The sequence below is a fragment of the Diospyros lotus genome, chromosome 4 (assembly GCF_014633365.1).
Source record: "Diospyros lotus cultivar Yz01 chromosome 4, ASM1463336v1, whole genome shotgun sequence".
Taxonomy (NCBI): Eukaryota; Viridiplantae; Streptophyta; class Magnoliopsida; order Ericales; family Ebenaceae; genus Diospyros; species Diospyros lotus.
The window spans coordinates 12,842,826-12,912,020 of NC_068341.1; the positions used below are offsets into that span (position 1 = coordinate 12,842,826).

At 37.2% G+C, this 69,195-nt stretch overlaps 2 protein-coding genes across 5 annotated transcripts; both read left to right on the forward strand.

Moving 5' to 3' along the window:
* The first annotated feature begins 9,680 nt into the window (after positions 1-9,680).
* On the forward strand, positions 9,681-54,155 carry LOC127800449 (sucrose transport protein SUC4). 4 transcript variants are annotated; one of them, XM_052335065.1, is made up of 5 exons: positions 9,681-10,458; positions 29,122-29,858; positions 30,570-30,633; positions 30,732-30,775; positions 30,958-31,258. In XM_052335065.1, exons 1-5 carry the CDS (start codon positions 9,957-9,959, stop codon positions 31,045-31,047), a joined length of 1,437 nt encoding a protein of 478 aa, XP_052191025.1. In that variant the 5' UTR covers positions 9,681-9,956; the 3' UTR covers positions 31,048-31,258. The 4 variants fall into 4 exon arrangements, with proteins under 4 accessions (XP_052191025.1, XP_052191026.1, XP_052191027.1 ...); XM_052335066.1 differs by lacking the exon at positions 30,958-31,258 and adding an exon at positions 30,859-30,954 and having other exon boundaries at positions 9,682-10,458; XM_052335067.1 differs by having other exon boundaries at positions 9,683-10,458; positions 30,921-31,258.
* A 5,153-nt stretch (positions 54,156-59,308) lies between these two features.
* On the forward strand, positions 59,309-61,505 carry LOC127800448 (protein DETOXIFICATION 48). The gene is made up of 2 exons (XM_052335062.1): positions 59,309-59,645; positions 59,795-61,505. The coding sequence occupies exons 1-2, from the start codon at positions 59,502-59,504 to the stop codon at positions 61,331-61,333; spliced, it is 1,683 nt and encodes a 560-aa protein (XP_052191022.1). The 5' UTR covers positions 59,309-59,501; the 3' UTR covers positions 61,334-61,505.
* The last annotated feature ends 7,690 nt before the right edge of the window (positions 61,506-69,195 follow it).

Below are 69,195 nucleotides of genomic sequence, written 5' to 3' on the forward strand. Positions count from 1 at the left end.
ATAAACATTATTTATATGTGTATGCCTTGCACGGGTTCCCTAGTCCAATTACATATCAAAATAACTAAAGAATTAATTTATAAACAATTAATAAACTTTACATTTTAATTTCTAAGCATTACAAATAATATAAACAATTAAACTAAAACTAAACTAATTAATATAAAATAATCATTAAACTCAACAACTAATATAAAATAAACTACTAAACTAACACAAAAATAAAATAACTACAACTAAACTATCACAAATAAATTATACTATTAAACTAAACTAACACAAAATAACTACAACTAAACTAACATAAAATAATTAAAACTAAAACAAATTAAAAAACACAAAATAATTAGCTTAACTGATGACAATAGCACCGAAGATAACAATGATAATGGCACTGAAAACAGTCACAAAGTTGAGAGATAGCAACCACAGAGAAGAAGAACAAAGGAGAGAAAACTGAGAGTATGAGAGAGAGAGGGTGAAATGGTGTGGAGGGGGCTCGTTCGAAGTGAGGAAGAGGGGGGACCATTTTAAAGGCCAATCTGCGACGGAATTGACATGTCTCGTCGCAGTTCTACGACGCGACATGTCAGCCCCGTCGCAGAACTGCGACGGGGCGTCAATCGCGTCGTAGTTCTGTGACAGGACAGCTTAGTCCCATCGCTATTTTGCGACGGGACAATGGGCTCCTGTTGCTATTTTGCGACGGGATACGCCATCCCGTCACTGATTTGAGACGGAAATAGTTATCCCGTCACAATTTTGTGACAGTAATTTCAAACCGTCACTAAACCACTTTAGTGACGACTTTCCATCACTAAATCGGTCACAAATTAGTGACGGGAGCATCTCCGTCACTAAAACTGATTTTTCTTATAGTGATTGTAGCATCGAGGAACTCACTAATTGTAGATTGTTTGCTTCATCGACGCATGATCTATTGCTTGTCTTGTAAATCCAAGTGGTGTCGTAGGTTCTGCTCATCTAATTCTATGTTCACATTTTTCTAGTTTAAGCTTTGCATCGTGGTGGCGGCCACCGGGGGAAGGGCTTTTCACCCCTTCTTCAAGGACTGAAACTTTTTCTCTGGGAGTCAAATTCTTCACTCCTGCTTGACTTGCTCATCCTAGGAATGATTGTGGATCGAGAAGGTAAAGGCATCCTGTTTCTTCTAGCTGTCGTTCTTGGAGGGTCACTGCCCCTTCAGAGTCCTTTCGTGGTTCTTAATGCACCGATCATTCCAGCTTATGTTGCTACACTTGTTCCTATATATTCTTGTTCCTGCTCCTGCTCCCCTGCTCTTGACGTTAGGAGTGGTGAGCCGAACCGTTGTGGTGTTGCTGCTTTTGCTGATCATGATGAATAAAGTCACCTAGCATTTTACATCAGTAGCTGAACTTGTGTAACTCTAGGTTGCATGTCACTCCGTCGGGAAGAGGAGGAACTACATTAACATTCAATGGGGCTTGGTGTTTCCCACTTTGCTGGCTTTTAATTTTAATTGAGGGTGCTCCGCGAGTTAGTGCTTGCGGAAGATGTGTGCCCAAAATTATTTGTATATAGAATATTTTACAAAGAAAAGGAGTCATAGATTCATAATATCATAAATGTTGCGTGAACTATAGGGGCGTCACCCTCTCAATCAAATCAATTTCCTGCATTACATAATTGAAATTATTTAAACAATATTACTATAACAAAGTCTTCACACAGTTTGAACCCTCCCGCGGCACGGTAATAGTCTGCCAATCACTAACTGGTAACTATTTGCTTTTGTAAGTTTTAGTCAAGTCGATCTATTCTGGGCCACACCACTCTGATGCCACTGTGCCATGAATGATTGCTTGCCACCATCTTCAAACAACAAACCCAAAAGACAATAAGACAAACAAAATTATAAACAAATCTTCAAATGCTTAATGGGTCAGAAACCATTAGCCCAACACTTTTCAACTTTGGGTGAGTGAGTGAGTGAGTGACTTACAACAAAAAGATTATATGGTCTTTCAACTTTTCTCCTTTACACATTTAATCTCATTTCATTATTATGTACGTCTAATCCGCCACCAATCAGCTGCCATAATTAATTTAACAAAAGAGATCAAATCGAATATATGGCTATGTCATATTTTTGAAGTTTCATCAAAGTCGAGAAGAAACACCCATCTAAAGCAGAAGCACTTCAAATTCAAGCATTGGTTTGTTTTCTCTTTTTTCCTTTTTAAGTGCATAGCAGATAGCACTTGTTTGTTTTGACTACAATAGAGTATTATTGTCGGCCATTGTGGATAAGAATGCCTGTGTTGTAGGAAAATATTTAAATAACAACTAAATTATATCCGATATTGTTGAGATTTCAGATAAATATGGAACATATTTTTTTTATTTTTTTAGAAATTAAATTAACTATTCATGTTATTTAAAGTTATATTAGCTTGCTGTGATTGAGTTAAATTTATATTACATAGGTTTCCCTGCATGTTTATATTATAAGCATGAATTTCTTAATAATTATTTGACTAAGGAGGGTTATGTTACAAATTTTCATTCCTTTTTGTTTTTTCTTTTACCTCTCAAATAAGGGGAAGAAAATTCCATTTTTCTTTCCTAATTAAGCATCTAAATAAAAGAAAGATAACTACCTCCCCTTCCCCCTTCTTTTATTTTTCTCTCTTTTATGAATCCTTCCTCCCCTCTACAAACTCCCAAACACAGCCTTAAACATATTATGTGACCCTGTTGGGCACGTAAAATTCATCAAATTAAAAAAAAAAAAAAATCATACATATATACCATTGTGAATAAAATAAAACACCTACATATAAAAATAGTTGGGAGTCTACTTATGTACAAGATTACATTTGATTTGAAATCTCGAATATATTTTTTTTATCTTACCAATCCATACACTTGCCCAAAATATACATAAATAATAATAATAATAAGAAGAAGAAGAATAATCATTAATTAGTTGCTTTAGTGTGACGAGTTTGAGATTTGACATCTCTCAAAATTTCAACTAAGTTGGCAGATGGTGTGCACCAAAACCCAATAATATGCGCTCACGATAACATTAGTTAGGTTTAGAAAATGCTTCTAATTCTTGCCTCAATCAACAACCCCATACTTAATAAGATTCAAATGCTTTACCAATCAATGTAGTAAATTTGGAAATTTAATATATAATGGAATATATTCAATCGCATCAAATCTGTATCACATTCTCACCTACATCATCAAACGGGTTAGATAATATTTTATCTACTTTCTTTTTCTTTTCTTTTTTTAAGTGTTTCATATAATTAATATTATATATATATATAATTTAAGTCAATTTAATATTACTTTGTGGTGGATAGACTATGTCATTTGATTTTTTTTTTTTTTTATAATGGAGAATATACCGTTATTATTCCTCAAATACACATTAGAGAAGTTCTAAATGCACGTGCAATAATCTTTAAATTATTATTATAAATATTAAATAAGCAAACTAAAGCTTGACAGATTATATTCTAAAAAAATTTAATCCTTCGTAATTAATGAAAGATAGAGTATACCCAACTAACTCCCGTGTCATCTCAATTTTAAGAGACCTAAAATTATTAAATTAGGGTATCTACTCTCTTTTATATTATTATTAATTTTCTTTTTCTTTTTTCATATGATACAAAATTTGTAAGTTGAATAATGGTAAAATCTCGATTTGGAGTCAACAATTTAGGATTGGCTTCTCCATTGACATTTAAGGCTCATTTGGTGCGGTTTTGGCTGTTAATGGTTTAGTTTTTTTTTTTTATTATTATTTTGATTAAAGAACATCAAAAAAAGTTTGGTTATTTGTTTTTATTTAAAAGTTTTTGGAAATTTTTTAAAACAAAAAAGGTTTTTTAATTTCTTTTTTATTTTGGTCTCCATTTGTTACCCTTTATTATTGGTGACCAATGTAGCTCAAACTTATGTCTAGGGAGATGGTTGAATCAGTAGTTAGCGACCTTTAAATGAAATTATTTTGACATATTTTTTTATAATAATAAAAATAAAAATAAAATGTTGTTCCACAACAAGAGGTAATATTATTATTTTGTAAGTTTCACCTTAAGACATTTTATGATTTAAATTATTTTTATATACACTTCATATAATTTATTTTTAATATTTTAAGCTCTTATAACTTGTGGAACAAAGATTCAAAACACTGGGCCTTACCTCAATCTTTCTAAATGGGTCTTGAAGAAAGTACAGCCCATTGGGCACTACTTTCAATTTGGGCCTCAATATCTCCTGTTTTTCTTTTTGAGTTAAAGTAAATATCAACAACGTCACCACTTGGTTCTTTTTTTAATTATGAATTGTATTTGAGGTGTCAAGCAGACGATGGCTTATGGATCTCCAGAAAAGGGGTTGGCCAGGATCATTGGCCCAAGGCCCAGGTCAGCCTAATCCTTTTGGTTTTTTAATTCACAATTTGAAAAATAATAAGTTCAATAATAGACTGACCATAATTCATAAATAAAAAAATAGAAAATAAATGTCGACTGATTTCATAGTGTGAACACAGGAGTAGGTCGACAATTTTGAATAAACAAAAATTCATTATTTTTACATTATTTTATTTTACAAAACTTTGATAAAAATATGGGAGTGGGCCCAATGGAGTTTGGCAGGGCAGCTCTGGGCCACAAGGCCCTCGGCCCAACATGATGGTGGCTGGTCATGCCATATCTGGCCCATGGCCTTTTTTATCTATACGCTCTATCATAGTTTTTATTTTCTTTTCTTTCTTTTCATTTGTTTCTATTCTAACCTGTCATGAATTTTTTTAACAAATGAAATGAAAGGATTCAATTAACTTACATATATATATATATATATATATTAATATAACATAACTTAAAAAGTAATACGTGGTTGTAAGTCTTAAATCCTAAACTGGATATTTAGATGATTTAATTATAGCATTAAAGAGTGTGTAAATTGCTAAAAATAAAAATAATAATAATCTCTTTGATTTTTCTAGAAGCAAAGAATTGAAATGATGGGCGGCGGTGCCGAAGGCATCTTAATTATATGGCCTGATTGTCACACAGGACACAACGTGGCCACCGCCCAGCCCCAGCTCTCTCTCTCATGGACGTGGTGGCCCTTTCTTTCTCATCGTATAGTGAAAGGGAAAGAAGGAAGAAAATAATATACAGTTTGAAGCATGAGAAACACAAGGCGACAGCACAATCCCCAAAATCAAATGCCCCTTGACAAAAGCAACTCCTAAATTATAGTCTTTTCTTGAATGCTTGTTATTTAAGTACCTATCATAGTTCACCACTGAACCCCAATAATAATTCATCCACGCGCCCGCCCCTACACATCATGATGTGATGTGATGTGACATGTCCTAAATTATTAAAATACCCCCTACGCGTTAGTAGTCTCGCTTGTCACGTGGATCGCTCGAGAGATTGACACGTGACAAGCCTGTAAGACAGAGCGAGGAATAGTTTGATACGACCAGTAAAAGGATACGTGGCAATGCTTGCAGAGCAATTCGGAGTGGAGTTCGAAAAATCTGAACCGAACAGCAAGACCCGTTCCAGCTCAACTAGGGTCCTCGAGAATCGTGCCCGTCTATCTCGAGTTTTATCTCGAATACCCTATAACAAATCTGTCTATAAAAGGCATGAGTCTTCACCAGGTATGACATATTTTTGACTCTTATATTTTTTACTATTCGTATTTATTCTACTAATTTGAACGTCAAAATCTATCCCGAGAGATTTTAACTCTATTACTCCGTTGTCTTACAGATTGTATTCCCGAGATCCAATGTAGCTAAATTCAAAATTCTACTCCTAATATTCATTTATCGAGACGACACTTAATGGTCAATCTCAAACACCATTAAAAGCTATGTATCCATTGGGTTTAATGCGTCTACCGTGCCAGCGACCTCTTGCGTTTCATGCTCAAAATGATGTCTCACTAATTGTTTGAACATAATATAATATTGAAGGTCGGCCATGCGCTGACTGTATTCTTAATTAAATATAATTTGCATGATCCATCTTTTTATTAATTTATTCAAGACAATTTAATAGTAACGGGATTCTGTTATTAGACGCAAAGTTAATCAGTTGTGTTGTTGGAAGGCAAAATATAAAATACACTATTCTTCGATTTTTCTTTTTAAAAAAATAACTGTGGATTAATATTATTAAGAATAAATTGTGTTTTATACCAAAATGGGAGCCCAAAAAAAAAAGGCTAAGGATGGTAATGGAATTTTCATGGAGTGGATATCCTTAAAAAAACTCTACTTTGATGGTAAGGTTTTGGATATAAAAAAAATTTCTATTAAGATAGTGTATATTAATCAATATATATATCATAAAAAAGTAAAATATGAAAAATATTCAAGATTTTTGTCATTTTTAATGTATTTGTTAAATTTATCTGATGACCCTTAAAAAATAAGTCATGTGACATTTTATCTGACATTTTCAGATATACTTATCTCTCGTCTCTTTTCAAATAAATATATATTATATCTTACGTATAAGAAAAAATAACGCATATGTCATTTAGTACATTTCAACAAATTTAATAAATAATTTGATAAAAATATTAAAATACTTCTCAGGCATCTTGATTATTTCATATTTTAATTTAAAAAGTATTTTAATATTATATTAATATAATTTTATCTTACTTATTTTAACAAATGTTATGATACAATAGGAATATTCAAAATAAATGGGTAAGGGAATGAGGATAGGTTCTGCCACCCAAACTGTTATTGATGTATTTATATACATAAGTATATATTATTTCATCTAATAATATATTGTAATTCAAATTCTTTTATTATTAAATTATTATAAAATTATTTAAATAATAAATATGATTTTGTTAGAGTGGTATATGTCAAGTAGGGGTGTGTATAAAATCGGGTTAATCGATTTAACCGACTCGACCTGTTCGATCGGTTCGATTATCTATTATGGGCAGTTTTGATTCGATTACTAATTGTAAAAAAATTCAGGTAGTCGATTCAATTCAAATGTTTGGGCAAAAATAACCGCAAAATTAAATCGACCAAACTTGATAAGGTTGAGATCACATTGCCCCCCCTATTACCCAAGTCCATTCTTTCTTCTTGCACACCAAATACCTCAAGATCGCCTCACCCCCCACCCGTTGAAGTATCGAACCCTAGGTTGCTGGCTAACCCTCACATTGTCATCGTCGTCGGCTTCTCCCCCACCAACACCCAGCTCTCCTACACCTGATATCTCAAGAGTCACCCCCACTTATTGAATGTGACAACAAACCCTAACCCATTTCACCATCATTTTGCCGTCAACGATTTGGTTGGTTTTGCCATCAATAATTTGAGAAAGTAATACGGTTTCAGCAACTTAATCATCGCGTGGTTTTGATTGTCATGTCCGATTTGGTTGGTTTCTCTTATTATTTGTTTAATCTTTTGATGCTTTCACGTGGCTCTGCGAATTCGTTGTTTTTGTTTTGTGATTTGGTTTATAGTATCACATAGGCTTAAACATTCCATGTATTTATCTATTCTCTTATATTTTTAAGTAGTTGAAATGGTATAGTTTGACAAGATTCAAATGATATTTTGATTCATGAGAGGTTTTGGGGGTATGTTTCTGGTTTAGTTCGATTTTTGAGGTAAGTTTCTAGTTTGGTTTTCGGTTCGATTAGTTCAAAATCAAAATCAATCAATTCAATTTCGATTAGTATATTGAGTTTGTTTGGTTATATCCTTAAGGGTAGTTCAATTCAATTAACTAAAATCAAGCGATTCGATTCAATTAGAATCGAATACACATTCCTAATGTCAAGTACATTAATTTCCATCAAATACTTATTACCCTATAAATATAATATGAAGATGATGGGTTAAATAAAATATACTAAAAAATACAAGTATAAAATCAAGAACAAGTACAAAAATAAATAGAGAAATTCTCTACTAATACGTTATCGATTATCATCGCTACAAAAAATCGTTTTCAAGATTGGAGCTAAGATTTGTGGTCAACTATGACAATTAAATATGATTATCTAAGAAATTAAAGAATTGATAATATTTATATTACTATAATATTAATATTATCATTATTTGTATTACCGTCATTTTATAATTCTTTTTACCTAGAAAAAAATATTATTTTTTAAATTTTTGCTAAAATTTTATATCAAACTTTTAAACATATAATATAATTTTGTAAAAGTAAATTGCTTTATACGAGTATGAGTTTAACGAGATATATGGAACATTGACCCCACTTGTTGTTCTTAAACCAAAGGAAGGTATAAACTAGATTAATATTTTTAAAATATTATATTACTACTCTAATTTAATTTCATAAACTTACAATCACACCACTTTCTAATTAATTTTTATTTATCAAAAAAAAGTAAACTGCCCATTTTTCTTAATTAGCTTTTGTAATTTTTAGTGGGGCCAGTTGAAGTTTTTCAAATTAGAGTTAACTTTATCATATAAAAACATTATAATTATATACATAATGAAAGGAAAATTCAAGGCAATTAACCCCACTCACCCTATTTTACAGCACATATAGTTTATTGATTACTACAGTAATTATTATTAAGGGGTAAAAAAGAAATGTTTAAAGTATATTTAAATAAGGTCTGGTTAGAAGGCTAAGACCCTCTAATTCTAATCAGACAGCTCCATTGATTTGTTATTTGACTTTAATCATAACCATTGGATGCTCATTAGACTTTGAGGGTGACAACTGACCAATAATCATGGTGTCTTCGTTGGCAACTTTTAATTAAGCACGTGGAATGAATTGGCTTTTATTTTTGCAATTCCCTAAGCCAAGGTTATTTTAACCGTATTTATATTATCTTTTAATATATTTAATACAATCACTTTCTGATGGGAGTGCACTCATCAATTACTTTTTTTTTTATTATCAGAATAGCAATATTTTTAATAAGTAAAAAATAATATCCATTAGAAAATACCAAGTCAGCCTTGTTATAACATCTCACCCACATCACGCAAAAAAGAAAAAGAAAAAGAAAAAAAAAACGAGCTCACCCTAATTCACACTTTTAAATAAATTATGGTATAATTATCGTATAGTGTTTACTAATTCTTATTGAATCATGTTACATATACAATATTTTTATATATCTTACGTTATATAAGGGAGTATTATAATCAAAATATCATGCGCTTCACGCGTTTTATGAGGGACTTTTTTTGTTATTGATACACCTTTATATAATTCAAGATGTATATAAAGATATAGTAATAATATTTTTTATTCTTATTTAAAAATATAAAATAAAAATTATAAATGCACGCACCTGTGTAACCGTAGGCAGAAAAGCCGAAAGCAGTACAGCTGTGAGCGTGGGTGCCGATTCTCGCAGAAGTCCAAGAAATGCAAACGTCATTGAAACTGCAAATAATTAACGTTGACGAGGACAATTTTGTCATTTAATATAAGGACGTGATTTCGGTTTGGGAAGACGCTCTAAATAATAATAATTAAAAACAAAATTAGACACAAAAAACTCGGGGATTGGAACAACGCACAGTTCCAGTCCAAGTTAGTAGTATAAACCGATCAAAAGTATCACCCGCCCCGCCCCGCCCTCGGACACAACTTTATCCCCAATGTACGCTCGCTATTACAATTTCTGCCCTTCCTTTCATTCCTGCGGACACGTTTATCCCTTGTTGCCTGTCCCAAATCCGTAATTATTCTCTGAAGTAAGGGCATTTCTTTCCGCTTTACATAATAGTTTGGTTTGGTTCTCCACTCCCCACTTTCCACCACCAGACCACCAGGAGACGCTTCCCACACACGGTCTCAACAGAATCCATTGTAGAGAGAGAAATCCTAGACGGACATATATAGATATAGAGAGAGGAGGGGGAGGAGAGTCTGATGAAGTTACCGGAAGGCGATCGTCGGCGATCCAGGGATCGGCCGGCGGTCCGGGAGCCTCCGGTGGCCAGGGTGCCGCTGAGGAAGCTCTTCAGAGTCGCATCGGTGGCCTGCGGCATACAGTTCGGGTGGGCTCTGCAGCTGTCGCTGTTGACGCCTTACGTTCAGGAGCTCGGAATTCCTCACGCTTGGGCTAGCGTGATTTGGCTCTGCGGCCCGCTGTCTGGTTTCTTCGTCCAGCCACTGGTCGGCCACACGAGCGACCGGTGCACCAGTAGGTTCGGCCGCCGGAGACCTTTCATCATCGCCGGAGCTTTGTCGATCGTAATCGCCGTGCTCGTCGTCGGCTACTCCGCCGATCTCGGATGGTTGTTCGGTGATAGTGCGAGAAGTGGAACTAAGGTCGGAGCGATCGCTGCTTTTGTGTTAGGATTTTGGTTACTGGATGTTGCCAACAACATGACTCAGGGACCTTGCAGAGCTTTGCTCGCCGATCTTACCGGTAATTACAGAGATATAATACACTTTATGTTCATATTCATATGACATGCTTCCTTATATTGCTATTGTTTCATACTTAATTTGGCTCATATTTTTGTTGCAAAATATTGCACCTTGTTACTGTTGAATACTTGAACGAAACCCTAATTAGGCCGCTGGTGGAGTTTCTCTTCTCTTCTGATGACTGGAAAACGATACGACGGCCCTGTTCCAACTTCTTAATTGATTATGCTGTTTTATTTCGATTTATTTGATGTGTCTTGTATAAATTCTTAACCGATATTTAACAGCGGCCCAGGAATTTTTTACCAAAACAGCAATATTTTAAAAAAGGATAATGATTTTTCTGCCCCCAGATGTCTCCAATTGGGGTGCTGTGGAGGGTTAAAAAAGGGGGAAGGGGGATTTCGGCAAATATTGGGGGCACAAAAATCATTATCCTTTTTTAAGAAATCCAAAATAGTATCTAAGTAATGATTTTGGATCGAAAACAAACCACAATTAAACCATTAACCATACAAATGAACATAGAAATTTAACATGAAAAACCCAAATCGAAAAAAATCACAGGCAAAAAGAATAAAATATCAGTATGATGATATTGGTACAATAATTCTAGGGGATTTGGGAACCTATTTATAGACCTAATACTCATTTGTAGATGTACACAAAAAATTATATCTTAATCAGAATATGAGTTAAGAAGATAAGTTTTCAAATGAGATAAATCTCAATCCCAATCAAATTTGACATCTTAATTATGGATTCTCACTGACTTCACCAATTAGCCATTTTAACCAAATGGCTTCTTTAATAGCCTTCAATAGTAGATGCGGCAACAGTGGATTGTAATGTAGCCTTCTAAGTAATAGCACAACCATAAATGGTGAAAACATATCTAGTAAGTGATCTTCTCTTGTTAGGATCTCCTTCAAAATTAGAATCAACAAAACCTATAACTCTATTTCTAGTCTTTCCAAACTGTAAATAAGCATCAGCGGTACCACGCAAATATCGAAAAATCCATTGGACTACCTTCTGATGTTCTTTATCAGGGTTAGCCATGTATTTATTAACCATGCTCACTACATGAGCCAAATCTGGACGTGTACAAATCATAGCATACTTGAGACAACTTACTGCACTAGAATATGAAATTCTCAACATTTTGTTAATTTCAACATCTAATTGAGGAGACAAGCTGGATGAAAGCTTAAAATGTGCAGGCAATGGAGTACTTACTGGTTTAGCCTTTTGCATGTTGAATTTAGTCAGAACTTTCTTAATGTATCCCTTTTGACACATATATAATTTACCTGCCTCTTTGTTCCTTGAAATTTGCATTCCAAGTATCTTCTTTGCTGCTCCCAAATCTTTCATCTCAAATTCCTTGTTGAGTTGAGCTTTTAATCTCCTTATCTTATCTTTATTCTTCGATGCTACTAGTATATCATTAACATATAAAAGCAGATATATAAAGAACTCATTCTTGTTCATTTTAAAATATAAACAATTATCATAATTGTATCTATTAAAATTATGCTTTGTTATAAAGGAGCCAAACCTTTTGTACCATTGTCGAGGAGATTTTTTTAGGCCAAGTAGTTAAATGCAAATGGATATTCAAGAAGAAAGAAGGTACACCAAGAGTTGGAAAAGCAAGGTTTAAAACTAGACTCGTAGCGCAGGGGTATAGTCAGATTCTAAGTGTGGACTTCACAGATGTATTTTTTCCAGTTGTGAAACACAGTTCTATCCAGACATTATTTGGTATTGCGGCCATTCAAGATCTTGAACTTGAACAGTTGGATGTTAAGACAACTTTTTTACATGGAGAACTTGATGAGTATATCTGTATGCAACAACCAGAGGGTTTTGAAGTTCCAGTCAAAGAAGACTTATCCTTGGGTAGTTTCATTAACTTTCAAGTAGCATTTTTGTGTAAGGATTTCATCTCTTCTTGCATTGTTGCAATTCATCTCTTAGACTCAACACAACTAACTGTTTCGGAATAAGTGAAAACCTGTTCACTATAGTCAATATCTTCAACCACACTGAAAGCATAGGCAACAAGATCAACCTTTGCATACATTTGAGGAGGTTTGGTATTTCTTCTGAGCCTATCCTTATCAATACAATATTCTGATTGACTGGCACTTTCTTTTGGGCTTGACTTAATCTGAGATGACGATTAAGATATATGACTCTTATCAATTTCAAGTTCCACCTGAACGTCAAAACTCTGTTGACCTGTACGGTTAGATTCTTTTGCAGACAAACCACGAAGCATAACAATTTTCCCATCATCAACATGAACAAATGCAAGGCATCCAAATTTTTTTAAATTAGAATAACTTGCAAGAGTACCAGACGATACCTCTTATGGAGTTTTCTTACCATGAGCAAAGGAAGGAGACTGATTGACCATAAAACATGTCATGTTTGTAGTTTCAACCCAAAATGACTTAGACAGACCATAATTAGATAGCATACAACGTATATTTTCTATTAAAGTTCTATTTATCCGCTCGATTACACCATTTTACTGTGGCATAACTGGAACTATTAAATGCTTTGGAATTCTTTCTTTCCTGTAGAAATCATTAAATTCATTTAAACAAAATTCTAAACCATTATCAGATAGAGACGCTTAATTTATCTTTCAGTTTGTTTTTTAATCATAGTTTTCTACTGTTTGAAAGTAGTAAAAACATCAGTCTTTTGTTTCAAAAAAAATATCCAAACTTTCCTAGAAAAATCATCAATCAAAATCAACATATATCTGGTACAACCTTTAGAGGGTACTTTGGTAGGATCTCAGAGATCAGAAAGTACATAGTCCAATATCCCTTTTGTATTGTGAATACTTTTATTAAATCTAACTCGTTTTTGCTTACCAAACATACAATACTCATAGAACTTCAGTTTTCTAGTACTCTGCCCTTTAAGAAGTTCTCTTTTACTCAATCTAGCCATACCTATTTCACTCATATGTCTAAGAGGCATATGTCGCAATTGAGTGATATCGGTATTAGACAAAGAAGAAGTAGAAATATCAGCATCACCTGTAACAGTAGAACCCTGCAAAACATATAATCTACCATACTGCTTTTTACCTTTCATTATAACAAGAGTATGTTTACTGACCTTGATGACTCCATCTTAAGATTTCTCTTAAGATCGGGAATATGTCGGACATCAGTTAAAATTCTAACAATGCCATCGAACGTCTTAATTTAAATGGGTGTTAAGGATCCAATATTCACAAGGCTTGGTAATTTTATTAGTTACCATCATAAGTTCTCCCATCACTATTGTTATCTTCAACAACATTGGTTTTACCGAAAGTCTTTGGTTGTTTTCTTTTCTTGTCAAATTCCTATCTCTTAAGTTTGTTCTGCAGTTTATAACACTCCTTTTTTATGTGTCATTTCCTTTTACAATAATTATAGGTTTTCTCTTTATTTTTAAAGTTGGATATACTTTTTCCTTTGGCACAAGAATTTATATAATGGGTTCTCACTCTAATCAATAGTCTTTTCTTGATTTTTGGAATTTTCCAATAATTGCTTTTCAATTTTCTCTTTTGAGAACAAAGTATCATAAACTTTATCTAAAGTAAGAGTGTTATGGTTGGAGTATAGTGTCTCTAAAAGTTGAATACGAGACTGGCAGAGAACATAACGAAATTAAGTCCAAATCTTCATCATCATATTTAACCTCCATACTTTCCAAATCAGAAACAATTTCCTTAAAAGCTATTAAATGGCTTTCAATAGATGTACCTTATGTCATTCGATGAGAATTTAACCTCTGTTTGATATGCAACTTATTGGTCAAACTTTTAGTCATTCACAACTATTCCGGTTTCAACCATAAAGCAACAATAGATTTTTCTTTCATTTTTTTTTTTTCAAAATTCGATTCGATATAGTGTTCTAAAATGCGGCCTAGGCGTTAGGCAGCCCTTGGCCACCGCGATTTCCTGCAAATTGGCACCCCTAGGTGCCGGGCCCTATTAATTGGGCCCAATTAGCACCTAGCCACCTAGGTCACCTAGACGAGTTTGGATTTCCCCTATTTTCCCTTTCCCTTTTATATCTTCTCGTCGATTTCTCTCTCTTGTCACCGCCGCCACCAATCGTCTCATCGCTTTCTCTCTCTCATTGCCACCACCAATCGTCCTTCTCAACCATGTTATCGGCTCTTGCTGCCTATCTCCTTGTCGGTTCAGCCACTTCGCCGCCAATCTTCTTGTCGCTTTCTCTCTCTCGTCTCCGCCGCCAATCGTCCTTTTTAGCCACGTTCTTGTTGCCTATCTCCTTGCTGGTTTTCGCTCTTCTTCCTGTGGTACGATATGAGGCCTAGCTTTGATTTTCACTTTTCAGCTCTTTCATCATTTGTTTAGCTTTTTTCATCAAGAAGCTTCGATTTCAGCTCTTTCTAGGTTTGAGCTTATTTCATCATTTTTGTAGCTCTTCTCAAGAAGCTTCGATTTTTGCAGCTTTTCTCACTTGTCTTTCCAACTTACAGCAAAAAGTTAAAAAAAAAAAAAAGCAGCAGTTCTTCTAGGCGGCTTAGGCGCTAGGCCCCAGTTTGGTGCTCGACTAGCGCCTAATGCATTTTAAAACACTGATTCAATAAATGCAAATGTATCTAAGATAAGGCCTTATGATCCTTACGTTGTTTTTCTTTAGTACTTCATGATTGTGGTATTTTATCAAAGTCCAAAAGTGCATCATCTAAATTCATTTGTGCCATAATTGCACACATCTTAACCTATCATTGTGAAAACGTAATATTCTAGTCCAACAATGGAATATCATAATTTAAGGTAGCCATTACGAAGATCAAATAATCTCAAATAATATCAAATGATTGATAAATAAAATCCCAATAGAAAACATACCAGGATAGCAGATTTGGATAGCAAATTTGGGCTGGATAGATCTGGCTGGTTGGATTTGGTTTGATGGATTAGATTTGAGCTGAATTTGACTGGATCTGGATCTTGGTAGGTTGGGCAGATTTGAACTAGATCTAGGCAAATGGATGACAGATTTGGGTAAAGCTTGAAGATTGGTTGGTATGGAGGATCTAATCGACGACAGTGATGGCAAAGGTTGAGGAGGCGTTGATGGCGATTGCAATGGCGAAGAGCACCAAACAATCGGATGACAAGGCAGAGGTCTGACGATGATCGACGATGAAGGACAGGCAATCGGAGAAGAACAGAGGTGGACGGTCGCAAGTCGATCAGCAAATGTGGAGGTTGCAAAGCTTAGGTGTTCGACGATGGAGGCAGGGGGCTTGTCGACGGTGACGTTGGAGGAGGGAGAAGACCGATGATCGTGGATGGTTGAGGAAGGCATACAGGCGTTCACTTGTCAGTCGTGATAATGAAGAATATGCAATTGGCGGTCGTCATCCAATCGGAAACGACAATTGGGAGGATCTTACGGTGGTCGATGATGACTAGAAGGCTGGTGGTGGTTGACGGCAGAGGCGGCGACAGTTGACTGCGGCTAGGCAGCTAGAAACTCTAGCACATGAAGATGATAAAGAGTTGTGGATCCAATAGCTGAAATTTGCCAAAAGTTGATGGTTTGATCCAATGGTTCTAATACTAGTTTGTAATGATTTTGGATCGAAAACAAACTACAATCAAACCATCAACCACACAATCGAACATAGAAATTTAAGGTAAAAAACTTATATCGGGAAAAATTACGGAGAAAAAGAACAAAATATCACTATGATGATATTGGTACAATAATTCCCGGGTATTGGTCACTTATTTATAGACCTAACACTCATCTGTAGATGTACATAATAAATTATATCTTGATCAAAAGATGAGCCAAGAAAATAAGTCTTCAAATGAGATAAATCTCAATCACAATCAAATTTGATATCCTAATCATAGTCAAATTCGAAATCTTAATTACGGTCAAATTAAGAATCCCAATCTCAGAAGAATTTGAATATTGGATCACAATTATCACACTCGAAAAATATTTACCAAATTCATATCCATTTTTCCACGTCACCTGTCACGTAGGAAGGGCTGGCCTGAGTGGCAATGGCTGTAAAGAGCAGCTGGTTTAGCCAGTTGTTTTTTGTTGGCCATTACCATGAAGGAAGCAGCTGTTATATGTCAAGTATGGAACAACTGGTCATACTAGGCGCTGAACAGTTGGTTGAATCAGTTGTCTATTTTTCGGCCATTGCCATGTGGGCGAACCTTCTTGTGTAGTGGGTGATGTGGCAGATAAGTGCTTGTTTGGTGAATATTCTCAAATGAAAAATGTTATTGGTACACCTTTGTATAGCCCCAGGTGTACACAAAGGTGTATCAATGACAAAAATGTCCCTCATGAGACGTATAGAGGCGCGTGAGGTGCATGGAGGTGAGGGGTATTTTGGTCATAATATCCCTTTGTGTAGTTCAAGATGTACAAAAATATGTACATCTAGCATGATTCATTCTCAAATATGTGCAATTTTTTGGATTTTTTAAAATAGTTCTATTTTAATAAAAAATTCAACTTTTTTGTTTTATTTTCTTGGTTAAACAATATCTGAATAATGCGCAAAAATGAACATAACCTTTTCTTTATTGGTAACAGATTCATGTTATGTAATTGTGTTCTACTTTTTGTTACAATGTGATTTATTAAGAGCTTTATCCTTAGATTCTTGCATGGGTAGAAGCAAAAGATGATACTCAAACACAACCTGTCATTGCCTTATTTTTCAATTTTTAATTTTTTGGGGGACAAGTATGACTTGTCTCTACCTATTATCTCTTCGTATTTGAGTCCTTAATTTCGATTTAAAAAGATCCAAATCTACCTATATTCAATTTGGATAGGGCTATTGAATGAGGAATATGAAGGGTTTAGCAACATTTCAAAACAATTAAGGGAAAATTGCTATTACCACCCCTACGGTTTGACTTAATTGTAAGTACCCCTTCCCATGTTCTGGAAATAGAATAACCCCTCTTGCTATTAAACAGAAGGAAAAATGACCATTTTACCCTTCTTTTTTTCTCATCTGATTTGAGAAAAATAAAAAGAAAGAATCAACCAATGGTCATTGAGAAGTACCGACCATTGTTGTAGCTAGATGAACATCTGGGTTTGATTCTGAACCTGGGTTTGAAATTGTGTGTGTGTGTGTGTGAGAGAGAGAGAGAGAGAGAGAGATGAACCCCAAAAATCTTGGGGTTCATCTACATGATGAGCCCATTTGGCTTGATAATGGGTTCATCTATGCAATAAACCCATATTTTTGGAGAGAGAGAGATTGATTACTACCAGTGCAGTCATAGTTGCTGGAGAAGAGTCATCATTGTTGTTGGAGAAGAGCTGTTGTCATTGGCCTTTATTGGGGAACGAGAGAGAATGAGAAGAGAGTGAGAAAGGAGAAACATGAGAAAGAAGGAAAGGGCCTTCAAATTATAAGGGTATTTTGATTATTTTTTAATGTTTAAATGGGGGTTAACTAATGACGGGAAAAATTGCAACATAGCATTAAATGTCAGGGGTACTTGCTGTATTTTCTTAGACGTCAAAAGTGGTTCTTGGAATTATCCTAAAACTCAGGGATATAGTGTGTAATTTTTCCAATAATTAATTATATAAATAAAATAATTATAACTTAAGTCTAGAATAAAAGAAAAAGCTTAAAAGAATGAAAAGAAATGATAGCCTAGTTGAATTGTCTGGTTTTGTTGGTCAAATTTTTTTTGGCTACCCTACATTAGTTGGATGTTTGGTAGTTGATAATTTTGGTCTGCTTCAATTTTCAAAGGGGTAAATTACACCTGATACTCTTGAGGTTTGGCGAAAAGGTATGTGGTATCCTTGAATTTTTGGAAATGGCATGGACCTCACTTGGACTTTATTAAACTTATTTAACTTGTTTCACTTTTCCCCAGCCGTTACTTTATCACTATCAAAGTTTCAAAAATAACCAAAATGGCCTAACAATCAGTTTAATAGGCCATAACTATCTAGATCAATGTATAAATTGGGTCAGAATGCCATATTGGATAACCATATGCACCCGAAACAAATTTGGATCTCACTAAACCATCTTGGTCATGGTGTGGATGATAAAAAAAACCAAATGGGTTAACAGTACACCTGAATTGAACAAATCATGAACTAAAATGCTTAATTGCCCAAATCAGGAGCTAAATCAGAAGGGGAAAAAAAATAAAAACAAACCCGAAGCAAATTTGGATCTCACTAAACCCATCTTGGTCATGGTGTGGATGATAAAAAATCGCTGGGTTACAGTTCACTTGAATTGAACAAATCATGAACTAAAAATGCTTGAGCTCCCAAATCAGGAGCTAAATCAGAAGGGAAAAAAACCCCCAAGTCAATTGAATAAAACACTTCAACCTAGTTCAATTAGCTGGCTGATATTGTGCTGTACAAAAGAGGCCTCAAATTTTGGTCAACAGCAAGGGGGTTCTCCAACCTTGCTCAGTGGTGTTTCAAGGTAGTTTGATGGTGTTGCAACTATTGAATGACGATAGCCTTCCTAACTAGTTATGAAGATTTCCTGTGTAACTGTTATAGTGGGTGGTGGAGGGGCTAAGATTGTTTAGTGTGCCCTCGGTGCTAGTCTTCCTTGATGGGTTTGCTTGATCCACACAGGTCAGATCCTTGATGGGTTGCACCTGAACAGGTTGATTCGACCATAACAGAAATAAAATTTCTTTGACTGTGATTCTCCTTCAACGAACAGAAAATTTTCTGTATTTAAAAATTCTTTTTGCTAAAACAAATGTAGGAATTATGATTGTTGGGGCTTTGTTACCACTTGTTAAGCAATCAACTATGATACCATTTGTTAGATATCAATCTGATATCACTTAATACAGAATAAAACAAATATAGAAATAAATTTTGTTAACACTCATACAAGAACAAGATCAGAATTAGAGACAAACAAATTTTAATGTGGTATGTCGGCAAATATGGTTTCCAATCCTATAGATTATGATTGATTGATTTATTTATAAGGAATGTATCTTTTGTATCTTGTAGATTTAGATTAATTGTTTCTATAAGTTGCTGTATCCTAAAGTTGTATAGGTTTCCTAATCTAGGTTTTAGAATCTTTCTTTAAATGTTTTTTGGCAACTTCCTAATTCTAATAGGAAGCTGGTGTATAAATTGAATCAGCCTCTTTTGAGGTGAATAAGACAATAAGGAAGAATTCCATTGTCCTTCTTTTCGTGACATGGTATCAAAGCCATAGAAGCACTAATCCAGCTTCGATCATAGCCTGTTTTTCAATCTTCCTTTATCAAACCTTCCTTCTCCTTCTTGGCATCACATCTATTACGCATGATCCTATGCCCAAATCTGAAGATTCCGGCCATGCGATTGAGGTTCCATCTACTGAAACTCAGTTTGCTGGGACTCATGGTAGTGGTATAGGGGGAGAATTACAAAACCTTCAAGTAGCTTACTAGTTGAACGGTAAAAATTACTTAAAGTGGTCCCAGCTAATTTGCACCTTTTTTAAAGGGAAAGGGAAACTCAGCCACTTGTTGGGAACATGTCTTAAAGAGACGGATCTAGCATTTGGAGCATGGGATGAAGAAGACTCCTTGGTAATGTCTTGGCTCTAGAATTCAATGGTTCCAGAGATCAATGACACGATTATGTTCTTGACAACGGCGAAGGATAGTTGGGATGCAATAAGTCTCACATACTCTAAAGTTTGTGATGCAGCCTAAATCTATGAAATAAAAGCGAAGGCAGCAACAACCAAATAGTGAACAAGGACCATCATTGAGTATGCTAACCTGCTGCAAACACTATGGCAAGAACTTGACCACTACTAGTGCTTGAAGATGAAGTGTAGTGAGGATGTAGCCCTCAGTGTTTTAAAAGGCGCTAGGCGCTAGTCGGGCGGCAAGCTGCCGCCTAGCGCCTAGGCCGCCTAGGCGGGGCCTAGGCGGCGCCTAGAAAATTTAATATTTTTTTTTAATTTTTTACAATTTTTTTCTTAATATATTATTTTTTTCCCCACCTTAGCCCCCACCCCCTCAAATTTCAGCGCGACTCCCCCCCAACCAAATTTCACAGTGTTCTCTCTTTCTCTCTCATACCTGCCTCCTCCGAGCACGTCGCTGCCCCTCGCCATTGCCAATCGGACCGTTTGCCTCCTCCGAGCACATCGCTGCCCTCTGCCATTGCCAATCGGACCGTCTGCCTCATTCAATCAAATTGTTGCCCCCCGCCAATGCCAATCAGATCGTCGCTGTGTTACCACAGGTAAGTCCGAAGGCTGTTCCAGTCCCTGTCCAGCGGCGGCAATGGTGACGGCGACGATAGAGTCGGGCGACCCAGGCCGATGCGGTGGCGGCGGTTGCGACGATCATCACTGATGGAGTCGGGTGAGAGGTCTCGAGCCCAAACCACGTCTGGGCGGCCAAGGCGACGCCTTGTCGCATCGGCCGCCTAGGAGCCACCCGAGCCCGATTAATTGGGTCGGCGCCTAAGGGGCCGATTTGGAGGAACTTGCGGCGGCTAGGGGCCGCCTAACGCCTCTTCGCCGCCTAGGCGGCCGTCTAGGCCGCCTTTTAGAACACTGGCAGCCCTACACAAACGATTTGTGGAGAAAGAGAGGATCTATGATTTTCTAGCTGGCCTCAACCTCAAATTTGATGCGATAAAGAGTACAAATCCTCAATAAGGAGAATTTGCCTTCCTTGAAATTGAATGAAGCTATATCTTTGATTAGAGCAGAAGAAGGAAAAATGGGTGTCATGTTAGAAACCCCTTCTAGAGAAGGTTATGCTCTAGTCTCCTTGAAGGCTAATAATCCTAATAGAGGGCCTAGAGAAAAAAAGAAATCAGTAGATAAGGATTCTTTGTGGTGTACTTTCTACAAAAAACCTAGGCATACCATAGACAAATGCTGGAAGCTACATGGGAAACCACCTAAGGGAGGATCAGTGAGAAGTTCAATGCAAGGACAGGGGTACATGGCCAATTCCCAGTCACCTGAACCAAGAGATTTAGAACAAGGAGAGGTCCAAGAGCTAAAAAAGTCAGAAATTGACCGGCTAAGAAGTTTCTTGGGATCCCTTGACAAGAAGACTGACAAGGGCACATGCTCTCTTGCTGTCACAGGTAATACCTCTTTTTCTTATTTCCTACAAGCTTCAGAAATTATGCACCAGAATTCTTGGGTCTTAGATTCTGGTGCCTCGGACCACATGACTCCTTATCCTCATCTGTTTATCTCTTATTACCCATGTCCTAGTTCCAGAAAAATCACAATGGCAAATGGTTCTCTCACCACTATTGCAAGCTAAGGGGATATTTTCCTTAATAAAAATCTTACTTTGAAAAATGTTCTTTATGTCCCCAAGCTGTTCACCAACCTAATATCTATCCAAAAATTCATTGAGGATATTAACTGTCATGTCTTGTTTCATTCAAATATCTGTGAGATTCAGGAGCAGGGCAAGAAGAGGATGAATGGGCTTGCTAGGGCCAGAGAATGACTCTACTATCTTGAGGAACTTGATAGGCAGGACAAACAAAGATTTTTCTCTCAAGTGTCATGCCTAGTTCAGTCCAATTCAGATCAGTTTTGGTTGCACCATTATAGGCTTGGTCATCCTTCTTTTCATACCCTTAAGTTGATGTTTCTTGATTTAGCTAGAAATCTAGAAATAGAAAACTTTCACTGTTCTGTGTGTGAGTTTGCAAAACATAAAAGAGTGTCTTTTCCCTTATCAAATAAAAAAATTTGATTCTCCTTTTTCTCTAATCCATAGTGATATTTGGGGTCCATCAAATGTCCCCAACATTTCCGGGGCAACATGGTTTGTCATATTTGTTGATGATTGTACTAGGGTTGTTTGGCTCTATTTGCTGAAAACAAAATCTGAAGTTAGCCAAAATTTTCCAACATTCTATAACATGATTCAAAACCAATTTGGTGTAGGGATAAAGAGATTTCGATCTGACAATGCTAAAGACTTTTTTAATCAATCCCTGTCACTGTTTTTCCAGAAAAAATGTATTATACATGAGTCCTCTTGTCCCTACACTTCCCAATAGAATGGGGTGGTAGAGAGGAAAAACGGACACCTATTAACCGTGGTTAGAGCCCTTCTAGTTCATCATCTTGTCCCTAAATACTATTGGGGGGAAGCAACCTGCCACTACTCTCATTAATAGGCTTCCTTCAAAAATCCTAGCATCTCATAGTCCAACTCAACTCCTAATTGATTATTTTCTTGATTTTCACACAACTAGTCATTGGCAACCTAAGATATTCGGGTGCATAGCCTATGTCCATATACCTGCTGTCAATAGAGGGAAGTTAGACCCTCGTGCCCTAAAATGTGTGTTCATTGGGTATTCTCCAACTCAGAAAGGGTTTCGATGATATCATCCCCCTACCAGAAAGTTTTTTGTGTCTGCTAATGTGAAACCACCTGGGAACCCTACAACATGCTCTAGCAATAGTTCCCTGCTTTTTACCTTGAGGTGAGTTCTGTGGGGGGAGTATTGATAGGCAACCCATAAAATTCCGCTACCAAAGATGTAAGAAACAAGGGCAGAATAGGGATTGAAAAGGCCACTGGATGTATGTGTAAGCCACAAATTCGGTTAAGGGGTAGAATGGGAAAAGCGATCATGGGAGGTATGTGCGAGCAAACAGATTCCATTGAGGAGGACTGGGGGAGCTAACAACCTATAAATAGGGAAGCAAATAGAATAGATAGGGGAATATTTTTTTGGTGAATATTGTGAGAGAGCTTTGACCTCTTGAATATCCATTCTTCTTTGATTTTGTTAATTCCCAGCATTGTAATTCCCTTTTATTCTCAGTAATACAAGCTAGACTATCATTAGAAGCCCGCCAATGACCAGCCAGATCCGAGAGATCCAAAATCAAATGTGATATTTTGTGATAATATTCGCTACACAAAATTAGGTTAGACTACATGCTTGTTTTTTGGAGAATATGCTAATCCAATTAGTATAAGGAAGCAACCAAATCCTGTGATTGGTGGAAATCCCTACTCTCCTCGAAAAAATGGGTAAGATCTTGTTTCGGTTGGAGCTTCGTACCTTATTCACCCATGGAATCAGAATTCCAAGAACAGTCCATGGAATCAAAACTCCATTGTCAAATCTCAGAGTTCAACTCAAAGAGGTGTAACTGTTCTAACAAAAAAGGATTTTGGAATGTCTAAGGAAGAAAACAGTATTAGGAAGGACGTTATTAATAAAGCATTACAGTCTCAGGAGTTCTTTCAAATGAAGCAGTTTAAGGGAAAGTCAAGATTATGAGAAATTGATTCACTGCTTACCTTAAATTTCGAGCAAAAGAAGTATTTTGATTTAGGCAGTATTGACAAGAAGGATGACTGCAATATCAAAGATGATACTGGCGGTGAAATGCATTCTCCAGAGGGAAACTATAATGTTCAGGTTGTTTGGACAATAGATCCAAAGGAACAATCTAATTCCTTTGAAAAAGAAGTTCATGAGGAGGATATTCAAGATGATATTATCGGAAGTTTGGATCAAGAGGTGACAGATTCAGCCAATCAATTCCCAAAATTGAAAGTAGATAATGGAGAACTTTCAAAGACAGAGATAAAAACATTTGGATCTTCGGAAGTTGAAATTCATTCGATATTTTGCAATGAACAATTGATAGGCAGTGATGTGAAGGAACTAGTTGCAGTTGTCAAGACTAATGATGTGCCTAGCGAGAGGTTCCAAGAGGGAAATAAGAAGCTGTTAGGTAGCCTGGCAGAGGAAGCAAAGCTTATTACATCATCCTGGGTACTGAGTCAATTGTTTGAGGGACTGGCTAATGTCCTAGATTGGGACCTTGGAAGGAATGGTTATGGTAAAGGAGGTCCTCAAAATATTGTTCTTATGCCTATGGTTCCTTTGCTTTTGGTCTAGGAGGGGGCTGCAAGGAGGTCTCCTGTTTGTTTTGATTTGTACAGGAATTCTTCTCATTCTCTCAAACCAAGACATGTTATCATCTCTTCAATCACCTACTTACCTACAAGAATCTTTAGGTTTGACATAAGGAGAAAAGTCTCCAAATACTCCTAGACCACTGTAGGTATACTTAAGGAGGTGATTGAAGAGAGGCCGGAACCTAGTCCTATGCAAGCCTCAGCATCCACTCCTAGTTCTACTCCACTTACAGATGAGAAAGGCACTGACAATTCAGTCTCTCTTTTGGAATCCTCTCTAGGTAATTCCATCTCTAACTCCTCATTTGTTTATGTTTTTGATAATTCTAAGAAGTCAGTTGAACTTATTTCCACAACTAATACATCTCATAGTGATCTTGATTGTTCTTCAAAAAGGGATAAGAACCTGCACTAAACATCCCCTACATCTCTTCCTCTCATATTCTAAACTCTCCTCAGCCCATAAAACCTTTCTTAGCAATCTTCATACCATTCCCATTCCAAAAACTTTTTCTGAAGCCATAAAGGATGAGCATTGGAAGGATGCCATGGAAGCTGAGATGGCTGCCCTTGACAAAAATCAGATGTGGGATTTAGTACCATTGCTTAAGGGGAAGCATCTGGTGGGGTGTAAATGGGTTTATACTATTAAATACAAATTTGATGGGACCTTAGATCGATACAAGGTAAGATTGGTGGCCAAAGGATATACACAGGTGTATGGCGTGGATTACTTAAACACCTTTGCTCTAGTAGTTAAGCTCAACACAGTTAGGGTGATTCTCTCATTGGTAGCTAACCTAGATTGGTCTTTACATCAATTTGATATAAAGAATGCATTTTTGCATAGTACACTCGAGGAAGAAGTCTACATGGACGTGCCACCAGGGTATTCTGCCACTACAAAAGAACCTGTTGTTTGTCGTCTCAAGAAAGCCCTCTATGGCTTAAAACAATCACCAAGGGCGTGGTTTGGGAGGTTTACCGGTGTGATGCTTCGTATGGGGTACTGATAAAGTTAGGGAAATCACACTCTTTTCTTCCACCACTCGGCCACAGGGGGAGTCACAATTCTGCTCGTTTACATGGATGACATAGTAGTCACCGGTAACAATGAAGAGGGCATACAATAGCTAGGAGAATGTTTGGTGAAAGAGTTTGAAATTAAAGATTTGGGGAGGTTGAAATATTTTTTGGAAATAGAGGTGGCTCATTCCAAAGAAGGTATTTTAATTTCTCAACAGAAATATGTAGTGGATCTCCTAAGAGAAACTGGGCTTCTCGATTGCAAAGCAATGGAAAACCCCATTGATCCAAACCATAAGCTAGGTGAGGCATTAGAGGATGATTTGGTTGATAAAGAGGCCTACCAAAGGCTAGTTGGGCGGTTGATATACTTGGTTCATACTCGGCCATACATAGCATATGTCGTGGGAGTTGTCAGCCAATTCATGCATACCCCAAGGGAATCTCATCTTAAAGCTGTCTATAGAATCCTACACTACTTGAAGGGCACACTTGGGAGGGGCATTCTATTTAAAAAAGTTGAAGCTATGTTACTAGAAGTTTACACAGATGGCTATTGTACCTTTGGCTATGTAGGATTCGTGGTGGATAGAAGATCAACCTTTGGCTATTGTACCTTACTGGGAGGTAACTTGGTCACATGGAGGAGCAAGAAACAGAATGTTGTTGCTCGGTTAAGTGTTGAAGCTGAGTTTCAATCCATGGCCTTAGGTATGCGTGAGCTATTGTGGTTAAAAATATTATTGGAGGATCTCAAGGTTTAGTGGACAAAACTTATGAGACTCTATTGTGATAATAAATTAGCCATTAATATCACGCATAATCCAGTTCAACATGATAGAACGAAACATGTTGAAGTGGATAGACATTTTATAAAAGAGAAGTTGGATAGTGGGATTATTTGTACTCCCTATATCTCCTCGGGAGATCAGCTTGCAAATATGCTAACCAAGGGCCTTTCAGCAGCTGTGTTCAAGAAGATGACAAGCAAGATTGGGATGAAGGATATCCACTCCCAATCTTGAGGGGGAGTGTGGGCAGATATGGTTTCCAATCCTATAGATTATGATTGATTGATTTATTTATAAGGAATGTATCTTGTAGATTTTGATTAATTGTTTCTATAAGTTGTTGTATCCTAAAGTTGTATAGGTTTCCTAATATAGGTTTTAGAATCTTTCTTTAAATGTTTTTTGGGAACTTCCTAATTCTAATAGGAAGCTGGTGTATAAATCAAATCAGCCTCTTTTGAGGTGAATAAGACAATAAGGAAGAATTCCATTGTCCTTCTTTTCGTGACATGGTCTTACAGAATTGCCTACATCCACAGGTGAATGAGAAACAAAATTCACTATGTGAATAATGTATTAGAGATAAATTATCTCACTTAACCCAAATACTCCAAAACTTACAATCTCATTGAGGTTTATATAGAGAGAAAGATTAATGAGAAATCCTAAGCTCCCTAACTTTTGGATTGAATACAGAAATCACATCTCTTATCATTTTTGGGGTTGAGTTATTGAAATTGAATTCAATGCAATCTCAACAAGTCACATGACTAGAATGTGACTGACTAATTAGTTCAATAGTTAAGATTTGACAGGATAGAGTTTTAAATTTTTAATCAAGTGTTAGGATCAAAAGTGCAGCAGATATCTAATACAGATAGGCTTTTATGACCAGTTGTGAGCAGCTGTGATAAAAGTACTACCAAGTTTTTAGACCCTAGAATGCAAATTTGAAGTACAGCTTCAATCTCACCTAATTTAGGAGGAGTTCTACTTTATTTTGCACTCTCTCTATTCTCACCCTACATCATACTCTCAACTATTTATTGATCTCTCACAACAACCAAAATAGAAAGGAGTAGAATAACCCACGAACACCAGCAAGCTTTGCTTATGATGTAGAAATTGGTTTGTTAGGCTCCTGCCAATGAATAATGAAGCAGCAAGCAGAGTGCTCAAAATTTCAGCTCAAATGGTCATGTGAAGAAGGTCTTGATTGTTCCATGGAAGGAGTGGTGTAGGGGGATGTCTTGTAATAATGGATAATGGAACTCTTCAAAAGGGGCATCTACATATGTTTATATATTGTGTATACAGAGAAAGGGTCTGGACGTATGAACACATTTACTAAACAAATTTAGGTGGCTGATTGGTGCAGTTTTAGATTGGGGTGTACATTGCTTCCTCTTCTCTTGTTCCTTTTTAGGGAAGATATGAATTGCTTCCTTTTTCTAATGTGGCTTATGTTAATCATTTTCTAAGTTTTATTTTTTCCCCTATCAATTGAAGATTGAAAGGAAGATAAAAAAGAAGTGTTTCTTTCATACATCTTCTGATTTCAAAATCCAAGAAAACTGAAGGTGAAACGAAAGTTCCAAGCTGAGCTATTGTTTTATTGAAGCTCAAAAGCGTATTATGTTGTTTATGAGTTTCAGTATACATAGATGTTTCGGTATTAGTGTTGGAGCAAATCTTTACTGTGATATTGTGCTCCTGCCAACATGAACATAAAAAGATTGTTTTTGGGGCTTTTAATGGCGGCATAACCATGCTACTAGAATCAGCTGAATTATATTGGAAACATGTAAATACATTTCATGTTTATATTGAAATTGTCCCATCCACATTCTAGGGTCAGTGGTAGCGCATCCCTTCTGCCCAAACTAGTTTTAGCTAGTAAAGGAAAATTTCACCTCTGGTCACCTTGACATTCAGGCCTCATAACGATTTTTAGTAAATTTGAAACTTGAGACTGGAGTTAAATGTATTATTGAGAGGTAAATTACACCCAACATTCCTGAGGTTTAGTGAAAAGGCAGAAAATTCCCCTGTGTTTTTGGAAATGATAAGGCCCTTCCCCACCCGTTAAAATTAGGGGTAAGATGACCATTTTACCCCTGATTTTTTTTAGACAATTTCTCCTCTCTCTCTTCAGAAAATATTTTTATGTAAATATAAGCTAAAATTTTATATGATATTTTGCCTAGAAGTAAATATGCATGTGTGGTGCCAAGCTGGGCTATCCTTCGTTTGTCTTCTCCTACAGGTGTCCTAGTTCATTAATAATTGCATGATGTCCAAATTTTGGGCCTACTTTTCCTGGTGGTTACTGGTTTCTCATGGTCGCTTCAAACAATTTCCTGACCTTTCAAAAGACTTTCTGATTACCTTTATGGTTTCAAACTCTGGGTATTAACAAGGCAGGACTTACCTGATTCTATGAGAATTTTCTAAAAACTTGTAATTTGCTTGTTCTTCAGAAGTTGTGAATCTAGCTTAACTGCTCAACCCATAAACCATTGTTCCCTGTAGATTCTAGGAATAGAATGACTTAGGATTTAAAAGAACTAAGAAAAGTACGTAGTTCAGGCCAGAAGGCATTATTATAGAATGGGTGAACTGCATTTATCTTGCTCCCTACAAATTATTCATTTTGAAAAAAAAAAAAAGAGAGTGGCATGTCTTTCATGAATTCCTATTTTGCAGTTTGAACATGCTAGTTAAGTTTTGTAGCTTCAATAGCTTTATGTTGAGGTCACACTGGCACATGAAGCCACTGAGCACAGAAATGCTAGTATATTGAAACTCTGCAATGATTGATGTTTGTATTGTTATGTTCCTATCATTTTAGGTAAGGATCACCGCAGGAACCGAGTGGCAAATGCTTACTTCTCACTGTTCATGGCTGTGGGTAATGTCCTTGGATTTGCAACTGGATCATACAGTGGCTGGTTCAAGATTTTACCATTCACTCTCAGTCCTGCATGCGGCACAGATTGTGCCAATCTCAAGTCTGCCTTCATTCTTGATGTTGCTTTCATTGCAATTACTACATCCATAAGCATCTCAGCTGCCAATGAGCTGCCCCTGGACCATAGCCACCCTCACTCACATGAAGAAATGCCTGGACAGTCGAGCAATTCTCAAGAAGCTTTCTTGTGGGAACTATTTGGAACATTTAGATACCTTTCAGGTCCTGTTTGGGTTATCCTGCTTGTTACTGCTTTGACTTGGATTGGCTGGTTTCCGTTTCTCCTTTTTGATACTGATTGGATGGGTCGGGAAATTTATGGTGGCAAGCCGAATGAAGGACAGAACTATAACTTGGGAGTTAGAATGGGTTCCTTTGGTTTGATGGTGAATTCAGTGTTTCTTGGAATAACATCAGTCCTCATGGAAAAGCTGTGCCGGAAGTTGGGGGCTGGTGCTGTATGGGGAATTTCAAACATCCTCATGTCTTTGTGCTTTATATCAATGCTTATAATTTCTCACATAGCAAACAATGTTGATAAAGTTGGTGATCTACCTCCAGATGGTGTTGTAGCTGCTGCATTAATAGTTTTTGCAATTCTTGGCATTCCTTTGGCAGTAAGCTGCTCCATTCTCCTTGAGTAGTAGTTTTTTTTTTTTTTTAATGAGTTACAGGAGATTATTTTGAATGGAGCTGCCTCCTGCTACCATCTAACCAACCAAATTGTGCAGGGATTCAGTTCTTTGATTTCACTCATTTTATTTCAAATTAAGATAACATGTCCAGTCTTTCACCCTCAAAATCTTTCAAGGAGGAGTAGGCTACAATGTGATGGTTGAGAATCACACCTTTATTTTTCTTAAGAGATTAAACAAAGTCAGGTTACCCCAAGATGTGGTGGCCCACCCTTGGGGCCTGACCTACCAATACAATGGCAAAAGTAATGTGGTCATGTGGCTCAAATTTGGATGTGAAAAAAGCATAGTAGAGGCAGTCGTACCATGACTTAGATGCAGTGCAAGCTGTTTCTTGTGTCGTTTGAAAGGAGCATAAAAAAATAGCAATTCATAGTTCATCTTTTTCTATCATGCACAATAATGCCCATTTCTGAACTCGACAACTCTTGATATTCATTTCAAACAATTGAATATATTTGAACTTTTTCTCCCACTTCCCCTTGTGGTCTGTGTACTGGAATGAATGGGGGACGTCAAAAAGGGGCTGCCGCTGCAGTTATCCCGTCCTATTTTTGTGTGTGTGTGTGCAGCTTTGTGATAAGAGTTGTTTCTAATTATTTTAACTATTGTTGTTTCATATATACTTTGCAGATCACTTACAGTGTTCCGTATGCCTTGATATCATCACGTATAGAGTCTTTGGGACTTGGACAAGGTAGGTTGATTGTGAGTTGGGTTAATTGTGGAAGTTTCAGTTTTATCTTTTGCAGATGTTGCAGTCAAGTGCTTATATTTGATGGTTTAATCTTGCAGGATTATCAATGGGTGTTTTGAATCTGGCAATTGTTATTCCCCAGGTATAATTTAATCTTACCTTCTTTTCATGCTCACAATAAGTTGAATTATCCTTTTCCTTTTTATGCTCCACTAAAATTTGTAGGGGAATGGAGTGGTAGTCACGGAGAAGCTTTTGATACCTTCTAACTTTTGTTAATTGATCAGAGAGTGAAGAGACTCAAACAATAACATATAATTGCAGTTAGATGGACTAGCTTGTTCTTGGCTTCACTTTCAATGCTGTAATACTCTCTTCAGTGCCTGCTTGATGGCAGCTGGGGGAAGTACTTGAAGCCTTTAGTACAGCAACACGTTGCTACTTTGGGTCCCCCGGGGGGGTGGAATTCTTGGAGGGATCCTCCCTCCAAAGAAAATTACTTGCCTACAGTTTATGCTTTAATGCATGACTGATATTCTTATTTCATTCTTCCACCTATAGTGAATGGGGACGTTGCTTGCCCCACTGAATTATTGGGAAAGTAATGTAATTTTTAATTTGTAAATTGTATGTGATGTAATTTTTATCTTACTTTCAGCTTATTGGTTTTGGTTGTAATTGGTAAAAGGAAAACACTATTCTAGGAGCATTAAAAATCTTCCTATGATAGGGATATTACAAGGAATGTACTTCTTTAGTGCAGAGAGAGAGAGGGGCTAGATCAGGTCGATACCCTGTCGATAATCTAAAATCTCCCCCCCCCCTCCCATCTCGGTTGCCCCAAACCACACTAAGTGAGAGCTTATTAGATGGAGTCACATGCATAGATTCTGTCTTGCCAATCATCTCTCTATATTATGTAAGGTCATTATCTCATGTCATGATTAAAAGTTTTTCACCAAGTTCTTTTGTCTTTCTCATCCTCTTTGTTACAAACTTATTCCATTTTTTCTACTCTCCTTACAAGTGTGTCTAGTCTTCATCTCACATGTCTTAACCATTTCAAGAACATATATGAGCATCTTGTTATTGATAGGTGTCACTCTAATTTTATTACAAATGACCTTATTTCTAATTCTATTATTTCTTATATAATTGCACTTTGCACATCTTCCATAACTTTCTTAATCAATTATGCTCACATTTCCACTCAAATGCAAGATAGATGAGTCTTCCAATTGGCTAACAATTCTGATTCCAAAGGCAATGTTAGGCCTTGTGAGAGATAGATAGATGAGTCTTCCAACTAGCTGTTGGTAACTTCCCTTGTCTACATGAGGATCATTTTCATCTAACTTCCACTTCTAGCCTTGTTGCAGAGGAGTCCCAACTGGTTTGCAACCTAATTTCCCGGTTTCTCTTAGTAAGTGACGATATTTGCACTTAACTACCCCATTTTGCTAAGAAGTATAAGAGCAAGAACTTTGGTGGAAGATACCTTGGTCTTGAAGGTAGTGATCTAAGGCATGAGAAAAGTATTCTTTACAATTGTTAGTGCGGAGGATCTGTATAGAAGACTGGAAAACATTTTTGATAAGCTGGTGAAACTGTTTGAAGATCATGGAAACCACAGACTTATCTTTCATCAAGTAAACCCAACAAACCTGGGTATGATCATCAATAAATGTGACAAACCATCGTTTGCTAGTGATGGTGGAAACTCGAGATAGACCCTAGACATCACTATGCATAAGGTGGAATGGGCGTGATGGTGTATAAGGACGAGAGGGGTGGGGAGAACGCGAATGTTTTGCTAGTACACAATGATCACAATGAAAGGAACTAGGGTCTTTATTAAGGAATATCTGGGGGTACAAAAACTTTAAATATGAAAAACTAGGATGCCCTAATCGTTGGTGCCAAACAAAGACATCGGATTCAGAGATAGTGTGAAGACCCATAGGAACAGAAGGACTGAATAGATCACCATTAGATAGATAGTACAGGCCATTGTGCTCTCTAGCATTGCTAATCGTTCTCGCCAATGGTAATTCCTGAAATTGATAGTGAGAAGGAAAAAAAAATTATAGAACAATGTAAATCAGTTGCTAATTTATGAATAGAGATTAAATTGCACTGTAATTTGGGCACATAAAGAACAAACTTGTGGCAACCCAAACACCATGAGATCACCTCGGCTTGCGGCCTTACACAAGGACCCATCTGCTAGGGTAATACCAATGTCCTCTGTACAAGGGCGAAAATTAAGGAGTCCAGCTGAAGAGCCACACATATGGTCAGTCACTCCAAAATCCACAGTCCAAATGTCTTAGGGACCTTTGTAGGATAAAAGGGAAGTAGAAAAATGGATTTTACGTTTGTGAGCCATAAGTGTAGTGGAACTAAAATCAGGTATCGTAATAGGATGGAGGAGTTTTTTCAGCACTGCCATTTGTTCGGCTGTGAACAATAAGACGCCAAAGAAGGGAGAGGCAGGTGGGGCATCAGCAACATAAGCTATTTTTGTGTATCTTTGACTTTTGGGTTTCCAGTCAATAGGCTTCCCATGAGGGTCCTAGCAAGTCTCATTGGTGTGATATGGTTTGTTGCAATGCTCATACCATAAACGATCTTTCTGAGGCCCGAGAGACTGTTGCCCAGAAGGTCCTTTGGATTTTTCAGGACGATAAGCTGCTAATGCGGAGCCTTGGGCAATAGAATCCATGCTGGGATCTTTGGAATGAGGCATCATAACACGTTTGCTACTTTCTTTGCGGCGGACAATTGCAAAGCCCTTATTGACAGTCGGCAGAGGTTTGGTCCCCAAAATACGACCCCGTACCTCATCTAAATTAGCATTGAGTCCTTGTAAAAAAATCAAAGACACGGTCTTTCTCCTGCATAGCTAGAAACAATTGATCATCCTTGGTATAATGCCAAGTAACGGTGTGATACAAATCAAACTCTTGTCACAACTTAGAAATGGTATTAAAATATTCCGTGACTGACATATTTCCCTGTTTTGTGGAGTGTAAGGTGTTCGAACTTCAAACAATTGAGAGACATTCTCTAAGTCAGAGTACATTTGGCGGACAATAGTCCACACTTCTTGAGTAGTGTTGTAGAACAAATAGCACCTTCCAATTTTGGGTCCATGGATTGGATGAGCCAGGCCATCACCAGAGAATTTTCTGCTACTCATGTGTTGTATTTGGGAGATTGAGGGCTTGGGGTTGGCAAAACACTAATAAGATAGCCCATTTTCCCTTTACAGTCATCACGAGCTTCACAGACTGGTACCATTCTCGAAAATTGGTGCTATTGAGACGATGAACAGTCAAGGGGATAGGGTGCTGGTCAAGGTGGGATGTCTGCACAGTGGCAACACTGGGATTTAGGGAAGGAGGCGTCGGGACAGTGTTTTGTTCGGTGTGAGAGTCGAGGGTTGAAAACATGGAGGGTTTCGCTGGTGGAGAGCTAGTCAGTGAGGCCATGGTGGTCACTGGATCAGTCGACACCACCGTCGTTTCTGGGGCAGGGATTTAGTGTTTGGGTCAATGGGTACTGCCAAGCTGGAAGATACTTCATGGCTCTAATACCATGAACAATTGTGAGAAAACTTGGTATATATTTCTTTAATCTTCACTAGGAATGGTTACAATATATATATTTCTCTAACTTGGTCGAGGACACGAGTGGCGGGGGACCGCGCTAGGGCGGTTATCCCAAGGAATCAATCAAATCTCTATAACTAAAGAAAAAAGAAGGAATCATAATTACATCAATTACTAATTTTCATCAATCAATCAATCTCAACAATTAAGGTTGATTATAATCAGTCTCATAGATTATGGGATAAGATTGATTATAATCAATCTCATAGATTGTGGGATAATTGGGATTGATAATCAATCCCATAGATTGTGGGATCTGATTTTCCAATAGTTTTCGATCCAAAATCCTAACAAACCTAATCGTCTTTTGGTTTGTAATTTTAGACCCAAAGTAAAAGTTGAGCCAATCACAAGGCAAAACCAATAAAAATCTAAGCATGATTGTGTTTGTTCTTGATTCTAAGATTGTATGGTCATATGTTAAGTAACTCATCAAATTCATATCTAATTGAGATTGGGTCCTTCAAATAAAACTCAAATCTAATTGTGAATAAGGGATAGGTTCACGTATAGGAGACCTAATCCCACTTGAGTTGCTAGTTGTTGCCTATAAATAGGCAACCTCTAGTTCAATTGTAGATGGACCACACCAATAATCTATGAGATGATGTGCCAAATTATTGTGGTTGTATCTTGAATATTTGCTTTGGGTATGGGTGACTAGTTATCTAGAGTCTTGATGATCGGGATGCTTTCTAGTTTTCTCCGTGCAAAAGCTATGTTTGGAGGGTTTTGTAGTTTCAATGTGCAAAACTATTGTTAGTGGTTATCCCTTTGTGGTGGGATTGAGGCCGAACCATGTTAAATTTTCTATTTTGTTATTTTTTCTCGACTTCTGGAAGTGATGTGTTGGATGCGATCTTAACATCATATTAAAAATCATCTTCCAAGTATTACTTATCAACAAAAATGTGCACACAAAATTATGTATCTCATTTTTTAGCCTAAGTGTGAAGAACAAATCTATATTGAGTAGCACATTTGTGAACAAATAACAAGCCATCACATGAGGAAGAAATCCATCTTTGCGACAAAAAAATAAGAAGAAGAAGAAAAAAATTTGATTTTATATGTGCACAAAATTGTCGAGAAAACACACACTAAGAAGGATAGATACCAAGATTTTTCTCTAAATACTCTCTTCTCTCGAATAAAAATGAACTCTGGGCACTAATATGAAACAACTACTCTTATTTATAGACTCCCTAAGACATAGTTGTTATATCTCATTTATCAAAAAATCAGCTTGATCAATTCAACAAAAATTGCGGATTTTTATATGGAATGATCAGTTTGAGTTGGGTCCATCGATTCAGGGGTCTAGACATAGACTTGAACTAACTTAGGAAAAAAAAAAGACTCAATTGTTGGAACAACTTCAAAATTAATGAAACGCTTTTTGAAAAGCCATATCTATTAATGAAAAGATATGAATTGTTGTTAAATAATTAGTAACTACTCAAGTGACTATTCAAATAGTCACAACTCTTCATAGAGGGGTAGCTAGTTAGTTAATTAACCAATTATTAACTAACTTGGTGATTTTTCATGAAAGGGTTACAACTATTCATGCAATGGTTGGTTATCTAGGTTGATCATTCTTATAGTTGCACCTTTTCATTAAAAGGTATGAGGGTTAATAATTAACTACTCCAGGTAGTTATGATTGTGACTACTCAAAAAAGTCAATTCTTTTCAGAAAGATATGAAAAACTCTATAAATAGAGTTTTCTTTTAAGACTTTGATTGTCTTGTCATCATTGGTGGTTACTTAGAGGTTTGAGGATTGAGTATGTTTTGTGCCAAAACCATTCAAACGTAGGTTTCTTTGTATCCTAAAGGCTATTTTGGGATACCCTTGTGCACACCAATTCATTTTATGGTGGGGGCAAATTAAGTCTTTATTAGTCACACACGCTTAGAAGCCGTACATCGTAGCATTGTTGGCAGATTTTCTATCTTAATGGGTCATAGAACAACATGCATGATTTTCTGCTCCAACTTAAATGACCTTGGTTTGGGCAGTTATCAGGTCTACCCAACCCCGTGAGCACCCTTGCTCCCCACACCAACTCCTTGGTGCTCTACTACTTGCTTGTTGTTCACCAATACTTTTATCTTGTTCTTAAAAGTCTAGCTAGAACATTTCAAAGATAGGAAGGTTGATCTTCTCCAGAGTTCTCTATCAAGTTTCTTTTCTTGAGAGAATATTAATTCAGTCTGATCAGTCAGCAAGATTACATTCCCATTTAAAAAGGATTGTAAATCTAAAGAAATTAGGCTTCAAAATTCAGCAAAATATTTTGGTTTCCGTGGTATAATCTTTTCATGTTGCGCTATGATATCATGTATGTTATAATTATTTCTATAGAAAGAGAGAAAGGAAGCGATATTCCCACACGTTTTATTGATACGAATCAGAAATATTTATACAAGTAGTTTCCTAAGAATTATCCTAAGATTTAGGACTAGATTACATCTCTATTATCTAGATTACGACACTAAAAGATAAATCTAAGAAATAACACAAGATAATACAAAGCAATAAATAAAACAAAATAAATAGGAAGATGATAATGGATGATTATCAATGAATCTTCAAGGCTCAGCCCGGTCCTGTTTTTATTTCTTCAACACTCCCCCTCAAGCTGGGGAGTGGATATCAGTCATCCCCAGTTTGCTCACTAAGGCTTCAAACTGAGTACTATGGAGACCTTTGGTGAGGACATCTGCCACTTGTTGATTAGATGAAACATAGCTGATTTGTAGAATACCTGAGTCAACTTTTCTTTCAAGAAATGCCTGTCAATCTTTATATGCTTAGTCTTGTCATGTTGAACAGGATTATGAGTTATGCTGATAGCTGATTGATTATCTCCTAACAATTCGATTGGCTTTGTCACTGGAATCTTCAAGTCTTCTAGGATAATCCGAAGCCATAATAGTTCACGCGCACCCAAGGCCATGGCTCAAAATTCAGCTTCTGCACTTGATCTAGCAACCACCCCTTGCTTCTTACTCCTCCAAGAAACCAAATTTCCTCCTAAGAATATGCATTATCCAGTTGTCGATCTCCTGTCCACAAGAGAGCCCCCATAATCAGCATCGATATACCCTTGGATCCTTAGGTCTCCCCCTGAAGTGAATAGAATCCCTTTGCTTGGAATAGCTTTAAGATAATTCAAAATCTTTCTCATGGCATGCATGTGTTCTTCAGCAGGGCTATGCTTAAATTGGCTTACTAGGCTGACTGCAAAGGATATGTTAGGCCTAGTATGTGAAAGATATATCAATCTCCCTAGGCATTGAAATCTTCCTTTATCTACTTCTTTGTTGCTTCTAGTATTAGCCCCCAATTTTATATTTGGATCATTTGGAATTTTTTACTCTTTTCCTCCTAGCAATCCTATTTCAGAAAGTAGATTAGGTACATATTTTCTTTGGGATAAGAAGATGCCTTCCTTTGAGTGCGCTACTTCAATGCCTAAGAAATACCTCAATGGACCAAGGTCTTTTATTTCAAATTCCCGGGCTAGTGACATCCCTATTCATGTAAATCATTCCTTGTTATCACTATATCATCCACATATATCAGTAGTGCTGTCACCTTATTTTCTGTGTGTTTGATGAATAAAATGTGGTCCCCTCTACTCTGGTGATACCCCATAGATAACATGACCTTTGAGAATCTACCAAACCATGCACGTGGGGATTGTTTGCGGCCATACAATGCCTTCTTGAGTTTACACACGTGGTTGGTTCCTATTTGCTCTTGCTTGAATCCGGGTGGTATATCCATGAAGACTTCTTCTTCTAAGTTGCCATGCAAGAATGCATTCTTGACATCAAGTTGTTGTAATTTCCATCCATAGGTAGATGCCAATGCTAAGAGGATTCTAACAGTTGTCATCCGGGCAACAGGGGTAAATGTTTCCAAATAATCAATGCCATAGGACTGAGTATAGCCCTTGGCAATTAGTTGTGCTTTATACCTATCAAGTGATCCATCAGCTTTGTACTTTAAATTGAAGATCCATCTACATCCCACCGGTTTTACATCCATTGGTCTAGTTACTAGTTCCTAGGTATGGTTCTTTTCTAGTGCCTTCATCTCTTCCATCATGGTTGCTTTCCAGTTGACATCTCTCATGGCTTCCTCTACGGATTTGGGAATAGCAATTGCATCCAAAGAAGTCAAGAAGCTTTTATGGGCAGGTATTAGGCGATGGTAGGATAAGTAGTTGGCCAATCAGTGTTTAGTACATGCCCTAACCCCTTTTCGAATAGCAATGGGAAGGTCGAGGTCTGCATGCTCCAAGAACGTTGAGTTTGGGTTAGGATTGCTAGATGTGGGGTTCTCACCTGGTGTGCTATCCAAACTCAGGTTCGGAGTTGATGTCAAGTGTGGCTGAGGATCACCAATGGGCTGCCGTCTCTTATAGACATAGGGAGAGCCTTTGTATCTAATAGCATCAACATGTCCAGAACCTTTCTCCTCCTCCCTAGGAAAATTGGGTAAGATTGGAGAGGTGGGAACTGAAGGGTGAGAGAAATTAGTGCCTAATGGTGGTGTTCCAAGGGTAGGGTTAAGATTTTCCCAATCTAGGTTAGGTTGATCAATGATGCTGGTCTAACTGGGGTAGACTCAAAGACAGGTTGGGATTCATTGAATGTGACATCCTTAGAGAAATATAATTTTCGAGATTCAGGATGATAACATTTATACCCCTTTTGAGTAGGAGAATACCCAAAAAAACACACATTTAAGAGCTCTAGGGTCCAATTTATCCCTGTGAATTTTAAGGATGTGGACAAAGCAAGCACACCCAAACACCTTTAGGGGCAATAGTGTATGGTAATTTATTTCAGGAAAAAATGTCATTAACTTTTGGAAAGGACTGAGGCCATTAATAACCCTAGAAGGCACCCTATTGATGACATATGTGGCTGTCAAAACTGCTTCCCCCCAGAAATATTTGTGTTGGAACGAGGATAAGAAGTTATGGCGAAGATCAAGATAGAGATAGGTTGTTTTTATTCTTTTATCTTTTGTATCTATTTTGTGTTTTATCTTCTTATTGTATATTTAAATTGATGTAATCTAGTCCTAGATATAAGGTAAGTAATCTAATCCTAAAATATAGGAATGTAATCTAGTCCTAAAATATAGGAGAATTTTTAGGAAACTTTTGTATAAATTCTATTATTGACATCAATAAAATCATCAAGGAATATCACTTCCTTTTCCACATGGTATCAGAGCTATAAGCTGAGTATGATACATCGTAACCCTAGTGCTTTCATTGCACGACCTTTGATTTGATCCCTCTATTGGTCTTGCCTTCATTACACTATTTTGGGCCACCCTTGTTTACACCTGACGTGCCTTTATTGCACCCACAAGTTTGCTGTTTTAAGAATTTCTGGTAGCCGACAGCAGTTCCAGATTCCAGTCACTCTAAGATTGCAATGGCAGAAACTATCAGATGTAGCAAGTCCAAACCATGCAACCGGTGATACAAATCCAGTAGAAGGATACCAGCCAAATCACTCTCCAGTGGTTGGTGAAGTCCCTCTAGCCTCAGAATATTGGATGGGAAGAATTATCTCCAATGGGCCCAATTAGTGAAGACTCTTTTGAAAGGCCGTGGGAAGGGTAACCATTTGACTGGAAACCCTCCCATGGAAACAGATTCAACGTACATAGCTTGGGACATAGATGATTCTCGCATCATGTCTTGGTTATGGGGAACTATACAACCAGAGATTAGTAGGAACTTTATGTTCCTAAGGACAACCAAAGCCGTATGGGAGATAACGCAACAAACCTACTCCAAACTCCAGGATGCTTCCGTGATTTTTGAAGTCAAGACAAAGATCACAGCTACCAAACAAAGCCAACTCACAGTCACGGATTACTACAACTTGATGAGAGGATTGTGGCTGGAACTTGACCAATATCAGCCCATCAAAATGGTATGCCGAGAGGATGCTGCAACACTCAATCGGATAATTGAACGAGACCAGATTGTTGAGTTCCTAGCTAGACTCAATCCTGACTTCGACCAAGTAAGGGTGCAAAGTAAGGAGAAACTCCCAAATCTTAATGAGGTTTTTGCAATTGTAAGGAGTGAGGAACATTGAAGATATGCTATGCTAACTGAACATACCATTGAGGGATCTGCCCTTGTGATCAGCAAGCAAGAAGGTAGAGGAAATAAAGCTGGAAAATTAGGGTTTCAGAACCCCGGCAAACCAGGATCAAGTTTCCAGAATCACAGCCCTAGTAATAATCGAGACTCACAATGGTGTAGCTTTTGCAAAAAGCCCTGCCACACTAAGGAAACATGCTTTAAATTGCATGGTAAGGAGGCAGTCTTGAGCAGGATCAGAGGCTTCAAGAACATGAAATCCCAAAATTTTCATGTAAATAAGGAACAAGAAGAGGAAGCTAATAAAGGGACTGAATGCCGAGGAGCTAGGTAAGTTAAAAGCCTTTCTCCGGACGTTTCAAGATGGAGGAACTTGCTCCTTAGCCCATCAAGGTAATTCTCAAGGTAACTTCCCTTCCTACACAATCTTTTCAGCTTCTAAAATTGATAAGAATAGCAGTTGGGTCCTTGATTCAGGGGCTACCAACCACATGACCCCTAATATTCATTGTTTTGTGACTTATGACACCCTTAAGCCTACCAAACATATCCTGATTGCCAATGGAACCACTATTCCTATCCTAGGTAAAGGCAAAGTATCATTAAACTCTCAGCTTTCCCTTAAACAAGTTCTTTATGTTCCAGTCTTAACTACTAGCTTGATCTCTATACAGAAACTAACCCAAAATCTTGACTGTTTGGCTATTTTCTCTCCTTCAATATGTAAGTTTCAGGACAAGAAAACGGGGCAGATGATTGGTGAGGCTAAAGTTCGAAATGGGCTCTATATCTTGGATGGGGAGAATGATTGTTCTACAAGGAGACAACAGCAACGTGTGGCTTATTCTTCATCCTTGCAGTCAGCCTCTAAATTATCTTCTATTTGGTTACAACATTTTAGACTAGGTCATCATCCATTTAGATTGTTAAAACAATTATTTCCATATTTGTTTAAGTCATTAGACCCTAGGAGTCTTAGGTGTGATGAATGCATTGTTGCTAAACATCATTGAGTCTGATTTCCAATCAGTAACATTTTATCTTTAAAACCATTCTACTTAATCCATTCTGATATTTGGGGGCCGTCTAGAATACCCAATTGTTCTGGGGCAAAGTGGTTCATTGTATTTATCGATAATTGCACACGAATGTGTTGGGTATTTCTTTTAAAATATAAGACTACTATTGAGTCCACATTGATCACATTCTGCAAAATGATTCAAACCCAATTTGGGACTACTATAAAAAGGCTTAGAACAGACAATGCAAATGATTACTTTTAACACTCACTTGCAAAATTATTTCCAACAAGAGTGAATCATACATGAGTCATCTTGCATTGATACACGCCAACAAAATGGGGTGGCAGAGAGAAAGATGCGTCATCTTCTCAATGTCACTCGAACCTTACTTCATCATCATTATGTGCCAAAATATTTTTTGGGGAAAGCTGTGTTAACTGCTACTTATGTCATTAATAGGGTATCATCTAGGGTTCTCAATGGTCAAAGTCATTTTCAATCTTTAAATTCATTTTTTCCAGACTTTAATCTTCATACTCAACTATCCTTAAGAGTGTTTGGATGTGTATGTTTTGTTCACATACTCAAAATCCATAGAGACAAGTTGGATCCTAGGGCCCTTAAGTGCATCTTCCTTGGATATTCTCCAACACAAAAAGGGTATAAGTGCTACCACCCACACATTCGAAAGTTCTATGTTTCAAAAGATGTCACATTTAATGAATCTCAGCCCTATTTTGCTCCCATTCCAGCAAGGCCAACAGATACAAATCCTGTAGATTTGGATTGAGAATTTCTAAATGCAAGTCTCGAGACAAGTGCAGCCGGTCAGGATCCTTCCCAAGATTCCAGCCCTATTATGACACCTCAACCCTTACCAACTAATCATCCTCACTCGAGGCTTGGTTCTCCTATAAGGTATAAAGGTTCTCCCTATGTGTACAAGAGAAGGCAGCCTATTGAAGAACTGCAACCAGGCCCATCATCAGCTCCAAATACTAGCCTGAAAATTGCACCAAGTAAAGACCCAGTCACCAACCCCAGTACATCTCAACCCCAATCAGAACCCCTGGACTTGGATCTTCCCATTGCCATTCGAAAAGGTGTTAGAACTTGCACCAAACATCCATTAGCTTCTTATCTATCATACCACCGTGTATCCGCTCAATATCAAAGCTTCCCAACATCATTGGATGCAATTGCTATTCCCAAATCAGTAGAAGAAGCTGTAAAAGACCATAATTGGAAGAAGGCTATGTTAGAAGAAATGGATGCCCTAAAGAAAAACCAAACCTGGGAATTGGTTCCTAGAATACAGGATACCAAACTAGTGGGTTGCAGGTGGATTTTTAATGTCAAATACAATCCAATAGAACTCTTGACAGGTATAAGGCCCGCCTAGTGGCCAAGGGTTATACTCAATCTTATGGTATTGATTATCTAGAAACTTTTGCACCTGTGGCAAGAATGATTACGGTAAGAATTCTAATAGCATTGGTAGCTAAATTTGGATGGAAATTGCAACAATTCGATGTCAAAAATGCCTTCTTACACGGAGATTTAGAGGAATAACTCTTTATGGAAATCTCTCCAGGCTTTACACATGAAGGAGATGGGAAGACTTAGGTTTGTAAACTCAAGAAAGCCCTATATGGACTCAAACAGTCCCCTCGTGCATGGTTTGGAAGATTTTCAAAAGCCATGCTTTCTATGGGATACCACCAAAGCCAAGGAGACCACACTATATTTATCAAACATACAAGAGAAAAGGTAACAATTTTGCTTGTTTATGTGGATGATATTGTGGTGACAGGGAATGAGACAACTGAACAAGATTGTCTCAAACAAAACTTAGCTCGTGAATTTGAAATCAAAGATCTCGGTCAATTGCGATACTTCTTAGGCATAGAAGTAGCACACTCAAAGGAAGGTATTTTCTTATCTCAACGAAAATATATCTTGGATTTGCTTGATGAAACAGGGCTATTAGGGGGAAAAGGAGGAAAGATACCTGTTGATCCCAATACAAAATTGCAAGCCAATAAAGGTGGTCAAGAGGTGGACAAAGGGAGATTTCAACGCTTGGTAGGGCGATTAATATATCTGTCACATACTAAACCTGACATATCATTTGCTGTCAGCCAGTTCATGCATGATCCTAATGAAGAACATATGGCAGCAGTAAGGAAGATTCTATGTTATCTTAAAGCCACACTTGGAAAAGGGATCTTATTCACTCCAGGGACAGACTTAAAGCTTCAAGGATATACAGATGCGGATTATGGTGGCTCACTGGTTGATCGAAGATCTACAACCGGGTACTGTGTATTTCTAGGAGGAAATCAGATCTCCTAGAGGAGTAAAAAGCAAGGGGTGGTGGCTAGATCCAATGTTGAGGCAGAATTTAGAGTTATGGCTCTAGGTGTATGCAAGCTCTTATGGGTAAAGATTATCCTAGAAGATTTGAAAATTCCGATACAAAGGCCTATTAAACTCTTGGGAGATAATCAATCAGCTATAAGTATAGCCTACAATCCGGTGCAACATGAAAAAACCAAGCATATTGAAATTGATAGACATTTCCTAAAGGAAAAATTAGACAGTCGGTCTATTGAAGATTTCATATATTCCTTCCAACCATCAAGTGGCCGATGTTCTTACAAAAGGTTTGTCAAACACCCAATTTGAAGTCTTGATCAACAAGCTAGGCATGATTGATATCTACTCCCTAGCTTGAGGGGTAGTGTTGAAACAAGGATAAGAAGCTATGGCCAAGATCAAGATAGAGATAGGTTGTTTTATTCTTTTATCTTTTGTATCTATTTTGTGTTTTTTCTTCTTATTGTATATTTAAATTGATGTAATCTAGTCCTAAATATAAGGTAAGTAATCTAGTCCTAAAATATAGGAGAATTCTTAGGAAACTTCTTGTATAAATTCTATTATTGACATCAATAAAATCATCAAGGAATATCGCTTCCTTTTCCACAATTTGGGCACATGATGGTGATGAAGGATGCTTTGTGTGACATTGAGAAGATGCCTCATCTTTCTCTTTGCCACCCCATTTTGTTGGGGAATATCAACACAAGATGACTCATGAACAATGCCTTCTAAAAATAGTTATGCAAGTGGGTGTTAAAATAATCCCGGGCATTGTCGGTGCGAAATCGTTTGATAGGAGTGCCAAATTGGGTATGGATCATTTTACAAAATGAGGTTAACATTGATCCTATGGCAGCCTTTTCTTTTAGAAGAAACACCCAACACATGGGTGTGCAATCATCAATAAATGTAATGAACCACTTTGCCCCAGAATAATTAGGTATTTTGGATGGCCCCCAAACATCAGAATGAACCAAATGGAATGGCATAGAGGCCAATTTATTGCTAATAGAATAAGAAACTCGATGATGTTTTGCAATAATACATTCATCACATTGAAAATTGCTAGGCTCTAAGGAATTGAATGAAGATGGAAACATTTGTTTTAACACAATAAATGAGGGATGTCCTAATATAAAATGATGAAGCCATATAGCAGAAAGGTTAGAGGCTGACTGAGAGGAGTAGGCCAAACTATGTTGCTTCCTTATAGAGCCTTCACCTTTCCCATCCAAGATGTAAAGCCCATTGTGAACCCTAGCCACACCAATCGTCTTCCCCTTGCTCTTGTCCTGAAACTTACACATGTGTGATGAGAAAACAACAAAGCAATTTAAATCATTGGTTAGTTTGGTAATGGAGATCAAATTTGTTGTTAGGCTTGGGACATGAAGAACTTGGTTAAGTGGCAGCCAAAAAATTGATGATACTTTGCCTTTTCCTACTATAGGGATAGTAGTACCATCGGCAATTGTAATTTGTGTTAGAAGGCCGGAAATTCTATGCTTTCCTAATATGGAGATTTCCGAATTAATGATTGGTTTCCTAAAAGTGTTTGTATCATATATTCTAGATTGATTTGATTGTATCAATAGTTGTGTGATTTATTTCCTTTCTGTAAATATTTCCTAAGCTAGATTAGGCAACTATTAATTAACCTTAGGATCTTACCTAATTAGCCTTAGGATCTTGCCTATTCAAGATAGGCGCATGTGTATATATGTCTTGGCATTTCATTGAGATTAATAAGATTTGTTTTTCAGTCTTCTTGACATGGTATCAGAGCCATTTCAAATTGCTCTCTGATTTCTAGCCTCAAGCGTTTGTTCTTTTTTCATGTTCCTGTTTCAGTCCACTCTTTGATCTTCAGGGCCATTCTTCGCCCTTTTTTTGCTTTGACTGTTTTTGGCTGGTATTGCCACATTCACAGTCACCTTTCTTTTCTTTCCCAACTTAAGAACCATGACCGACTCCGTGGAATCCGGCAGCACGACTGAGGTTTCTTTCACAGGCGGTTCGGGCAGTGGTCTAACTTCAAGTGGGGAGTTACAAAATATCCAAATAGCTGACAGGCTGAATGGAAAAAATTATCTTAAGTGGTCTCAATTGATTAGGACTTTCTTGAAAGGTAAGGGAAAGTTGAGCCACTTAGAGGGAACCAGTCCCAAGGAGACGGATCCTACACACGCTTGGGATGAAGAAGATTCACTTGTGATGTCCTGGCTTTGGAACTCTATGGTTCCAGAAATTAGTGATACTGTGATGTTCCTCACAACTGCTAGAGAAATCTGGGAAGCTGTGAAAACCACATATTCAAAGGTGAGTGATGCTGCACAAATTTATGAGATTAGGACCAAGGTTGCAGCTACTAAGCAGGGAACTTGGTCTATAATCGAGTATGCTAATTTGTTGCAGACCTTGTGGCAGGAGTTGGATCACTATCAGTGCATCCAAATTAAATGTAGTGTGGATGCTACTGTTTTCAAGAAATCAGTAGAGAAAGAGAGAACCTATGACTTTCTAGCGGGGTTAAATGCAGAATATGATGCAGTCAGAGTGCAAATTCTTGGCAAAACGAAACTGCCTTCATTGAATGAGGCAATATCGATAGTACGAGCAGAAGAAGGAAGAAGAGGAGTTATGTTGGAGACTGGTCATATGGAAAATTTAGCCCTACTTAGTCTGAAAGGGCGCGGTCAACAGAGGTTGCCAAAAGGAGATAAGAAGGCTATGGAGCCATTCAAGACCACAAACAAGGATGATTTGTGGTGTACCTATTGTCAAAAGCCTCGACATACGATTGAGAAGTGTTGGAAGTTACATGGGAAACCAACTAAAGGAGGTCCATCAAAGGGGCAGGCTTACATTGCCAATAATCAACAGGTTACTGAAACAAAAAATTCTGAACAGACTGGGTTGGTGGAGCTAAAGCAGGAAGAAATTGAGAGGCTGAGGAATCTGCTGGGACTACTTGAAAAAGAATCAGGGACAACAAGTGCAGTAGGAACCTCTAATCTAGCCTTCACAGGTATAACTTCCACTTCTATTGCTTTTCATGCTTCAAATTTAAGCCTTAAAACTACTTGGATCCTTGACTCCGGTGCCACAGACCATATGACTCCTTTTTCCCACAAATTCTTGACCTATAAACCTTGTCCTAGTACAAAGAAAATCATTCTAGCAGATGAGTCTCTAACAACAGTGGCTAGACAAGGAGATGTCTTGATAAATGAAAACCTAATCTTGAAAGATGTTCTCCATGTGCCTAAATTATTCACCAACCTTGTCTCCATTAAAAAATTAACCCATGATGCTAATTGTCGTGTTATCTTCTACCCTACCTTCTGTGAATTTCAGGAAAAGGACTTGAGGAAGGTGATTGGGCATGCTAAAGTAAAGGAGGGGCTTTATCACCTTGAAAGTTTTAGTGAACAGATTTCTAAAAGAATTTCTCCTGCATCATTCTTAGTGAAGTCCAATAAGGATGTGCTTTGGCTTCATCATTTTCGCCTTGGCCCATCCATCCTTTAGTGTCCTTCAAGTTATGTTTCCCTCTTTGTTCGAGAGATTAGATATTAGAGAATTTCAGTGTGATGTTTGTCAATTTGCTAAACATAAGAGGGCTTCTTTTCCCTTCAATAATAATATAAGTTCTTCTCCTTTTGATCTCATTCATAGTGATATATGGGGTCCTTCTCCCATTTCTAATCTCACAGGTGCACGATGGTTTGTGCTTTTTATAGATGATTGCACACAAGTAGTGTGGTTATATCTACTAAAAGCTAAATTAGAAATATGCACTATTTTTCAAAACTTCCACACTATGATTAAAAATCAATTTGGGACCGAGATTGAAAGAGTCCGGACAGATAATGCCAAAGACTTCTTCAATCAAACGCTGTCCAATTTTTTCAAATTAAAGGGGATAATCCATGAGTCCTCTTGTGTCTACACCCCTCAGCAAAATGAGGTAGCTGAGAGGAAAAATGGCCATTTGCTTGCTGTTACAAGAGTCTTGTTGTTTCATAATAATGTTCCTAAAAACTATTGGGGAGAAGCTGCTTTAACAGCAACCTATCTCATTAATTGGTTGCCATCTAAAAGTCGACTCACACAGCCCCATTCAGTTGCTTTCTAAGTTTTTCCCTGACTTTAGTCCCTCTCATGGTCTTTCTCCTAAGGTGTTTGGATGTCTGGCTTTTGTTCATAACCATTCGCCTAATAGAGGTAAATTAGATCTAAGAGCTTTGAAATGTGTTTTTGTTGGGTATTCTTCCACTCAAAAGGGATACAAGTGTTTCCATCCTCCATCAAAATGGTTCTTTGTCTCAGCCGATGTGACTTTTGTGGAGGAAAGTTCCTATTTCAACAAGTCCTATCCTCAGGGGGAGACAATATTCTTGGAGGATAGTGATAGGGAATTGTTCTTTCCTACTCTAACTTCTTCATCTTCTTGTCATCTCAAGAATATTCCACAGAATTCTCTAAATGTGATGCATGGGGAACAAGTTTATACTAGTCCACTAAAGGTCTATTCAAGGAGAAAAGTCTCAGATCCTCTTGAACCTAAGCATGCTGAATTACCCGCACCAAGTCCAGATTCTCATCCGAGCCCTAATTCAAAACTCGAGCCTATGTGTTGCCCTGATTCTAACACATCAAAACCAAATTCCTCTACCCATCATGAATCTGAACCTAATTTAGATGATCTTGACATTCCAATTGCCCTAAGGAAGGGAACTCGAACTTGTACGAGGCATCCCTTGCACCTATTCTTGACTTACTCCCACTTATCTCCAGCTCATAAAGCCTTTCTGAAAAACTTACATTCTATCCCCATTCCAAAAACCTTATCTGAAGCATTAAGCAATAAAAATTGGAAGGATGCCATGAAGGTTGAGATGGCAGCTCTTGAAAAAAATCAGACCTGGGAGTTAACTAAGTTACCAAAAGGGAAGAAGCCGGTGGGGTGTAGATGGGTTTTCACAGTGAAATATAAATCTGATGGATCTCTAGAAATGTATAAAGCTTGGCTAGTAGTTAAGGGGTATACTCAAACATATGGGGTGGACTATCTTGAAACTTTTGCCCCGGTTGCAAAGATGAACACAGTGAGAGTTTTACTATCATTAGTAGCTAACTTTGACTGGCCTCTTCTACAATTTGATGTAAAAAATGCTTTTTTGCATGGGGACTTAGAAGAGGAGATTTATATGGAAGTGCCTCCTGGTTTTGGAGTTCAAACTCAAGGAGAAAATGTAGTGTGCCGTTTAAAAAAGGCTCTATATGGACTGAAACAGTCACCAAGAGCTTGGTTTGGGTAGTTTGCACGAGTTATGGTTGGTTTAGGGTACAAGCAAAGCCAAGCTGATCACACTCTCTTTATACATTATTCGAAAAATGGGAAACTTATTGCCTTGCTCGTCTATGTTGACGATATTATTGTTATCGGGGATGATAAAGAAGGAATGGAGTTTTTGAAAGTGTGTTTGATTAAAGAATTTGAGATAAAAAAGTTGGGGAAATTAAAATATTTTCTAGGTATCGAAGTTGCTCGATCTAAGGAAGGAATATTTATTTCTCAACATAAATATGTGCTAGATCTTTTGATAGATGTTGGTATGATTGGTGGCAAGGGCTGTTGATACACCTATTGAGCCAAATCATAGACTTGGTGCTAATTCGGAAAAAGGTACAATGGATAAGGAGTCCTATCAAAGGTTGGTAGGAAGACTTATTTATTTATCTCACTCTCGACCAGATATTGCATATGTGGTAAGTGTGGCTAGCCAATTTATGCATTGTCCTAATAAGAGTCATCTAAAAGCAGTGCATAGAAGTCTTCACTATCTTAAAGGGACTCCTGGTAAGGGCATTTTGTTTAAAAAGGGAGGAGAATTGACTCTAAAAGCATATACAGATGCAGATTATGCTAACTATATTGTTGACAGGAGGTCTACTTCGGGTTATTACACTTTTCTTGGTGGAAATCTTGTCACATGGAGAAGTAAAAAACATAATGTGGTGGCTAGGTCAAGTGCTAAAGCTGAATTTAGATCCATGGCTCTAGGTATTTGTGAGTTATTGTGGCTGAAAATTCTGTTGGAAGACTTAAAAGTGAGTTGGTCAACTCCAATGAGGCTTTATTGTGACAATAAATCAGCCATCAACGTTGCTCACAACCCAATCCAACATGATAGAACTAAGCATGTTGAGGTTGATAGACACTTTATTAAAGAGAAACTAGAGAGTGGCTTGATCTGCACACCCTTTGTTCCTATAGGAGAACAATTGGCAGATATCTTGACTAAAGGTCTCTCGGGTAATGTGTATCACAGCTTCTTGAGCAAGATGGGTATGCATGATATACACGCTCCATCTTGAGGGGGAGTGTTAGAAGGCCGGAAATTCTATGCTTTCCTAATATGGAGATTTCCGAATTAATGATTGGTTTCCTAAAAGCGTTTGTATCATATATTCTTTATATTCTAGATTGATTTGATTGTATCAATAGCTGTGTGATTTATTTCCTTTCTGTAAATATTTCCTAAGCTGGATTAGGCAACTATTAATTAAGAATCGTTCCTAATTAGCTTTAGGATCTTGCCTATTCAAGATAGGCGCATGTGTATATATGTCTTGGCATTTCATTGAGATTAATAAGATCTGTTTTTCAGTCTTCTTGACAATTTGTTTAGTGGGTTCAAGAGCTTCATATGTTTCAAAAAACTGAATGTTAGGGGTCATGTGATCAGTAGCTCCCAAATCTAGGATCCATATGCTATTCTTATCAGTTTTAGAAGCAATGAAAGACTCAAAGGAAAGGTTACCTTGTTGCACCAAGGAGCATGAGGCTCCATCTTGGAACGTTCGAAGGAAAGCTTTTAGTTTGCCTAATTCCTTTGGATTCAGTCGTGTAGATTCTTCCATTTCTGAAATATCTTTCTTTGCTGCCTCCTCTTTTGGATCTTTGTTAGATAAATAGCCTTGATGCTGCCCAATGTTTTGAATCCTCCTATCCTACTTAACACGGCCTCCTTTCCATGTAGCTTAAAACATGTTTCTCTAGTGTGCCTTGCCTTCCTACAAAACGTGCACCACTGTCCATCACGGTTGGAGGTTCGGTTCTGAGCCCCAGGCCTATAATCCGACCTTCTAGGAGCCTGGTATGCTGTTTTTCCAGATTTGTTGCCGCCTCCATCTTGCTTGCTAACCAAGGCCGATCCTTCTTTTGTGCTATGGACAGAAAGCATGGTAGATCTTCTATTCTCTTCACTCCTAACAATAGCAAAAACTTCATTTAAATTAAGTAACTTATCCTTACCAAGGACTTGTACTCGAACCTGATCAAACTCGAGATTTAGGCCTGCTAGGAACTCTACTATCCGGTCTCGTTCAAGGATTCGATTGAGAGTGGCAGTGTCCTCTTGGCATACCATCTTAATGGCTTGATATTGATCAAGCTCTATCCGAAGACCTCTCATCAGATTGTAGTATTCGGTGACAATTGCATGGCCTTGTTTGGTACCATTGATCTTTGTTTTAACATCAAAGATCACTGATGCATCCCTAACTTGCGAGTAGGTTTGTTGTACGGTCTCCCAAACTTCACGGGCATTATTAAGGAACATGAAGTTCTTGCTAATCTCCGGCTGCATCAAACTCCACAACCATGACATGATGCGGGAATCTTCTACATCCCATGCATTAAAGCTGGGATCGTTAGCTGTTGGAGGATTTGCTGACAGGTGGTTGCTTTTTCCTCGCCCTTTAAGAAGTGTTTTGACCAGCTAAGACCATTGGAAGAAGTTCCTACCATCTAATCGATAGGATGGATGAATGCCTAGTAACTCTCCAGCAATAAAAGGCTAATCCAATGAAGGATGTCTCCGATGGTGACTGTTGGAGTTGAATTTGTTGTTGTTGAAGTGTTTGACATGATGGACAAGGGAAATAGACAGTTGAACACAAAGATACGAACACGAAAGAACATGAACACGACTGAAAGGCACGAACACGAAGGATTTCGACACCAGGGATGGGCTTAAAAGACATCAGAGGATAAATCTGGAGGAGCTAGAATGGCCAGCGAATGCGCCTTCACGCGCCGACGCGTGAGGTCGGAGCGAGCTTGAACGGCGGCTCGTCAGTCGGCGCTTGGGGTTCCAGTTGTCGGTGATTTTTCTGGGGTTGGCCAATCTGGAGATGGCGAACCTAATGGTGGTGGTGGTGCTGCAAGATGATGGACAGAGGAATTCTGATTTGAACAGTGCAATGAAGGCACTTTGGAAGAACGAAGTGGTTGTGCAATGAGGGCACTAGGGTTTACTGTATCAGCCTATTAACGAGGCTCTGATACCATGTAGAAAGGGAAGCGGTATTCCCACACGTTTTATTGATACGAATCAGAAATATTTATACAAGTAGTTTCTTAAGAATTCTTCTAAGATTTAGGATTAGATTACATCCCTATTATCTAGATTACAACACTAAAAGATAAATCTAAGAAATAACACAAGATAATACAAAGCAATAAATAAAACAAAATAAATAGGAAGATGATAATGGATGTTATCAATGAATCTTCAAGGCCCAGCCCGGTCCTGTTTTTATTTCTTCAACAATTTCCAATATGTACAGTGATCCCATGGTGATCCAATGGTGGATTCTGAAAATTTTCACTGTTGAGCTCCCTGTCCCAATTCTCTTTGCCACCTCCAGTTCTCTGCACCCCTCTATTGTCTACTTTTTGTGCAACTTGCCTCAGTGGCCTTTAAATGCTGAATGTGCTTCTGAAAACCCAGACAAGAGATCTCCATTAATTTACTGAAGCTTTTCAGCCATTTTAAGACCCTTTTGGAAATTGCAGATTGATTGAAATTATGCTCCATTGGTCTTCACACTGCAAGCCAGATTGATTGTTGGGTTGCTCCCACCTTACAAAAGGAAACAAAATGCAATTTAATTAACCTAGCTAGAGGAAAGTGCCTTTGTTGATTAAGAGGAATTTCTCTCTAATGTATTGATAGATGAGATGAAAGAAGGTGCAAATGCATAGCTTGGATTATAGTGAGACCTTAGAATCATGGATTCTAAAGTTGAGCAGGTCAAAAAGCAAAGAATTGGGATGCAAGTTTAGTAAAAATAGGAATATAGACTATAGCTGATGGCACACTGAAACTTGAATATCAAGTTATTCTAGAAAAAATCGGTTCAGATATCTTCAATTAATTGTTCAAAAGAATGGGAAATTACTTAGGATATTACTCAGAATCAGTGGAGATGGTTGAATTGAAGAAGTGTATTTGGCATTTTATGCAATCATAGAATTCCTTTTAACATTTAAAAGGGAAGTTCTACCGGATGGGTGTAAGACCACTTTTGTTGTATGGTGCAGAATTTTACACAATTTAGTATGAATACATGTAAAATATAAATGTAATTCAGATGAAGACATCATGGTGGATGTCCCTTCACAGAAGAAAGAAAAAAATTAGAATGAGATTATTTGTAACAAGGTTGGAGTGGCCTATTAATGTGATAAGATGCACAAAATATGATTAAGATAATTTAGACATGTGAGAAGGCCAATGGACCCAACTATGAGAGGAGTGGATAGGATAAAACAAATTTGTAGCAAAGGTAGTGAGGAGCCTTAAACATGGGATATAACTGTCTTGCAAAAGGTATAGTCACATATAGAGATGATTGGAGAGCTGGAATTATGTAGCTATTCTCACCTGGCAGGATTAAAGCTAGTCATGATGATAGTGATTAATGATGAGTTCTCTTTGGATTTCCATCCTCATCTGTTGTTTTTCATTGAACATCTTGCTAGAATTTATTCTAACCGTTTTAAGTGCATGGGTTGGATTTGCATAATAGTGCATTATCCCAGTGAAGGATTTCTAGAGAAAAAAAAAGCATTAATTAGTGTGTCATTTTAGCCATTTAGGTATATGTTGATGTTCTTGGACAGGTTGTTGTATCTCTTGGAGCTGGACCATGGGATCAGCTATTTGGTGGTGGTAACTCACCTGCTTTTGCTGTGGCAGCAGTTGCAGCCTTTGCCAGTGGTCTTATTGCCATCTTGGCTATTCCACGATCTGGTGGGGCTGATAAGTCTAAGGGCCACCGATGAGGTAATCTGTTGTTGTATCAAATTTTTTTTTTTTGGGGTGCAAATTTTCTTTGTTACCACAAAGAAAATATGGACAATTATCAAGAATTTTGTATATAGTATTGGTTCTATTGATTTCAATGGAATAATTTAATTCAGATTTCTGCTACTGAAGATTTCCTTTTATTTTTAATTCTTCCCGTCTGCCTTCCATCATTCAACCTTCTAAAACTATTTGCTGGCTTACTGGAAATTGCATCGGAAACAAACTATACAAGTTGTGGCAAATAAAGATAGTAGTGGTGCAGCAAGAACAATACAAACAGTGTTTCTCTAATGTGATTCAATTCACTTCTACATGGGGCATGATTTTGCCTCATCTATTTTGGAAGTTCCATAATTGGTTTCTGTTCTTTTAGGGAGCAATAATGTTTTAGTTGTCTATTTGACCTAAATGACTTGTATATGCACGGGCATTTAGATGTTCTCATCACATATGTGCTTGTACATTTCTACAATATCAAATAAAACATGAGATGTTTACTGATGTAAAACCAAAGGGGAAAAGAAGACGAAGATGAATTTAATTATGCCAGAATTTTCAATGAATTTATTGCACTCATGGCTTAAATTAAGAAAACCAAACCTTAAAGTCAATCACCCAAGTAAATGAGAATTCCAATAAATTTTAATAAAATCAGGACATTATGATCAAGTAGCTATTGACACGTCCCAACACCAAGGATTTTGAATTATGGAAGAAGTTGACATGAACATCACACACATTGAGACAGTTTCTCATTTTTGAAGCCTTTGAATCTGTCAATACAACACAATAGTGATGGTTGGACACAGTTCATCATCTTTATGCACAAAGTTGCGACTCTAATTGATGATGCAACGGTTGTGGCTGATGCCATATGGAAGAACCAGGTGGAGAATTTCTTTAATGAACCCATCTAGAAATGTTTGCCTTTGTAGCTAGTCAGAAAAGCAAATGTGGCGGCAGCTGCAAATTACTGTATGGCTCTCTAGTCTTCCTTGCCAAGTTAAGTTCATGGTGATTGGGATTTATTCCTGAAATAAAATAGTATTTCTTTCTTTAGTGATGCTGATTGGCCACCGGCTGGTTGGAATCTCATGCAGTTTGTGCAGGAATTTTTGGGTATGGATATTTGTAATTGTGCTTGGTGGCGAACAGTTCTATAAATTGTGCTGATTGAAACCTTGATGGAGGCATTTCTCTTATGTTCTGATTCTTTTGAAAGCTTAGCTGATTTCCCAAAGGATGCCCTTCATCATTATTCCCCCATTTCTCTCTATCTTCTTCTTGTTTGCCTTTGAGTCTTGGAATAAATTCCCCACGTTTAATGCCCTCTTCTCAGTATCTTTAGATGTCTGGATTTGCCTTCAATGTCCCCATACGGAGCTTGCTACCAAAATCTGACAACCATTTAAGAAAGCTGTCTTTTCTGTACGAACTGGTTCCAAGTACCAGTAAAACTTTAATGGAAACACAGGCAGAGTGGTGGGAAAAGAACCTGTATGGGAATCCCAGTTAGCACATCAAAGTTACTGTAAATCCTCTATTCTTTGTGCTAAAAGCTTCCAAAATAGGTAACCTAATTATCATGCTGGCCAGCTCTGAGAGAGAGAGAGAGAGTATTCTTCGAAGACAGTTTCCTGCTGCCTGAGTATTCTCTTTAGTCTCTTAAGAAAATGTTTCCATCTGTGTGATATCTACAGTAGTTACAATTTCCAGTGCTTGATCCTAAATTTGATAATGCTGCATTCTAGTGGGTGGTATACCCCACACCTAGTTCCAATATATAGATAGATAGATATAGTTGCTGTTCATGCAGAGGTCCTCAGCCTTAAAGTTCACTGTACCTGGCTTCTTTGTTCACCATTTTTGAGAATGGGATGGATATTTATAGTGCCATTATAGCAGCAGTGCACTGGTTTACTGTTCCTCCACCACCACCTCTCAAGTGAGAGACATTTTAGTACCATGGTGGTCCACCAACCTCTAACTAGGATTTTCTCTATTCTATGTTCTCTTCAATGTTTGTTGTTGGTGGTCCATCCCTCATTCAGAGAGCTCTTGATATATATTAGTCATTTCTGCAACAGTTTTGGGGGGGGGGTAGGGGGCGAGGGGTGGGGGGGAGTTTGGGTTCTTTTTGCTCTCTTCTTTCAGGCCTATCTATATCTTTGATCTGCTTTTATGCATATGTAAAACTAACATGAAAGGGTTTCATTTTCTTTTGTTTTTTTGGATGTTTGACACGCACAAAGGAATCAAATTGGTTTTCTTGAAGCTTGGGGGGTAGTAGCAATAAATAGAGACAGATTCAGTGGTCTAATTGTTTGAAGAGAGGGAGAAAGAGGTGATGATTGAGGTTTCTGTTGCTTTTACAGAAGCAGGCAGAGCTCAGAAGGCCCCCACTTGGAGGCAGCCCTCATCTCTGTTGTGAAAAAAGGGCTACAGTTATCTTTTCAATGTGTGTGTGTGTGTGTGTGTGTGAGAGAGAGAGAGAGAGAGAGAGAGAGGATGAAAAGTGAAATGGAATGGTTGGAAATGGAGCACGTAAAAGAGGTGTTTGGCTGCCTCCTATCTTCCAATCTGCCGGTTCTCCATACAGCCATATCTCTTGCTGTCATATTCCCCATTAACACAAACACCCATTGCTGTGTAGTGGTCCCTTCCCTTCTCTTGTTGTAAAAACAGAGACCTTCCCACACATACCCATGAAGATAACTTTTTTTATGACCCATTTAGAAACCAAAAGCAAAAAAATGTTAAAAAAAAATTAAAAAATAAAAAAATGAAATCCCCTCCGATTTGACACATTTGGGCCACTTCTCTTCCCCCACCACCAAGGAACCCATCAATGTGATTAGATGTTTAAAAAATGTATTTAGCATCTCATTAAAGGTAATCAAACTTTTTGAAAGCACTATTCCTCTCGTATGAATTACAAACTCGCTATCAATCATAATTAACTCATTATTATTATCTCTTTGAAATTGTGCAAGTTTTTTTCAAAATTAGTTTAAAGTATATCCGATTTTATTAAAATCAGAAAAGATCGAGGTCTTAAAATCATAGCCCCCAATCATGACATGGTGACAAACATTATATATCCCATTACCGAATTTGGGAGCTTGGAAAAATGGCAGGGTCTTAAGCCAACAACCCCATTACCTGGGTGATTTGAGGAAGATCTCAAAAGGAAAGGGGGCCACTTGATGATTATTATTATTACCTACCTAACTTAGCCCACACCCAAAGCCCACCTAATGCAAACCATCTTACCTTAATTTGACCACCCATAAATTAGTTTCTAACCATAAAGACAAGTGTTTTCCACTTTTATATTATAAGTAAATAAATTCAAATAACATTGGTAGGTAGTCATTGTGATTTTTGATTTTTTATCATATACATTGGGTAGTAATGCTTTCATTCAAGCACACATGTTCCAAACTCATGGAATAATTGTCGACCGACCAGCTGATGGTATGTTTTTAACGGACCCATTATTAATATGGGTTAACCTTCCAACACGAGGAGAAAATTAAAAAGAGAGAGCGGAAAAGTAGATAAAAGAGATTCTTTCTTTCAAATTGGGCAAGTAGCCGAAGTGGCGGTGCTCTGCTCAAGCCGGTTGCAGATGCAGACAACATAGGTAGCCGAAGTGGCGGTGCTCTGCTCAAGCCGGTTGCAGATGCAGACAACATAGGTAGCCGAAGTGGCGGTGCTTTGTCTGAGTTTCATCACATGGATGGCCTGTGTATCTGAAAGTGCCAACATTACACTTCATTCCCAACACATGCAATATGGTATTCAGATAATTTTGTCTTCTTTTAAAGATATTGCCATATGACAGAGATTAATTTTTCACATTTTATTTCTCAAAAATATATACATATACACGTAATATTCATATTTTATTCCAAATTAAAATTTGAAAATTATCACTTGTATGTCATTCCAGAAAGGTAAATTACCAAAAATAAATGCTAAAATTTTCAATTTTCCAAATGAATTTTTATTTTTTTTAACTTATTCACTTAATTTTTTTTTTATTTTAATCGTAAACTATCAATATCTTCAGCTAATTATAGCCATTAAAATAGTAATGCAATTTTGATTTGGGGGATGACTTGGCAACTAATTGCCACCTCATTACATGCACACACACTCTTAATATTTTAATTATAAAAATATAGTTTACTTTACAAAAAAATATAATTATAAACTAAATATTTTCTAAATATAACAAAAAAAAAATTTACTATACATTTATATATTTTCTGTGTATATAACTTATATATATATATATAAATTAACAAATACATAGTGGTAAGTACATATATGTAGTGGCTAGCACTAGCAGGCACCACAGGCGGCAAGCGATGAGGGTTGCAAAACCCATCTTTAGGGGCTTCACTTACAGCCCCCAGATCCAAGGGAGGGAATTGCAAGACTAGAGTTGAAATTCCTGGGGTTTTCAAGAGTAGAGTAGAGATGTGCAATTAATTTGTTAATATGCCAATATGCCATTGTCATTTCACATGAAGGAAAGGAATAGAATTAGAATTAGAACTAGAATTAGAATTAGAATTAGAATGGGAATCTGTTGTCAATACACAAATCCACTTGTCACCCAAAAGACAAGTGTCGATTCCCTCTTTGATGGTGAGATAATAAAATATTATCCCTTTTTAAGTAAAAAAAAGTTCAATTAAATTAGAGCCATCCCAACATTGGTAAACTGCCAAGGGCGGACAATGGACACCCCCTCCTTGTCACCATCAACTATGTTCCTTGGAGTCCAACCCACCTTCCGGTTAAAAACAAATAATGTTAACCATCAATCATTTTTTATTTTGGCTTCACCATCTTATAAGATAAGACTTGACTTCTATCCTATCCACCTCTCGTCCTACAACCCCTATTCTCCTTTTTTTTTTTTTTTTTTTCTTTTCTTTTCTTTTCTATTTTCTTAGGTATTGCCACTATGGTGAAAATTCATATCTTTTTTTATAATCATAGTGAGAAAAAAAATGCTATCCTAAGATCTAAAGATTACATTTTTTTAACAAGTATGAGTCATTTTAACAGAGTATATATTTTTATTTTAACATATTTTGCGTACCTTGTTGGGGGGTCGGCCCCCCACTAAACTGAAACTAGAAGCCGGTTTTTGACAGCATTTTCATCTTGGAGATACTGATACGTTTATGGGACGCAGACAGAACAAGCCCGAATTCCTTCATGTGTATATATAGCCATCCCGTGTGCTTGTCTCTCCCACTCAAAGCTCCCCAAAGCCAAAGCCAAAGCCAAAGCCAAAGGAAAAACAAATAAGCCAGCCAGCCCGTCCGCACGCACAAAGTTAGCTGTACTTGGTTTGCTTTTCTCCCCCTCCCCATTCCACCTTTTGCCATTTACTGCTACTCCCCTTCCTTAACAAGAAGAAATCTAAGTTTAGTTGCTTTTGTGTATATGTGTAACCCCAAGCCATCTTCTCCATCCTCATTTGTCTCTTCTATGAAGTCCCATTTCACAAAGACCAACAAGGCTATGGTTCTCCACAACAATAAGAATGATGAGTTTGATGAGCTCCACAGATGGCCAACTCCTTCTGAGGTAATAATAAAAAACCAAAAACCAAATACCTAAAACCCGACTAATTAGTCATTTACTTAAAAAACATAACATATAATGGAATGGTCATCGATTACTAGTAAATTCATCTCTTGCATGTTGTTGATCATTATTGGTTTCTTTGCGTTTAGGCCCTGGAAGAGATCAAAGCCATAGGGAAAATCTCCGGCCCAACAGCCATGACAGGACTTATACTCTTCTCAAGAGCCATGATCTCCATGCTCTTCCTGGGCTACCTCGGGGAACTCGAGCTCGCCGGGGGCTCGCTTTCAATCGGTTTCGCCAACATCACTGGCTATTCTGTCATCTCCGGCCTGGCCATGGGCATGGAGCCGATTTGTGGACAAGCTTATGGTGCAAAACAGTGGAAGCTCCTTGGCCTCACTTTGCAAAGAACAGTGCTTCTCCTGCTCTCCACCTCCATTCCCATTTCCTTCATGTGGCTTAACATGAAGAGAATTCTGCTGTGGTGCGGCCAAGACGAAGAAATCTCTTCCATTGCTCATACTTACATCGTTTTTGCCATTCCAGACCTCTTCTTCCTCTCATTGCTCCATCCTCTACGTATATATCTCAGAACTCAGAGCATTACAATGCCATTAACCTACTGCTCAGCCATCTCTGTGCTTCTTCATGTGCCCATTAACTTTCTCCTAGTTGTCTATTTCAAGATGGGAATTGCAGGAGTTGCCTTGGCCACGGTTTGGACTAATCTCAATCTCTTCCTCCTGCTTTGCTCCTTCATCTACTTCTCCGGAGTGTACAAGGGCTCGTGGGTGGCGCCGAGCATCGACTGCCTCCGCGGATGGTCGACTCTGCTCGCTCTGGCAATCCCCACTTGCATTTCGGTTTGCCTCGAGTGGTGGTGGTATGAGTTCATGATAATGCTTTGTGGACTCCTTGCCAATCCGAAAGCCACCATTGCTTCAATGGGGATTCTCATCCAAACCACCTCCCTAGTCTATGTTTTCCCTTCGGCTCTCAGCCTCGGAGTCTCCACCAGGGTGGGGAACGAGCTCGGCGCCAGGCGGCCGGCGAAAGCCCGGATATCGATGATCGTGTCGCTCGGCTGCGCGGTGGCGCTGGGCCTGGCAGCCATGCTGTTCACGACCCTGGTGAGGCACAAGTGGGGCAGGTTTTTCACCAAAGATGCTGAGATTCTTGAGCTCACTGCGGTTGCATTGCCCATAACCGGCCTCTGTGAGCTCGGAAACTGCCCCCAAACCACCGGCTGCGGCGTTTTGAGAGGCAGCGCCAGGCCGACCACAGGGGCCAACATCAACTTGGGGTCATTTTACTTTGTGGGTATGCCGGTAGCCATTTTCATGGGCTTTGTTGGCAAGATGGGATTTCCAGGGCTTTGGCTTGGCTTGCTTGCAGCTCAGGCCTCTTGTGCTTGCCTCATGCTCTCTGTTCTCTGCAAAACAGATTGGATGGTTGAAGTAGAAAGAGCTAGAGAGCTCACTCAGTCTTCTTCTTCTTCTTCTCCTCCTTCTTCAGCTTCCGATAATGCTTCATTGCCAGTATCATTGCCACCAGAATCTGCCATTAAAGAAACCAAGAGGAACGTTAAGCTTGAAGGGATTTTGTGCACGAATGATGAGTTGGTGAAATCATCAGATTCACTTGAAACTGAACCTCTCATAGCCACTACCCACATTGTTCATTGATAGACAGTATCCAATTCTTTGCCCCACTCTTTGAAGGGTTTCATGTATCAAACTTGTTCATTAGGATTAACTCACTTGGGACTGTAGAGTGAAGAGGTTTTTCTCCTTTTTTGTTTGTTTGTTTGTTTGTTTCTCTATTTCTTACCTTAAATTTTTGTTTTTACTTTTCTAATCCTCCCTGTTGTTTCCTCCCTTTCCAATTAACATATATAAATAAAATGACATGACTCATTAATAATCATACATATGAAAGAAAAAACCCTAACTGAAATGATTCATAATTATAAAAAAAATGCCATTATCATATTATTTTGATGATATTCTCCATACAAAAATTATATAAAGGCATTATTTAGCATGCGGAATAGAATATAGTAGAAAGAAATGTTAAGTAAGCTGTCGGTTGTTACAGAGGATTGAGGGGAAGGATTCTCTCTTGCCTCGTTGATCCCTTCCAAAAAAAGGCTAAGCCATTGACTGCCAAAAAAGGAAAAATTAGCATAAACATTCATCCAACTGATTATATCATATGCCAAACAAACAACCCACTACGCAAGATCTCAATTACATGCATCTTTTGCTCTGCTTTTCTCTTTTATTAACCACCAATGTGAATTCCCATTCTCCTCTCTTTTCTAAAGCATACTTTGCTCCAGATGCCCCCATTGTTTAGAAATCCATTACATTCTTCAGACAAAAATGCTAAATTCTCTTTTCTTATTTTGAAAAAGTTGGCTTCTATGAGGGTATAATACAAAATTCTTGGTTGTTAATTGGAACCAATTAAATAAAATCAATGGTGGTAACTGAACCCCCCCCCCCCCCCCCCCCCCAAAAAAAAAAAAAAAAAAAAATGGCAGCATTGAAATAATGGATGGGTAGAAGAAAAAAATGATTTTTATATAGAAAAGTTTTGGGTATATAGGTCGTACAAAGGGAGCCATAAAGAATGTGATCACAAGTACTTGGTAGCAGAGAAGCATCTTTTGGTTAAACGTTGGCCCTGCCTCTGCCTCTGCATCTGCCTCTGCCTCTAACTGGAGGATGAAGATCCAACCATTGTTTCCTGTCTACTACTCTGATGACAAAAAAGGGAGCAGTGCCTCCGCAATGCAGTTTCCAGCCCCACCCACCCACAGCAAAGACTGCCACAAACCAGCACAAACACCACCACCAGAACAACCCAACAAATCTCACATACAATACCTCAAAAATTTCACTTCCATACACACACATAATACACTTGCCATGTAAAACCCTTTGGGATATTAACACTTTTTAATTATAGTTATAAATGAGTCTCAGATATTCCGTTTACACATACCATTACCCAAACCAAACTCAAAACGATAAATATATCAATGTATGCATGTACACACACACACACATTCATGCACTGACAAAGATTATATTTAGTTCAAGTGATAAGCCCGAAGTCATCACTTCTCTTATTTATTTATTTATTTTTTGGTCATAGTTTTGCTAGTGCCTTCACACCATGACTCATTTGCTTACCCACTTTATGAATTTATTATGTCCTCAAATGAGTTTAGCAATCCCAGTATGGAACAATATATGATCTTGTGGCCAGAAATTATTTCTGAAATATGTGGCTTTGCAAGAGCTGCTTAGCTCATATTATTATCTATTTGGACACAAAATTTTGGCACTTGGTGTAATATTTCAACAATCTGCATGCAAATTATTTATTATATTCTTGCACACAAAAATATATAGATAATACACTAATATTGATGTGACAATACACAGTAAATATCCGCAGGCAGGCGAGTTACTTGAATCTCAAATAGGATGTAGAAATAATATTTCTGCATTATTATATTTCTCTTATGTCTTATACTTGTTTGGAGTTCATGTCTCGCAATACCATTTACATTTTATTCCCAAATTATTTGTACAGATTAAACATAGGGAGTGTTTGGCACTGGATAAATTTTTATATTATTGAGAATGTTAGAATAAGAATCTACCTTTTCATGTTTGATATAATTTTCTTAAAAAGAATTATGAGAAAATAGCATTCTCAAAATTTATTTTTAATCAACTTTTTCATAAAAAAAAAAATTATGAAAAAGTTAACAAATAAAAAGACTAAAATATCCCTTACCCTCTTATAACCTCATAGACCTTTTATGATTATCTTTGTCATCTTCCTTTCTACAAACATATATATTATGTACATATACATAATATATTATACAAATATATAAAATGTGTATATATACACACATATTTATATAAACATATATATATACACAAATATACATAATGTGTAAAAAAAATAATATTTTTTTACTTTTTAAAGAGGTTGTGGGTCCAAATATTTTATATACTAAAAGGAATTTATTATTTTTAAATAAAAAATTAAATAAGGATAATTTAAAAAAAAAAAACATGAATTCTCAAGAATGTTGCATTTAAACTAAATATAAAAATGTAAGATTCTCAAAAATGAAGACCCAACATTTCTAAGAATGTTTAAATTTAAGCAAATATAGAATTATATAAATCCTGAGAATTAAAGATTGTCAAAAGGATTCTCAAGAATCATGAATTCTAAGAATCTAAAACTTTCTCCTGTACCAAATATTAAAAATTGTTAAATTAATTATCCCTTCAATTTGATTTCAATTCTTAATATCAATCTCAGTCTTTTTTAATTTTTTTACGCAAACCCTCCAACTATTATATCAACGTCAAAGTAATGCAGTCCTAGGGTATAGGTCAAGCGGTCAGGTAAGCGATATATTAGTATTAATTCAGTGAACCATGAGTTTGATTCTTGTCCTATATAGTAAGACAGAGTTTCATACCTGCAATTTATTTTTTCTAGTATAATCAAGGACAAGAATATCAGGAATCGCACAAAGATGGTCATCTCAAGATAAAAGTAATTTAAAATCAAACTCGACTAATAATTCTAGAAAATAATATGTAATATGTGAGAGATGATCTATCATTTTCTCTTTCTCTCTCTCTCTCTCTCTCTATATATATATATAATGGTCCACACCACGTCTCACTAAAAGGATAGCAATTTATAGACCGTCAGAGTCATATCCCCGCAAGGTGATCGGCCTTACTTTTCTCCACTCTACTCTTTAATATAAATAATAAACTATATGTTATATCATGTATACCTCTTCTTTTTTTCCTTTATTAATGCAAGAGGAAACAATGATGTAGTCGATAATAAATTATCCATATGCTCTAATTAAAGAAAAACGATAGTTTTGCAAAATTCTTATTTAAAAATAATATAACAATTGCACTTTTATCATTTTAACTGGTATTTTTCTTCTTGATACATAAGTAATTAATTAAGAAGATATCAAGCCTCTATTTCATTATATGGAGTTAGCTTCTTAAATTCTATTTATTTTTATTTCTTGACTATTTTTTTGTAATTAAATGATAATTTTTTAATATTTATTGTTTATAGTAAAAGGGAAAAAATGAGTTTTGAGGTAAAAAAAAAAATGCAAGAGTTATTTATATGTTTTATAAAAATTGGGATAGGATTGTGTTAATACGCAATCTTTTCCCTTACTTTTTTTGTAAGGAAATTATATTTATGATTTGAAATTTGTAATTTTTTAATTATAAAAGAGTAACTTTATCTATCTTTGTCACTAACTCTCATCATCTCTTAATATATTATTATTATTATTATTATTATTATCAATTATAACTGGTTGATAGTAAAAATCTACACAAATGACAAAAATTAAATGTCAAAAACACCATTCATGACAATCCTTCAATGAACAAACATATCAAGTTGAGACAATGTTGCGTGGAAGATTGGTGGGTATGTCCCTCAATTTGGACATATTGGGGGGGGTAAGGGTTTGTGGCAAAAGGACAAGTCGAGTCCTTGAGAAGCACAGTAGGCTGCACTCTGCACCGTACTCTTCCTCTCACAGTCAGTCAGAGTCAGAATGAATTATAAAGGGCAATTTTGTCCCACCACCAAGATGAGATAAATGAAAGGACAGCTCTGTTTGGCTGGCTTGAAAAGGGTACATCCGGACTCCAAAGGCTTGACTAGTACATCTCCAATTCATATGCATTTGTGTAATTGTACCCTGTCCCCGAGCATCTCCAATTTATGGGCGTGCCAAACATGACCTTGCAGGTGAGAAGTTTTACTCAAGGCAACCCATCCTACGTATGACTGTTTCCATGTATTTTTCCCTCTACATATATACAAAATTTTCAACATATATAATAAAAATGCTTTTACAATTATAAGCTCTTTTTTTCTTTATTTACCTAAAATGTCTAAGTTTCGCCCGATTAATCTTCAAGAGCGAGTGCCTTTCTCCTCTAATACACCTCTCGAATCAATTTAGATACGAATATAGTCTAATATATTCAAAACTAAATATTCGATACAATTCATGTGAAATTTATCTTTTAACTTTACTATTATTTTCTAATTTATAATAATTCAGCAATAATTATAAGCTATTTTGAATTAAGGGAAAATTGTAAACATACTCTTTTTGTGATAGTATTTTTTTTTAAAAAAAAAAGTAAAAATAAAGACAAATATCCTCTTTTAACTTTTACGAAAAAGAGAGTCTATTTATATCAGACAAGTTTGTCAAATTTACTTTTGTTTTTTAATATAAAAAATTTACATGAAAATGTTGCTTTTAGATTTTTTGAATAACGTTTCATCCTTTTCCAAAAAGATGTGCTGAAACATCAATTTTTAAATTGTTACATTCAAGTTAGATTTAGATGATGCTAATAAATAAAAAAATTTATACAATAATTCACATCACTTTTAGATTTTTATATTCTTTCATTGAATATTGAAAGGCAAAAATCATCTTGATAATATATTGTATAAACAAATTCATAAAATATATTAGCTAAATCTTTCTTTCTACCTTTTAAAAAATTGTGGCAAAACAGGTAATATTTTTATATATGCACTACACCATGAATTAAATATTTTTAAAAAGAAAACAGACATATTATTATTATTATTATTATTATTATATCAACAAAGCCCACCACCGTCCGTCACATCTCAGGAACTGAATTATTCATCCCAAGCCTTCACTTTTTAAAAGAAAAACCTAATATTTTATTCCACTAGTGGCCGTCCAGGGTCTGACACGTGTCTCCCACTCTCTAATCACTTTCTCCCAACTTAGTAGCTCACCAATAGCATAATCCTATGTGTCCCCGTAAAGAGGAATTGTTATAAAAAGTGAAATGAAATGAAATGAAGCACTAGAAAATTAACACACCAAACCGCCCCAATTGGCGTACAAAACTGACTCGCCAAAAGAATTAAAGAATAAATCAAAAAGTACAAAGTGAAGACAAGAGACAACACCCCCACCCCCCCCCCCCCCCCCCCCAAAAAAAAAATTGAAAATTTTAACATTCATATAAGAGAAATGAAAAAATCAATTTGAACCGCTCATAATTACATAAATATATAGTTAAATACCACTATTATATCATACTGTATAAAATTAATACCAACATATTTTTTAAAAAAAAAAAAGAAAGAAAAAAAAAAAAAAGGGAAAATAATCCTACACTAATGCTACTAGCCTTTACCGAAAGAGAGAGTAATGGAAAAGCAAAGAGAAAAAGGTTCATAGTGAGTGAGTGAGTGAAAATGTATGGGCATGGCTGGAAACAAGCTTAATCGGACAAGTGTTAAAGAGGAACATAATTCTCTTGCAGGCGAAGAAAGCAAATTTGTCAAAGAGACAACAAACTCATGTTTGATTTAATCCACTGCCTCCTCCAATTGCCGAAAGGCACATTTTTATAATCACAAAAATGGAAACATATATAATTTCTCTACAAAATTTATATATATATATATATAACTCACTGCAATGACATGACGACAACCGTAACTGTTTCAAGTACACGAGCCATTATTATATTTTTACTCCCTCGTGAATAAATAAAAGAAATGGCGTCTCAGTACGGTGCCTGAGAATTTTTACTTCACGAAGACCATATTTGTCCGAATCCACGTTTAATATGATGAAAAGCAGCAACAGTGAGTATCCTACGTGTTGCCTTGCAGCGTGAGATACTTGCCGTGGCCTATGCTGTAGTGAGAAAATGAATTCACAAGCAATGACTACAGCCAAGTAAACTCCAATCAACATGAATGATGGTAGCTTTCCTTCATATGGATAACATTTAAAAACTCATGTAGGTTAGGTTGCTACTAGGAGTAAGGATACTAGATGATGATCCAACGGATGTCATCTCACTGAAGATTGTCATATCCCACTTTTTTGGGGATAAAGTAAAGAATGTTTGCGTCTTTTACCATACTGCCAAGCTAGCAGGCGGTGCTGACCTAATAGTGTTTGTAGGGAGAAGAGGAAGAAGAAGAAGAAGAAGAAAGAAAGAGAGAGAGAGAGAGAGAGAATGATTTTGGATTGGATCATTTAGCAGCATTCAAAGATGCCAATTGTGTGGCTTTAAGCCAAAACGCTGGGCTTCAATGGCCCTTGCAAAGGGTCCCCAGTTTTATCATATACTGGAAAAGCTCCAAAAGGATACCCACTTAAAGGGAATAATGGCTGTCATTTGTAGGACACCGGTTGTGAGCTTTTAGGGCAACTTAGGGTTCGACAAGTTCAGGGCATTTCTTGTCTCTATAGACGCACTCTTTTCTGTTTCTGCAAATAAGAACCCACCCCTGGAATCCTTTTCTCCAGGAAATATAGCTTAAACAAATCCTTTGTTGGTCCACCTTGGTGTGCTCTCACTCAGCCAACACATTTATTTATAGGTTCACATAAAGTCAACCTATAAAAAAGCTACAATAAGAATTGACCATGATAGAAGATGAGCCACCCCTATTCCCACTACTATAAAGAGTGAAAGCTCAGAAAGCCAGAAAGAGAGAAGATGCTTAGTCTATTTCGTAAAGGAAGAACTAGATCTTTAATGCAAAAACGCGCAGAGGATAAGCTTAAAAAGGATCACTAAACTAGTTTAGAATGATGATCGATTGCATGTAGCTTTGCTTCAAAGTGAGAGAAAAATAAATGGACCATACACCTCCTCCAACTTAGTGGTTCTTGCATTCCCCGATCTTGTTTATTTATTTAAACGCTAGTGTTTGACTCAATTCAGGCTTTGTTGCCTTTTTATTAAATGCGCTGACTATTGATAAAAGGTGGTGGTTTCCAACAAACTTTCCCTGTGCTAAATTGGAAAACAAACTACCGTGCCTGCTTGTGTGAGCAAAGAGAATGCAATAAGGAATCAATCAAAGCTACAAATACGATATAGTTAATGGAGTAAGGATGCCAAACTTCCTCAGTATACATTCCTCCATTTGGTGGGGTTTGCAAGAGTCAAACTCCACAACAAATATAAAAGGTGGACCGGCAAAATGATGATAATTCTGAGTTTTGAGTCGACAGAGACAAATACTAGTAAAATGCGAAGACATTTTATGACAATGAGTAATTTTTCTCAACCATCATCGATCCTGGCACTAATTAGAAAATTTCCATAGCACGCTCAACTTAGCAATAACCATCATCATTGTATTGTAACGAAGTCCTATTTTACTTCCCCCCCCCCCCCCCCCAAAAAAAAAAAAAAAAAGAAAAAAGAAAATCAGTCCTATTTTCGTCCTAACAGCAAAGCTGCAGTGAGCAGTGGCTAGTCTAAAGTTTCTATCTTAGAAGCAAAGAATAATCATATTCAATACTAACATGCAGTATCTGCCATCGGAATGAAGCTCTATCTGCCTAGGATTTATGAGGCGAAAAGCATGATGCGATTCACTCTACAGTAAAACATAATCAGCGATGTCTCCATGCAGGCAA

Coding starts and splice junctions, on each gene's coding strand:
- LOC127800449 (XM_052335064.1), top strand. CDS start 9,957: ATGAAGTTACCGGAAGGCGATCGTCGGCGATCCAGGGATCGGCCGGCG. Junction 10,459..29,121: donor TTTGCTCGCCGATCTTACCG/GTAATTACAGAG, acceptor CTATCATTTTAG/GTAAGGATCACCGCAGGAAC. Junction 30,634..30,731: donor GTCTTTGGGACTTGGACAAG/GTAGGTTGATTG, acceptor TTAATCTTGCAG/GATTATCAATGGGTGTTTTG.
- LOC127800448 (XM_052335062.1), top strand. CDS start 59,502: ATGTGTAACCCCAAGCCATCTTCTCCATCCTCATTTGTCTCTTCTATG. Junction 59,646..59,794: donor GATGGCCAACTCCTTCTGAG/GTAATAATAAAA, acceptor CTTTGCGTTTAG/GCCCTGGAAGAGATCAAAGC.